A 72,089-nucleotide genomic window follows, 5' to 3' on the forward strand; every position below is an offset into this window, starting at 1 on the left:
GAAATCATATATAGCATAAAGAAACAGCCTTAAAAAAACGTTATGTTTGTTTTTTTACAGTCATTACAGTTTGTCCGTCCATCCATTTGCTAACCTCTTCCATCACAGGGCACACACAGACACAGACATGCACACACTCACACTAGTTCCAATTTTTCCAAAAACCAGTTAACCTACCAGTAGGTTTTTGTACTGTGGGGGGAAATTGGAACACCTGGCAAGAATGGAAAAAAACATACAAACTTCACTCAGATAGCAGCCTGGGAATTTAACGCAGGGCCAGGGCTCCAGTGCTGCAAGGCAGCAATGTTAATTATCGCAAATTTACAGTTTGTAAGGAAGAAAAATATAACACATTTTGCTGTTTAAAAATCACATTGTGCTTATACTCCAGAATGGCACTATGTTATACTGATGAATCAATCAATCTACTAGTAAAGTAGATCAGTTTTCAATTGTGGTTTAAAGAATATCAAAATGTTTTGAAGAAAAAACTAATTAATGAGGGCTGGAACCTGGATTTACAATACAAATCAGAAGACCTGTGTGACACTTTAGACAAACATATACACAACCTTGTCATTTATTGGATGCATTTGTCCTTTGCTGTTTGGTTGCTGTATTGAATGAAAAGCCCTTGTCCATTATATGTAAGTTCAGTCAGTCTAATCAACATATAATAACAAGCTAATAACCCCCCCCGAAAAATCATAATCACAAAAATAACTATATCTGGCAGTCTGCCGTCAATGAAATTTAATACACAACAATTGAGGCCTTGCTTTTCACTGTTGGCCAATTGCCAACCACTTTTCGTGTTTCATTACAGCAATGGAAATGAGCCTGAAGTACAAAACATGTCCCATCTCCCATTTCAAAGGATACAGAGAAAGACTTGGTGCACTTGAATTAAATGAATCTAATACTGTGCCAAAATAGCACTGAGTAAGCCTCTTTCACAGACAGAGAGGGAGATAAATAGAGTTTTAAGCCTACATGGAATTAGTCATTAATGTTTCATTAGAGGACACACTTGAATAAATTTATAAACAGGCATATCATAAAAAGCTGCTCCGCCATGTTGTATTATTTTGCAAAAGAAAGAAATCCATTTTGCATCACCTCGTTTTTTAGAACTCTTACTTTTTATTATGTTACAGTGCCTCCATTTTCTTTGGATTTCCTTGTCTGCTCAGGGATTGTTTAGTAATTTACTTTATTTCTTTTTATTAAATCACAATAAACCTTGAAGCCTAATTTTAGTTTCAAGAGCAACCTAGACATAGGCATATCGATACATAATACAAGTATTACACATATAAAATATTATATTACACATATTCTTATAAAATAACAGTAACAATGATGACAACTAGAATAATTGAAAAAATGGCAAACATGTGACAAGGAGCAACAGGTATATACTCAAAGTTAAAGGTCCCAGCCCAGAACCCTGTACTTGTATTCTTCAACCCTGTACTGCATCAGGTGGAATGTAAGTGGACTAAGAGGAACAACATCAGAAGCTGAACAAATCTAACTTTTACAACTTGGCTCATGCCAGTCAAATAGAAGACGATGAAGGGAAGATCCAAATTTCTTTTTGATCCAGTAGGATATTGTGATTGATAGCATAAAAAGCTGCACTTAAATCCAGAAGAAGAAGGATATTAAGTGACCCAGAGTTAGAAGCCATCAGCAAATTGTTAACAACTTTGCCAAGAGCTGTTTCAGTGTAGTGTCTCTGTCTAAATGCTGACCAGTATACTGGATATCAACCATAGGACCCTCAGCACCTGGTATGCAAATATTATGCAATTGCATTGATTTCCTTATGAAACACAGATATACCTATTGCGTGGCTTGCAAACAATATGTAAGAGATTTAACTCAGTAAACATCTGAGTTAAAACAGTAACCTTCATCCATGTAACCACTTTATTCAGTACTGGATCATGGGGGATGCCAGAGCCTGACCTGTGAATTAACCAAAGGGCCCCACTGCTGTTACAATGATACAATGATGTCTGCCTTTTCTTCCAGTTCTCCTGATGTCAACACACCCTCCTGGAACTCCTCAACATCGTGGCTACTTCCTCAACATTTCCTTCTCTTTCTACTTCCCCTTTCTTTCTGCAGTACCTGCTTGCTCTGCTCTCTAACCATTTCTCACTGTTTTTGTTCAAGCAGCCAACCCATTGCCCCTATGGCCCCAGCCTCTTTTTGTTATTGCATCACTCTCCTTTCCCCAAGTCTTTTCACTGTCCACTGTGCAAAAGCCTCCGCATTCGCTGATACCCACTCCACCCCAAGGATGCAAGAGCATGGGTCAATTCCTCATTCTCATCCCTCGATGGCCCTAGTCCCAGTTCTGACCCCAGCTAAGATGGTTATGGGTCCCAGAACCATTTACTCATTCAGTGTTGACCACTGACTCTTCCCTCCCCCTCCAACAAGCTTCCACCTGCAGGTGTCTCCAGGAAAAGAACAGTCACTTTAGCTGCTATTTTTCTTCAGGATCTTCACTTTATTATATTATCACACTGCTGCAGTTATATTTTTATTTCTTTTGGGTTTTCTGAATGGAATCTGTCTTCATCCATTCAGTTGTAGCAAGTGGTAATTCACTACAGGTTACTATTCTACTTCTGTGTCAGTGTAAGTGACTTCAGACTAAATTTTCTGGGTGGGCAAAGTGTCTTCTGCTGCCCACCACACAATTCCAGTCTTACAGATCTAGGGTTTGTTTACTCTGCTGCCACCTGTTTGCCAATTTGAAATCCTTTGCTTGCATCATACACAATTCTAATTCACTTTATGCTATGGTGTACATTCACCAACCGGTTTTCCTCTGAAAACAAGCATATGCAAACCAACTTGACCAGACACGCACCAGTAGCTCCATCATTGAAGACATCAACACTGATGTTTTGAGTTCCTATATTTAATTTTCATGGTTTTGGTGGCCCTGATCTTAAGGCCATAGCTGTCATTGCCTCAGCCCACTGATTTGATGGAAAACACTTAAATATTAAGTATGCTATCCCTTTATATTTGTCATCTCATTGTATTAATTGGGATTTTGACCAGACAACTGAAAAATATTTACATTACATTGCTGTACATTGTAAAACATTGCATTTAAGAAAGAATCTAGAACTCTTATAGAACAGAAGAACAGTTTTCATTCATACTGGCCCTTAACTATTTGTTAATGACTTTAACTGAATTAATTTATTTTAACTGTTATTCACACTTAGATGACCTTGACTAATACTTTGGAAAAATAAGTCCTTTAACAAAAGATAAACACAACTAATTAACATGATGAGATAACATTATATAGTCTTTCAGTGGTCTATAGCAAATGTGTAGTTTGTTTTATAGTTACTTATCAATTCAAGGATTCAATATTCTTATGCTCCAATAATCCTTTGTGTGAGTGTCTCCACTTTTCATTTTAAACGAACCTCCACTTAGTTTCCACTTGTGTTATGAAGTTCACGTTTTGTGACAAGGTCCATAAGATTGACTTTGTTAATGCCTTGTAGATTTGGAATATCTGAACAGGCTACCCTGAAGTAATCTCTGTATAATCCTAAAAAGGTTAAGTTATGTCAGCTGTTAATTTTATTTTATGTTATCTTTCAGTTGTACAGAGAATTCTGTACTTCACAATTTTTTAGTTGGACATATTTCTTTTGTTTTTTTGTGTAATCAAGTTGCCCTACTTTATAGTCTTGATGGTGATGGTTTAATTGGTGATTATTCAAATTACAACATAGCATCAAAATTATTATTTTTCTTTGAACATTTATAAGCTTAAGAGAGAAAAGACAATGGTATTTTTGTAATTTTCTGAAGCGTTTGACTTTTTCCACATCAGAGTATCTACTACTGTACTTTAAAAAGATAAGGGCTAATAACTTTGTTGCATGTAACTTCGTTGTCCATGATAATATTTTTTCTCTGATATTCTCTTATATTGCTATCAACACACATCTCCATAGCAGTTATAAAGCTTTTAAAATGCAGCTGGAAATCCAAGAACACAAAAAATAAATACCTGAGTCTGAAGGAGTACTGTCTGCGATTTTGAATCTATCATTTAGAGCTCACCCTCACCCTGGTTTACATAAGACTCTACTCAACCCCCTGATGGGTCTAATAATAAAATCTTTGAGTTATAGAAAGTGTATGTTATATACAGTACATAAAGAGCAAGTATTGTGGCAGGTTCCTTCCAGGGATGAATGGTGTGGTGTAAGTGTATTGTGGGCTCCACCATTTGTCGCTTTCCTGCAAGTGTGGCAGCCTTTATCATATAATAATAATAATAATAATAATAATAATAATAATAATAATAATAATAATAATAATAACAATAATAATAATAATTGCTTATACTTATATAGCGCTTTTCTGGACACTCCACTCAAAGAGCTTAACAGGTAATGGGGACTCCCCTCCACCACCACCCATGTGCAGCATCCACCTGGATGATGCGACGGCAGCCACAGTACGCCAGAACACTCACCTTACACCAGCTATCAGTGGGGAGGAGAGTAATGAAGCCAATTCATAGATGGGGATTATTACGTGTTTATTCTAATGATAGAATTCTGCAGTTTTTTTCATTCATTGTGATTTTGGTCCACTCCCTCTATATAAACAGGGGACATTTCATCTCATGGACTGCTAGTTAGCTGCCGCTACATGCTCTGTCTTGTTCTATACCCTACCCTGCTCCGGAATTAGGATATGCACCTGTTAACTATTGAAGGACAATAAATCCTGGTGGGCCTACATTTCTCCTCTGCTGTCCCTCCTTTCTCAGTGGCAGACACAGCCAGGGCACATAAGGGAGAATCTCCACAATATTTTGAACAGTAATTCTCTATATGTATTCACCCAATGGCTAAGAAAGGCCCTCTTCCACCTTAGTAAAGCTTGTAATTCTTGATTAATGAACATTCAGTTTTTGAATTTTGTCTGTAACAATGCCTTTTCATACCTATTTTTCAGTTCTGAAGACATATCTGCTATAAAATTGGTCTATGGTTCTATGGTTATTATAATTAATAATTACTTACATGTTTATAGCGCTTTTCTGGACACCACTCAAAGTGCTTAACAAGTAAAGATGGAAGATGTCATGCTTGTAACATGACCACTCACTACAGCCTCCCACAAAACAGTTCCTCAGTGCGTCATCATTCTTAGAATTTTTACACGTTTTATTAATCTTGTTAATTACTGTACTTGGATGAATAAAGTAATTAACTGTCATAAACAAGCATCTTTGACAAACAAGTGCTCTTTGATGATTCAGTGCTCTCATAGGTTACAAATACAGTACGTAATATTGGGTGATGTTCTAAGCCACTTTAAAAAATCACGTTTTACAAGTAATGGGAATTCCATTTTCAGTTTGCAAATTTTTACTGTATCAACAGTTTTCAAGGAATGAATTACATTTGTAAATCAAAGGATGGGCTTAGTTTTTTCATTATCTTCTAAAAAGAAAGCTACTGGTTTTGATAAATGCCCACCCATTATTAAGCATGATAAATGTTTGAAATATTTAAGAGTTATCATTTATGGGTTTCTTGAATAACATCTGCCAAAGAAAGTTTCAGTCTGTTTCTGTGGGTCCCAGTTATATTTATACCCACATTCTAATTCTGAATGAAGAAAGACAAAATGTATAATTTACTGTAATTTTTTATTTCCCAGGGCTGTTATGCAATTTTAGTGTGTGTTTTTAGTGCATGCTTGAAAACAATTAATTCCATGAGATAGATACTTTGCTGCACTGCACAATTAATTTCCTTAAGAAACTGTTATTTAAATCAAAATACCAATTTCACAACACATTGTCCAATATGTGAATCCAGTCTTGTTTTTCCAGATACTTTGGAAACTGCATACCCTGACACTCTTCCGATTTCCCTCTAAAAAGTTGGTTTTGCAAGGCTTTCAGGACTATATCTCTTATTTAACATATTAGCCCTCAAATGGCACTCTGACCTTGATATTTGTTTACTTTTGAAGATAAACTTAAGTTTCTGATGCATTCTTTTCTATCTACAGATTAGAAGAATCAATGCAATTTGAGAGATAGAGTTTACTCCTGCTTGCTTGTGATGAAAGTGGTCCAGTTCTCATCTATAGAACTCAACATGTATTTTATATTAATTTGATTGTAATAGAAGTATTAATATTTTAATAGTCACAGCCATATTAGATGAGTATCATTACAATCTTGACACAATAGCCCATACTTTCATTTTTACTTGAGTTCTTGATCTTAAAATACTAGACTAGCTCACATTATAGAATTTCATAGAATCTTATTTTAATTAGTTTTCTTGAGTGCTACAAGCAAAATACTGTTTTCCATTTTCAGATTTTAGATTTATTACAGAGTATATTTATTGTATGAATTGCATTAAACTGCAAAATAACATATTAAATAATATACAGACTTTAACATAAAATATTAAATCTTTAATATAAACAGAAAAAAAACTTTAATAGTATTCTTTGCATTCATAATGCACTGCAGGTTAAAGAGAGTGTTACCACACAGCAAACTATTTTTATGAGGCAGAAAGCAAGTCCAAGCTTCTTATGTAATCATAAGACTAAGCTCACTATATATCAGCCCGGACACTTCATCAAAGTAAATAAGCAGCTGCTGCAAGAAACTTTAAGCTAATCTTCACGTGGTTTGTAAAAATGCATTCACAAGACAGTGATACTGCTTTGTACTTGCCTTTGAGAAGTATCTGAAAATCACATAATTCATAGATTGGATCATGGGATGTGTGAACAGTGGTAGAAAAAGCATTCACCTTCAAGTGGTGCTGGATAATATTTAAGAACTCCAATTGCATTTCTGTTGGGATGTTTACGCAATGGACTCTACGACATCAGTCATTCTCATAAACCTTTAACACCTGAAAGGAAGCCCACCCTCAAAACTGCTGGCCACCCAGTGTTTTGTCTAATATCTGCTAATAAAATTAGTATGTATGGGTTTATCAAGTGTCTCACTAAATAAATGTTCTGCACCCCGGATAATAGAACTTTTAGGTTGCAACAAAGATGTTTTAAAAATTACAAGAACATGAAATGCAGGCTAATTTAGACCTTGCATAAACATTTGCACATTTTCTTGCACAAATCTAATATGAAATCCTGTTTAAATACACATTTCACTCTCAATGGGATGTTAAACACACAATACGGTTACACCTGGGCCAACAAATACACAAGTGAACCTTATGCCACTGCACTTAAATCTGAAGTGATTGTGTAGTGTTTACTCGTACAGTAGCAACAGTTAAAAGTCAGGTACACACAGTAATAATATAACGCCACCTGGTGGTGAATGTTTTTCTCCATCTTTCACATGCACATGACCTCAAATGCTGTATGTCTGCATGTGTTTGTGAAAGTTTAGGATCGGAGATATAATTATTTATGCATATGTGTAGATTGTGATTTTGACTTTGATGTATGAACATGTTCTTTCACAAGGATAAAAAAGATTCTTCTCAGCAGCAATTGTTTTTAGGCTTTATAACCTGAGCATAAAGTCAGTCAGCTACATGTAAGTTAAACTATATACTGTATACATATTTCAGGGCAAAAAGCATTTGAATGCAATTAAACTTCTTTTTCATTAAGTATACAAACACAGCTGTAAACACTGTATTGTGATAAAGAAAAAAATAGAATCCTCATTTGGAAAAAAGGCAAACATATTTAAAGAAAAAAGGAATTGTGCTCTTAAAAACACACATCTAAAATCACATACCAAAAGCAACACTCAAAAGAAAATACAAATCTACAGCAGAATTATTATTTCTATACGAGCTGTAAAGTCTATTATATTTGGTTCCGCCATCTAGTGCTACTTAATTCTTACACATTATTCAAACGAAGTTTTTCTCACCAACAAAAGTACAGCCTTATTTAGAACAAATACTGGAAACACTATACACAAGTATGAAATTTAACAAACATTATTACCACATAAATTGTTGTAAATATTGTAATATGGCTGTATTTTTATATCTGTTGAAAAAAGTAAATTAAATAAAAATAATGCTTTACAGTATATAGTTTAATACACAATGATGAAAGTTTAATTGAGATCTAAATAAACAACAAAGTGTTGTTGAATGCAGGACAGAGTGGCTCACAGAAGTATTAGATCACTTCTTTATTCCATTTTCTTAAACAACCGCTTTTAGTCTACTGGACTTTATTTCTCTGTATGAACTGAATGTTGGATCTGTGAAACTCTTTTCTTAGTGATGGATTCTTGTTGCTTGAGATGATGCATATGTCTTATATCAAACTCCACTTCGTGTGTTTCTGCATTAGATTCAGATGATATGAATGAACTGCTATTGAAGCCTTCTAAAGAAAACCTCAAACTATAATTTTGTTCACAGCATCAGATCGACTTATCCTGTGGCATCCCATTATATTCCAGAGCCTTTGGTGATGCATTGATTAAAGAAATCTTGTAAATATATAACTATAAAACCACATACTTTTTATCACCACCATATTTAAGGATACTGTATGCTTCATGCAACAAATCCCTCTTGTTGGCCTTGTAGCTTGAGAATTAATTGGATGAACTGTAAAGGACATGACTGGAAGCCAGTTCTGAGTAGTTATTCCAAGGACAGCTTTGAGCTCCTGATCATCACCACTTAAAGTGCTGTGAAGCCCATTATGCCAAAGAGTAACCCTTGGAATAATGTGCGGAATTTGATTAGTCTTGACAAGCAAGGAGAAAGATAATGCCATAACTGTCTTATTATATACCACTCGTTAGTCAAAACATTATACAAATTTAAACTCTCCTTCTCTAAACTCTATAGCCTTCTCAGCTGATCTACGTCATGTTTCACTGAAGCATGTTTGTGCCTACACTTCAGATTCAGTCTCAGGCACAAACCAATTCTGAGCTTTTATTTTACACAGCCAGAACAATCAAGATGAAGCAGATCTGAACACTGATGATATTTCAGGGCAGTGACACCACTGTAACCAGCAAATTCAACAGTCCATGATGTTATATAGATTATAACACAAAGCAGACCTTTTACACATGCTAAATGCTTTATAAAGAATTATTACTGAGAATTAATAATTGGTAGTCGTGGAGAGGAGTCCCCATTACCTGTAAAGGGCTTTGAGTGGATTGTCCAGAAAAGTGCTATATAAGTGTATATATATATAATATTACTAAATTACTATTCTGTTGTATTCAATTAAAATGTTTTTTCAATAACAGATTTGCCCAAAGTCAGAAGCCTAATTCTGAGAAGTAACCTCACAGAGCCTTGTATGTTGAATGTCACAAATGTATTGTTTCAGGATTAAATGTGATACAATTTTATAGTGTTTAGTTTTAGTTTGGTTATCTTGTTTTGTAGAATTTGTAAAGAACATGAGAGGAATTAGGGTACCACAAACAGAATTTTAAGAAGCCAAAAATGGAAGTAGTACCCTTGACTAATTGCCAAACCACAAAAAATGTTTTTCCCATCCTATTTAATTGTTGTCAGAATGAATTCAGAAAATTAAAAAAGTGACCAGACTTCTGTGAGACACTGTTACAAATAGGAAACTGTTGCTATCAATTTGGATGCTGCAGGTAGGAGACATCTTCACTTCATTTTGTAGGATCTGAAACATAAACATACAAGTTTTAGGTGAATTGCAATAAACATTATATGGCTTATTTCATTTAAATAAAAATGCTGTTATTATTAACTATCTAAAAACAGTACAAATATATTACAATTTTCAATACAATAAAATTAAAGACAAATAAAAGATAAATGAAAGATAAATATTTTTGTATTCCCCTTTTTATCAATGCATAGTTGGATCAAATCCAAAAAGTTGTAATTCTGCTTTCCTTTTCTTTCTATTTTTGTAAAACTGAAACCACAAAGAAAAACTAAATAATTAATAATAAATATAATAAAGTCCATATAAAATATAGTATATATTATTGATACAGCCAATATTGTCTTCAACATATATTCTAAAGCTGACTTTTGTAGAGAATAATATACACTTACACACAAATTTGAATATACTGTAGTCATATATACTGTATACTGCATTTTAAATGAAGTAAAGATTTTAGGGTCCAGCTGAAAAAAAAATGTAATTATCAGACAAACCAGCAGAGGTCCCTGTTGTCTGGTACCCAGAGTTAGCATGTCCAAATACAGACATCCCATAGCTAGAACGCTGCAATAGATACTTTAGTATCTATTGATATCTTTAAATTGTCTGCTGAAGACTGGCAAAGGTGATCATTTTTACCAATCCAGTAAGTGATTCAAATAATTATGTTTGTTTAGAGCAAGGAACAGAAGACTAAAGGAATGACTGGGAACAATTAGCAGACATGCAGGATTTAAAGTTCTGTAAAGGATTTTAGAATAATTCGCTGAGCAATAATTCTTCTTTTTCTTATTTTTTAATAGTACATAGGATAAACTGTAAATTAATAATTAATAATTTCTCTGTACTGATTAGTATTAATATTCTAATAAAAAGCTAAGAAAGGGAGACATTACTCTGTAGTGTATATATTTAAATCGTTGTGGCTGTGAGTTTTATCTTGTTTCTGGGGCTATATACACCATGTGGAATTTCAGAAATACCTTAAATATTTGCAAAATACAATTATTTTGTATGTTTTTAACTTGGGTCTTTGGCATATTTTGTTTAGTATATATGATGCTGAAGACAATACTGTTTGTTCACCAGTAAAGTACAGTATGTTAAGCAGATTTCATACACTAGCCCAGTTAGAAAAAAGAACCATTGGATGGAAATGCAATTTTCTAGCACCGCAGAGCACTTCCTAACTCTGAGATGCAAGCATTTTAATGAAAGCTTTGTGTACAGTTTTCAATGTATTTGGGAGATATTCTGTAGTCTTTGACATTTCTGTGTACTGGAGTAAGCACACAATGGCTGTCTTTAAAATAGCTTGAGTGGTTGTGAGGAAGTCTATCTTTCATCTCTCACTAGTGTGTCTGGGGTGGAGCACAAATTGCAGGAAACACCTTCCCATATTCAAACACTTGCGTGGAGTCATTACATGAAAAGCACAATGAGATATAAAAAGCTTGAAACTTCCTCTGTTCTGTTTGCTTGAGAAAAATGAGAAGAAATCACCAAGTCGGTAAAAGCCTTAGAAAACACTACAAAATTAAATATTTGAAAGGTTTGCGTGTGTATTTTGTAGAATTATCATGGTAATTGTATTAATTTGTATTAATAAGTAACTAATCACAAGTTAAAATGTAGTTGAAAAAATCACAATTAGTAATATGTATTGCATTATATAAGTTACAATAAAATAAATAAAATGTGTCCCAAGAGTTAATTATACACCCATGTTGGAACAAAAATATCATGACATCAAAACAGAATTATTTACAGATTGAATAATAATCCTTTCTTAAATAAATAAAAAATGTTATACTGTAAAATAAATAAAATTATAAAAATGGAATTTAGAGGTTTCATTATTATAAATTCACGGAGAGGGTGTCATTGGTTGGCACTGCTGCCTGGAGCACTGGGGCTCTGGGTTCAATTCCTGTTAACAGTGCTAACTGCCTTTAGTTTATACTGTATGTTCTCCCCATGTTTCCTCTGGGTGCTCTAATTTACTCCCACAGCCCAAAGAGATACTGGTATGTTCATTACCATATAGGAAAATTTGCCCTGGTGTACATGCATGTCTGTGGCTGTGTTTGTGTCTGTGTGTCTGCCATACAATGGACTGGCATCCCGTCCAGGGTGTATCCTGCCTTGCAACCATTGCTTGCCATAAAATATTCTGTAGAAAATATCATTTTTGTCTGTTCGTATTATTATTGACATAACAGTGGTACATACAGTACATACCTTCACCCCCAGATGACTTTACACCCAAAAGCATCACACCATCTTTGTAAGTGGCGGTCCTGATTTTGACAAGAAACACAATACTATAAATACTATAGAAATGTTGTTTTTATTTTGAGTACAGCAATAATCACGATCCCCAGGAGTAATTTTTTATTCGTTTTAATTAAAATGATAAGTTTGCTTTTTTCTCCTAATCATCCTTCCATGAAAAGTATTTTGAATATTAGGAAAACAAACACACAAACGTTACATATGACTGGAATTAATTTGGTTGATCAAACTCTTTTGGTTGGTAGTAGCAGGTAATTGCTTCACAACTGCAGACCTCATCCCCAGCTTCACCAATAATACTATTACTGATGGTAAAAGGGTGTATCAATAGTATAGTTCAGAATCTGACTCTGCCAAAATAATGTATTTTTCATACTCACTTCTCTGTATCATTCTCGGTTCCATCTGTTGAAAATATAAAAAATAACAAGAGCAATAAGTATCTATACTTTATATATCTTAAGGACTTTTTATTAAATTAAGAACGTCCAAATGATGTATATATGTGTCTCTATAAATTTCAAACCCTTTCATTATTGTGTCAATTATCCTTTCCTCTCAGATGGTGCAATTGTAATTTGGAGCAATAATTCAGAAACAAAATTCGAATTCAAAATTATTTCTGAATCCCATCCATGCTGTCAGGGAGTAAAACAAAAATGCGCTATGGTATTTCGCAATTGCGACTTATTATCTAAAAATTCCGAGTTTATATCTCAGAATTGCGACTTAAAAACTCAGAATTCCGACTTTATATCTCGCAATTGCGAATTTTTATCTCACATTTGCGACTTTGAAATGCCCAGATTTCATGGTCTGTCCTTTTGTTATTGTAACGGATTCGGGTTCTAGGGCTTGTGCCCTTGCCTCTCCCACCCTAGTTAGTGCTTCACTGCATTGGCTCAAACCCAGGTCTTGCCAGCTGAGTAAAGACTTTCTTTAGCCCCGGCGGCCAGCATCCCTGTTATACGCAGGGGAGGGTGGTGCCCTCAACCTGTATGGCGGCCGTTCCGTTACAATATATTCATGAATCGTACAGGATCATAGGATCTTTAGGCCTGAAGACTTGTCTTGTACAGTTCCATGATAAAAATCTAATTTCAATATTTTTTATGGAATCCCATTTCCGCCAGTGAGGCTTCCATAGTACCCGGTTGGAATAGTGGACGGTAGGCTTTTAAAAAAAAGGTTTTATTTAAACACCAGAAATACAAAAATGGAGACAGAATATGAAGAAAGATACAGAAATAGAAACTTCACATCCAGAGGAATTCACAGTTATAAAAGCTGGAACTTATACTTTTTACATATTTCCTTTGTATGTCCTGTTTTACTTACAAAAGAAGGTCTTCTTTAGCTCAGCAGGCAAGACCTGGGTTCGAGCCAATGCAGTGAGGCACAAGCCCTAGAACCCGAATCCATTACAATAACAAAAGGACAGACAATGAAATGTGGGCTATTTCGAAGTCGCAATTGCGAGATATGAAGTCGCAATTCTGAGTTTTTAATTCGTAATTCTGAGATCCTAAGTCGGAATTCTGAGATACTAAGTCGCAATTGCGAGATACCATAGTGGGTTTTTTTTTAATCCCTGGCGGAAACGGGCTTCCATACTTTCATTTCAGCAACCTAAAAATGTAACACTTTCTGAGAATTTAAAAAAAAACTAAAATACTACATACTACAAAATACATTAAGATACACTGATTCCAATAACTCTATAATAAATATTTCCTTCCACTTTGAGCTCAATAAATACCTGTGTTTGAGTGGACCTTCATAAATTTGGATTTCATTGCTAGGATGACAATCGCTATCAATATAACCAGTACAGGTAATATGACCCACAGTATTCTCTGATCTGTAAAAAAAAGAAAAGAAAAAAATCTTAATTAATTACAGAAATATAAGTATAAATTGAGTAATTTAATTCTTTGTTGGCAGATTTAATGAGAATTATTGAGGCACTTCAGTTTTTCTCTTACTAAACAAGCTATAAATTCTTGGACTGAAGTGAAAATTGTTTGGCCTCTTTTTGGTTCTTCAGACACCTGTTGCTGCATCTTTTCAAAGATACATTGATATGTATGCTCTAACAATAAAGAGTTGAAAATTGTTCCATGTTACTTGTTGTTTTTGAATGTGGATTTCATCATAATTAAGGCAACTAAAAATTCTTAAGTGCCACTTTCTTAATTATCTGAGAGATAAGGAAAAAACATAAATATACTTTAAGAATATTTTGAAAATAAAGTTCAAGGAACACAAAGTTCGTAATGTGTAGATGTGTAGCATTGCAAATAAAATGCATGAACTGTTTAGTCGAGTACTGGATTTTAAAGAAAGTCTGTTACAACCTCATTTGTCCTTTATATACTATATATGATTACCTTTTCATTTATCTTCAGATAACCCAGGCTACAGTGTTTTTGCTGAGAAAGGATTTATTCCTGTGATTCCCTGCTGGGAACAAATCTTTTCAGAATAACTGAGACTATAGGCTTCCAGTCCCAGCTTCCTGACTGGTGTGTTTCCGGTAATTATACTTTTGGGACTAAAGTCCGAGCTATGTGGACCTCGCCCTTTTCAATTTGTCAAATGATATAGACAAAATCCTGTTTCACTATACAAAAAATAGTTAATAAAATTAAAAATGGGAAGGTAATGATTTCTCTTCACTTGCTGATCGAGCATAGTCATATATAATGATTAAAACCAAACAGTACCAAACAGTTAGGCAGAATGTTTAAAGAGAAAAAGTGAACCCATTAAACAAAAAAAGCGTACAGACATTTAAGAATATCTATAGACATATCACACTGTGGATGTGTGGAAATGTATTTGTTTTTCAATAGACACCATGGAATAGAAGGAGGATTTTGCCCTTATGTCAGCTCTCTTAATTTTGTAATTTTTGTGTCTTTATCACACAACCTACAATAGTAATCATCCTTTTGCTGTCTTTGGAAAAAAAAACAATCTTAAAATGCAGATATTCATAGATCATTGTGTCTTAGGAGTAATTAGAAGTATTTTGAGTGGGGGTAATGAGAGCTGTAAAGGAACAAGTAGAGGTTAATTCCATGCCGAAAAGTAAAATGAAGAAAAAACACAATATTCAGCTGTATTATTTCAGGAGCTCAAGGAAGGACACACCTTAAGAAGGCTCCTCAACAGAATCATTCTTCCATCATTTTAATCTTCAGCAATCAATTGTTTTCTACTTGTTCTTCTGTAGTAATTATAATTTGGTAGTAATTATAATGTTCAAATTAACCCTACTAATGCATCCCTGGATTTTACAATGCATTATTACTCCATACTCCCATGTTCAGATAGTGTTGAATAATTGTGGCTTTACACAGGGAGCACAGTTATTAACAGGTTTCTGATTCACATTCTAGCTCTTTGCTTTCTGGCTGGCATAGTGTGAGTAACTTACATACACTCCATTTTCTCGTTTCCTCATATCATGTTGCACTTTGTTCTTAGTTATTTATAAGGGTCATACTGAAAAATACTTAATTTTGTTTCTTTAAGTGCATGTTACATTGGAAATAGATGATGATCTAGATGAATCTCTAGCTACAGATGCAACCTAAATTCTGTCATTGTAATTCTTTGTGTAAGTCTCATGACTTAAGAATACACAGTTGTCTATTTATATATATATTTTTTAAAACTAAGCTTCTTCATAATGTGAAAAATGAAAAAGCTTTAAGATTCAAGTAGCAATATTTCAAGTTTTAGATACTCCTAATTTAGGATATTCAGTTGGTTTTCTGAATACCAGGAAGTTAAACATTGTGATGAGGAATTCATTGTGATACTTTGGTCTTGCAAGAAAAAAAACAAGAGACAAATTGAACAAACGTACTGTTTAATGGGTATGAAATGTAGCCCTGTGTTGGCAAAACACAGGAGAAATCTAGGAAATATATATACTGTACTGTATATGAAAAGTGGAAACTTACTGTTATTAAGGTAGTGGTTTCTTTCAAAATTGTCTAAATATAAAACACTGAGTGGGTTTTAACAAATTTAAATGAACAATAATGCCAAACTTACCTTTTGGTTTATTCCTTTTCTCACTGGTTTCTTCGGTTACTCCAGACGTGGGATATTCTGGGAGAAATACATCTATAATTTATTCTTGTGTCTCTTATTGTGTTAAAAACAACATGAAAAGAGTGGGGTCTTGATGGAAAAGTAGTTAAAACTAAGAAGTAATTGCTTAGAAATTATCTAGGCATCATTGGTATTCCATTTGTTGATTCAGCTGTTATTTGACTTCAAATAGCCAATCAAAAAATCTTGGCAGTTTTAATCTGACGCTATCCCACTAAATCAAAATATTCCACGTGATTTGTACATTGTGACCTTTAGTTTTCAGCATTTATTTTTTTGAACATCTTTTAGAGAGTGTTTCTTTAATATCCCCAGGGGGTAAGTTGCTGTTTTAATATTACACAGCCCTGAAACATTTTCTAGACGATGTAAATGATATACTGTATCAACATAAACACTTAGTTTTTTCGTAAGTAGCCTCTTCTAGCTCAGCAGACCTATTTGATTTCAGAGTTACATGTTTTTACTACCTGCATATAAAACCCCTGCATTAAACTTCATCTGCTATGTGTTTGCCCAGAGTTGAATGTTTTCTAGATATTTTTGAATTTTCCATTTTATTTGCTGCTTTGACTAGTACATACTAATTCTGATATTGTATCATCTGCAAACTTGATTTAGTTATCAACTATGCCATAATCTAGATCATTTACGGTATATAAATTTAAGCCAGGGGTCAAGTACTGTATACATCTCTCTGGTGCCCCTCTGGTGCTGTATACATCCTTTAGCTGTATCCTCTCTTTCCTCAATCTAAACACTTGCATTTCCCTCAATTTTTACCACCCACAATCTGAGAATCTGTAATGAAGAACTTTATTTAAAGCCTTCTGAAAATCTAAATAGATTGCATGACCAGTGTTTATCCATTACTGTTGTTGCTTGTTTAAAGAACGCTGACAATTTGGTTCAACTAGTCCTGCCTTTTCTAAATCCATGTCGACTATTTCCTAGGATATTATTTCCCTACAGGTGATCCTCTAGTTCCATTCTAATAAATCTGTAATTTCCATACTGTTAGAAATAATCAAGGTCAGTAATATTGGTGCATAATTACTTCACTATGCACCAATATGACAATATTAAGGATGGTTACTACATTAACAATTCTCCAGTTCCTAAGTACTACTGTACTTGGTATGTCAATAATGTCATACCATTAAAAATATATTTCAGAGGAGCTCAGAAAAAGAGTAGTTGTTAGTCTGGATTATTTTATCAGTCTGTAGAGGGTTACAGAACAATATTGGACATTCATCCACTTCCAGACAGATACAAATTAAAAATGTTCAAGAACACGATGAATCTACCCATTCATCCAAATTCTCCCTATGAGATACCTGGTAAATCACTCAGGAATTCACAAAAGACCCCAGAGTAACATCCAAGGATCTGCAGACATGAATAGTGATGGTATTCATGTCTCAACCATCAGGAAAAGACTGAACTGGGGGACAGTCAGGAAGGAACCATTGTTCTCTAAAAAGGACAATGTCACCTGTCTCAATTTTGTCTCTGATCACCTGAATGAATAGTGTTCTTGGGACAGACGAGTCAAAAGTTTAACTTTTTGACAAAAGGGAAATGTTTTGTGTGGCAAAAACCAAAATCAGACGTCTAAGAGAAAAATCTTATCCAAACTGTCAAACATAGCTGTGGGACTATTTTGATTAGGAGCTACTTTGTTGTTTCAGGACCCAGATGATGTGTCTTCATTAATAGAACCTTGAATTCGGAGTAGTTAGAGCATTGAAAGGGTTTCCACTGCTTGCCTAATCCCTCTAGTTCAGTGATCCACACTCTCGGTCCACCTGTGTAGAAACACACAGGGCCTTCTGGTTTTCTACCCAGCATCCTAATCAGATTGTTTAATCAATTATTGACTTAATTATTATTATAACAGTTTCCAGGTTTTTAGTCAATGAAAAGTTTGAGCATTGTACAAAACAGACTCTCCAGAGCCAAAGAAATGGGCCCTTACTTTTAAGAAATGTATTACAGCTATTTTTAGAAAAAAGTAGAAGTAATAAGCTTGCTGATCAGATTTATCTTATATATTTGGTATGACCACTGTTGTTAACGCTTAGCCTTTTTCTCTCAAAAACATCTTTGCATTCATTGACTGACACCAACTTGTCATTTTTGTTCACTTTTGGGTCTACCTCTGAGATGTAAAGGGAAACTGCAATGCTATTTTTATATTTCAGCATTGATGAGTACGATTAAAATCACAATAAAAGTAAAATGTACACAGTAACTTGTAAAATCTCCAATTTACATAAAAACTAGACAAAATTTCCAGGTATGCACAGTGCCATACTGCGATTCAGAATGAGGCAACAAGACTTTCAGTAATGTGTTGCCTCCCCATGATATTGCAAACAAGCAGGCTTACAAATACTACTTGTGAACTTTTTGTGCAGTTCATAGGGGAAGATTTCTTTGTTGAAAGGTCTGCTTGAGAACTTGAACTTATTCTCTCGTATATCACATTAGAGTAGTCATTGCAGTGACCAATGAGTAGGAAGGGGGCACACCGCATTGCAGTTCATGGAAATGCTCACTTTCCCCCATGGTGAGATGGTGAGTTAATGATTTTGCTGCCTATTTAGAAAGTTTTAAACAAATTCTATAATGTTAATTAATTTATTTTGTTACGGAGAATTTAAAGCTGGTCTGAGAAATTGGGACTGCAGTTCCCCTTTAATTACACTTTGATACAATACATTGTCCTACTGCTATGCAACTATCTTTATTGTTTTTTGTTTCATGGTATGTAACCATGTTCTATGAAACAAAATTCTTAGATTTTTCTAACAAAAGGCTAGAAATGATCCTTAGATCAGTTAGAGATTACCAACCAAATTATTTAGGTGGCTGAATCCTTTTTTGGTTCTGGTGGTATTTGAGTGATTGTGTGCCTTTGAGGATCCAATATACAGTTGTAGATACACTTTCTTCTTGTTCACACTGAGCCCCACAGTGACTACAGTGTTAGCACTTCAGCAGTGATGGGACTTTCACCAACGGCAATGCCATCATGCACATAAGTGCACAGCAAATCGCAGAGAAACACTGGATCACTGAATTCTGCCCTGCTCTGGTGGTAGTTGAGTGATTGTGTGCCTTAGTTTGAGGAATCATAGTCACAGTTCTGACACTTCAACAGGAGTGATATACAGTACTTACCAGTCTTTGGTTTAATTATAGTCTGCTCAGATTGTGTGACAGGATTACTAGTTGATGCTGAAAAACAAAGGATGGTAACTCTAGTGTGGAGGAATACTTTAAATTTCTCATCAATTACAGATTACACTCTTTATCAAAGAATCACATTTAGCTACTTATCCTAAAAGTAACGCAAAGCACTTTAATATTTTTTTTTACTTTAAATATTTCTCTTTGGGGTCTTCTGATTGGCTCATCTAGTAACTGCTCTCAGTGCAGGTGCAATGACTTTTATGATCATGGGTTCGAGCCTCGGTCATGGTCCTGGTCAACTTTGGCCGGGAACCTCAGAGTACAGCAGGAACAGTCAGCCAGGGCTCTCTCTCCGCAACACCTGGGCACTTTCAATAGCCATGTAGTTAATGAGGGACACAGTTCCCCTCTAATCAGCTCTGAGCCTCCAGTTGTACAGGGCTGTGTAGCCTGTGATGTGTTAAAGATGAATGACTGATGTATGCTAGCACACTGAGACATGAAAATCCCACGAATGTTTATTCCAAATCAGCTGGGTACATGAAAAAATGGCAATTCAAAATGTTAAAAATGTATTTCTATTTTATTATTGAAAGTGTATAAAATGCATCAATACACACTAAAGACTCAGCATATTTTTATTATGCTAATATTTTTATTATACGCTTTGTGATGGTACGGAAGGTTCAGACAAGATGGAAGCCCTTGTCTAGACTACATTTCCCAGGAATCTATTGAGAATGAGCTGTTACCCTTGGTCTCCAGATTATTTACTGGAAGACAACTGGTCAGGTTACTGTTTAAAAAGAAGGAAGCAAAGGCTTACAGCGGTTTTGATCTGCTGTCTAAAGAAACCGACACCAGACTCTCTGTGTGCAGCTTTACCAGAGGGAGTGATGACTGAGGAATTGGAACTGTGGAATAACATTTAGCCATGATGTTGATTCTGATACTCCAGTTGTTTTTAAGAAAAGACTAGATAGCTATGATCCTCATATCAGTTAGTGATTAGCAACCACATTATTTAAATGGGACTAATAGCTTCCTCTTGTCCAGTCCTCTCTTGCTTATTGGTTTTATTCCTTCCACATAAGTTATTTCATTCATACTGAGAAGGGTTCAAGGCAATAGGTCTGGCTGGTCTGCTACAGATGTCCTGTATATAAGAAATGACTTACTATTTTTCTGTAGCTTAGATCTAAAATTTTTGGAAAATAGAGTGAATAATTGTGTGAAAAACATTGCATATCATACATTTGAATTGTGAATAAATAGGTGTTATTACTTAATAAAGATGAAAGTAAGAACATTGATCAACAGCAATGATAATTACTGCAGGTTGTAATCCTATTGGTTGTTTTCAGGGAATGTGTTTAAAAACCTTAAAACAATAAACTGCTTGCATTACAACAACCCTGCACTTTATAGCATTTATGCCTGACTTGGATAATATTAAACGTATGCGTTAGAAATGCTTACTTACATATTTCTGTTGTAGATGGGACTAATGTAGTTCTACTGATTATAGTAGTAGACAAGGTAGGCAATTCATCTGTTGAATCTGATGTTCCTATAATGTAAAAAACAATTACATTTGATGTGATCTTCTCTTAGTTTAACCAGTAGTATTCTAAAAGTAACAAGGTTCATATAAAACATTAGATTTTGACATGTCTCATCTATAGCACAGTAATTCTAATAGTCAGACAGCTTGTTACATTTTCATTGTAGCGGGCTGTCAATTACTGAGCTACTGCTGATTAACGTTTTTCTTCAGAAATAACAAAATGTTACATTTTATTATTCAGAGTGGTTCTGTAGATCACATAATTCTAAAAACAAAATTGAAAAACAATTAAATTAAAAAAATATATTTTTCATTTTAAACCCCCTCCTTTTAATTCAGATTTGCCAGTTGTCAAGAAACATAGCAATAAACATAGCGTAGGTAATAAATATATTACCTAGAAGGGATAAAGATCCAACATACATTGTAGACACACTTTCTTCTTGTTCACACTGAACCCCACAGTGACTACAGCAAATTGCAGAGAAACATTGGATAACTGAATTCTGCCCTGCTCTGGTGGTAGTTGAGTGATTGTGTGCCTTTGTTTGAGGAATCACAGTCACAGTTCTGACACTTCAACAGGAGTGATATACTTACCATTCTTTGGTTCAACTGTAGTCTGCACAGATTGTGATGTGACAGGATTACTAGTTGATGCTGAAAAACAAAGGATGGTAACTCTAGTGTGGGAGGAATACTTTAAATTTCTCATCAATTACAGATTACACTCTTTATCAAAGAATCACATTTAGCTACGTATCCTAAAAGTAACGCAAAGCACTTTAATATTTATTTTTACTTTAAATATTTCTTTTAAGGACCTCTTGATTGGCTCTTCTAGTAACTGCTCTCAGTGCAGTGGTGGTAGTTGAGTGATTGGTTGAGGAATCTCAATTTTGACACTTCAACAGGAGTGATATACTTACCATTCTTTGGTTCAACTGCAGTCTGCTCAGATTGTGATGTGGTAGGAATACTAGCTGACACTGAAAAACAAAGGATGGTAACACTAGTACAGGGAGAAATACTTTGAATTTCTCACCAATTACAGATTACATTCTTTATCAAAGAATTTCACTCAGTTTAGTATCCAAAAAAGTAATGCAAAGCCTTTTAATATTTCTTTTTTACTTTAAATATTTGTTTTTGGGACCTCTTGATTGGCTCGTCTAGTAACTGATCTCAGTGCAGTGGTGGTAGTTGAGTGATTGGTTGAGGAATCTCAGTTTTGACACTTCAACAGGAGTGATATACTTGCCATTCTTTGGTTCAACTGTAGTCTGCACAGATTGTGATGTGACAGGATTACTAGTTGATGCTGAAAAACAAAGGATGGTAAGTCTAGTGTGGGAGGAATACTTTAAATTTCTCATCAATTACAGATTACACCCTTTATCAAAGAATCACATTTAGCTACAGTACGAATCCTAAACGTAACACACTTTCATATTTACTTTTACTTTAAATATTTCTCTTTGGGGTCTCCTGATTGGCTCATCTAGTAACTGCTCTCAGTGCAGGTGCAATGACTTTTACGATCATGGGTTTGAGCCTCGGTCATGGTCCTGGTTAACTTTGGCCGGGATTCTCAGAGTACAGCAGGATCAGTCAGCCAGGGCTCTCTCTCCGCAACACCTGGGCACTTTCAATTGCCATGTAGTTAATGAGGGACACAGTTCCCCTCCAATCAGCTCTGAGCCTCCAGTAGTAAAGGGCTACTTTTTGACATTTCTCATGTTTTGGTAAACCAAAACTTTTTTCTCTTTAACCTCTCTCTCATACAAATAAAAGAAAACACACAAACTTCCCCAACATTATAATTTTCTATTTTTTTTGTGAACTAAACAGTTCTATACACATATAATATCGGTGTGGCTCTGTTACTGATTTAAAAAAATATTTTCATTTATAATTTCATTTATGTAGCCTGTGATGTGTTAAGGATGAATGACTCAGATGTATGCGAGACAGAGGTATCTGCCTACACGTCCACATTCTCTCCCGTATGTGGTCACAGGGTTCATAGCAGCAAACCGAAACATGAATAACCCACAACTGTTTATTCCAGATCCAGATCAGAAAAACAAATCTGCAGTTAATGTATCATTCTTAACAACACTTCTTTCCACACTTATCCTTTTCTCTGCTCACCACGTCGCCCTCCGGTTTGCCGACCTGCAACCCTGCCACTCCTGAGGGCACTCATTCATTATTATTACACCCTTTGTGTAAAGCACGTTCAGACAAGATGACAGCCCTTATCTACTGTAGACCACATTCCCCAGGAATCCAGAACACAGTTGATCAAGTGACTGCTTTCAGTTTTTCTTAATCATTTAGGCCAGTCAATAATGGGGAGGAATGACGATCCCAGAAGAAGATGGACCAACTGCATCACTGGCAGAAAAGAAAGGCTGCTAAGTACAGCCAGGCGGAAAAAGGAAGTCTTGGATATGGAAGGAACCCACCGGGCTCGGAAGGGCAGCCCTCAGGAGTGGCAGGGTTGCAGGTCGGCAAACCGGAGGGCGACGTGGTGAGCAGAGAAAAGGATAAGTGTGGAAAGAAGTGTTGGCTAGAATCAGAGACAGCTGTGTCAGGCGATGCGGAGAGCAGGCTAGGAACTAAAGTTGGAGCGCCAGGGAATGCTGAGAGCCGGTTTGGAGCCGAAGCTGCTGTACTGGGCAATGCTGGAAGCTGGAAACAATGCAGAGTGGAGGCTGGATGCCGGGGTTGCTGCCAAACAGAATCCACCGGTCTGAAAACTGGGAGTCTCGTGTACGGAAAACACAGAGTTGAGAGCTTCCGATGAAAGGACCTCGTGAAAAAAAAGGACCAAATGGGTTTCAGGGCAGTCTTGAGACTGCAACATATGTGCAGGGTAAAGACTGTCTAGCTCAGCAAAAAAAACATGTGTAGAATGAGACAGAAGTGCAAGTGAAATGGTGCTGTGAAAAAATGACGAAGTGCTGTCAAAACTGCGCCTCAGCTTTATGTACGAAAGCAGGAAGTGAATAATAAGCTTTTGTAATTTATGGCTGTGTTTGTGTGTCAGTTTTCCTGGGTTTGCCAGCTTTAAAGACCCTGCTTTATGGCACTCCAAACCCAGGTGGTCACATCCTGTAAATGTCAGCACGTTAGGAATACAATAGTTGTTTAGAACTATGGTGACACACTACTAACAAATATAAGGTGCAGTATATGAAATGCACTTATGTACAGTATTTATGGATCATCTGTAAGTCATGCCTTCCTACATCTTTAATCAAACCCAGATTTATAGAGCTATTAAATACCTAATGTAACAATGACTAATTTAGGCCTTAGTAGTACAACAGTAGTACAGTAGTACAACATGTGGGGTGTGAATTAGTTATTTATTACACAATCATGTTAATAATTACTAAGGTAACCTTTATAAAAGCTTTCCAGTCCCATTGTTTAAGCTGGAGTTTACTTCAAGTAACAGCTGGATGACACGCCTGAATCGGAACAGCAACTATCAAATGGGTAAGATGGTCAGAATGGCTTCCTCTCATTTGTTACCTTTCTTATTTTTGACTAATTAAAGAAACATTTAAATAACATTCTCTTTTTGAAAACCATTTAAATGCACATTCATACTATAGCAGCAGCCATATCACTCTGCAACTCACAACTGGCAACCCACTGAAGCTAAGCAGGTGTGAGCCTGGTCAGTACCTGGATGGGAGACCTGGGGAAAACTAAGGTCGCTGCTGGAAGATGTTAGTGGGGCCAGCAGGGGACACTCACCCTGCTGTCCATGTGGGTCCTAATGCCCCAGTATAGTGACAGGGACACTGTACTGTAAATAGGCGCTGTCCATCGGAGGAGACATAAAACCAAGGTCCTGACTCTCTGTGGTCATTAAAATTCCCAGGGTGTTTCTCGGTGTACCCCTGGTGTCCTGGCCAAATTTCCCATTGGCCTTTTCCAATCATGGCCTCCTAATAATCCCCACTCTGCTCTCCTCCCCACTGATAGCTGGTGTGTGGTGAATGTTCTGGCGCACTATGGCTGCCGTCGCATCATCCAAGTGGTGGTGGTGGAGGGGACTCCCCATTACCTGTAAAGCGCTTTGAGTGGAGTGTCCAGAAAAGTGCTATATACAGTAAGTATATAGTAATTATTATTATTATAGAATTGCTGTATAGTTCTTGATAGTAATTTAGAAGATGCAGACAAACTGCATAGATGAACAATAATAAACTTCACATACTGTATCTTACAAGTTATTTACCAATTTGATTTTGCATACACCCTGTTTCTCCCTCATCAAAGTTGCGCCCTGTTTCTCCCTCATCAAAGTTCCAGGAATCTGCAAAGTGTGCTCTTGTTCTGCCATATACAGTAAGCAGCCAACTTCTGTGAGTAAGTGGAACTTTTATTTTTGGTGATACTTATTTTTATTACTAAGTATTTATGTTCCCACTTCTTTCCTAATCCCTCTAGTTCAGTGATTCACACACTAGGTCCACATGTACAGAACCAAGAACCTGTCACGATATTAGTTCCCCCTCCTTAAGGGTGCTCCAGCCCTTTCACTCAAGACTGTATTCTATGCACCTGCTCCCTATTCCCAGCCCACCTTAAAAGCCAGGCGCTGACGCTCATCCGGGCTCTGCATCTGATTTCCATATCGTGCGAGTCCGGGACCTGGAAGCGCCTGGTCCCGTTAAGGTTTTAACCTCTGTTCCCGTTCCTGTTCCCCGTCCACCGGTTCCGACCCGGCCTTCGTGGTTTTTTAATTCTTGCTCTGATGGATCTTCTGGTTTTGGACTTACTCTTGTGTTTTGGATATTCCCAAAGGACTACTCTCTCGGATTGTTCGCCTTGGCCACACCTCCCCTGTGCACTAGCGCACCTTGGACACGCCCCCCTGTCTTCTGCCCCGTATTCCTGCATGACGTTTCCCTAGTGTTTCCCCACTCCGTCGGATTGTGTCGTCCGCATAGGGTCCGGAAAGAACTGTTCGTTACAGGGGCTTTCTGGTTTTTAGCCCAATATCCTAATGAGATTGTTAAATCAATTACTGACTTTATTATTCTTAAACAGTTTCCAGGTCTTCAGACATTGAGACATTTGGGTACCATATAAAACATGGCTGTGACTCTCCAGGGCCAGATCACTGCTTTAGGCCTTTCTTTCAGGGGATGTGTTGTTAGCTATGGTTTGAAAAATGTAAAAACAATACTGTAAGTCTGTTGATTGGATATATCTTATGTAAAAATCACATATTACTGAATAACCTTTTTGTAATTGCAATTACATTTTAGCAACAAAAATATGAAAGTAATATGTATGATAATATCATTATTATTAAAAAATACTATACCTTGAGTAATGGAAAAGTCAAGATTGTCTCAGAAACACAAGTATACCCATTGACTGACACCAAGCACTGAAAACTGCCAAAAATCCTCCTTTTTATATTGTGATAGATTCTCCTCTGGGCTAGTGTGACAGGAAAGACCTACACACATAAGCCCATATTTTAGTTCTTCTTTTATACTGTAGCTTGGGGAAGATCACTCTGATTTTTTTTACTGCCCTCCCTTGTGATCCTAACCCTTGTTTATATTTCACCCTAGTTTGTATACTTTTTCTAAGCCTGTATTTGTTTGGAGTATTGACTGCTGAATAATGTTTGTCTAGAGGTTGGGAATAATAAAGTTAGACTGTTTGTTTTGTTTGACACGGTAAATGTGTATTCAAATTTTCCAATCATAAACTACAGTTCTTCTCCAGTCTGTATCACTGACATTTTCTGTTTTGTTGCACCTGTGACGTTAGGTTAACCTTTACAGCAGCTGCTCTTTGCCTGCTCTTATGCATAGTAAGAGGAATCAGCTCTTTGCAGGAGTAGATCATTTCCTCAGGATCTGTTTGAATGCTCAGGATCACTCAGCCATTCACTGGAGTGATGATGTGGTATTTCCAGCTCTCTGGACTGACTTCATCACTCAAGCCACTTTGATTTTGTCAAAGTAACTTTTTAGTCTACCTTGGTAATGTATTACACTTGACTTTGTGATAGGCCAGTCTCATGAGACAGCTAGGAAACCAAAAGCTAGAGATCACGATGATTCAACTCCAGGTGCTTTATTTAAATATTTTTCCACATGGAAAAACAATCTGTTCCAACAAATATCCATTAAACCTTCACTTCTCTCTTCTTTAGAACCATCAGTAAACAAGAATGAGTGGACTTGATTGGAAACTAAGGGGATGTGTGTTTAAACTTAGAACAGGAGGCACTTCACACAAAGAGCAGTTCAATGTGGAATAAGATATTCAGCCATGTTGTTGAAACTGTTACTCTAGCCTTTTAAGAAAAGATGATCCGCATATAAGTTAGTGGTTAGCAACCTAATGATTTAAATGGGCTGAACAGCCTCCTCTTACCCAGTTCTCTTTTCCTTTTAGTTATATTCCTTGAATCCTGTCATACAGACTAAGCAAGGTTCTGTCAGGTCTTCTATAAATGTATTTTACAAAATTACTTTTTCTGTGGCTTAGTTCTAAAATTCATGATAAATCCAATGAATAATTGTATGAAGAACCCTGAATACAACGTATTTGAATCACGATTAAATCATTTCTATTTCTAAACCCCCCCAAAAAACAACTAATGTTGATCAATTGCACTGATACAAGTAAAGGTTTATTCCACACTGAAAAGAGAAGAAAAGAAAAGGTGTCACAAACCTGAAGAAGGCTCCACAGCCGAAATGTTGTGTTTTTTATTTTTTCAGCATGGAATTAACCTTTACTTGTTCCTTTGCAGCCTACTCATGCTGATGCAGCTACCCATTTGAACAATTGCAATGATAAGGATCTAATATTCTTGATTGTTGGTATGGTTTTCAGAGTAGTATGTTTAAACACCTTAGTGTGATGGACTGCTTGCATTGCTCCAAGGCTGAGCTTTATAGCATGCATTCCTTATAAATTAGAAAATCTTACCTACCACTTTCTGCTGTAGACGGGACTGATATATTTTCAACACCTTTAGAATTAGTCAAGTTGTACGAAGAATTTGTTGTATGTGATGTTCCTATAATGTAAAAACAATTATTAATTGATGATGATGAATAATTTATTGATGTAATTTGCTCTTAGATTGTCTAACCGGTAGTGTTATAAAGTTGCACTTAAAATATGAGAATTGACTTGTCACTCCATAGCATGGTAAATCACACAGTCAGACAGCTTGTTACGTGTTCATTGTAGTTGGTGATCAGTGAGCTACTACTGATTTATCTTTTTCTTTAGGAATAACACAATGCTTCATTGTATAATTCACTGTGATAGATCACATAAATCTGAAAACAAAACTTTAAGACAATACAATTATTATTTCTTTAGACCCCCCTCCTTCTAATTAGGAAGTGCCATCTGTAAATAAACTTAGCTCACCATTGTAGCCTTTATATTATACAGGAGGGATGAAGATTGTGTAATCCAACATGCTCTCATAGAGTCACTTTCTTCTTGTTCACACTGTGCTCCACAGTGCCTACAGCAGTGATGGACTTTCACTTTCACTAACAATGTACAATCATGCACATAAGCACACAGCAAATTGCAGAGAAACATTGGATAACTGAATTCTGCCTGGCTCTGGTGGCAGTTGAGTGATTGTTTGCCTTTGAGGAATCACAGTCACAGTTCTGACACTTCAACAGGAGTGATATACTTACCATTCTTTGATTCAACTGTAGTCTGCACAGATTGTGATGTGACAGGATTACTAGTTGATGCTGAAAAACAAAGGATGGTAACTCTAGTGTGGGAGGAATACTTTAAATTTCTCATCAATTACAGATTACACTCTTTATCAAAAAATCACATTTAGCTACGTATCCTAAAAGTAATGCAAAGCACTTTAATATTTATTTTTACTTTAAATATTTCTCTTTGGGGTCTCCAGATTGGCTTATCTAGTAACTGCTCTCAGTGCAGTGGTGGTAGTTGAGTGATTGGTTGAAAAATCTAATTTTTGACACGTCAACTGGAGTGATATCTAACCATTCTTTGGTTCACTTTCAGTATCCAAAGGTTCTGACTTGACAGCAGTTGACGCTGAAAAACAAAAGAGAATAAAATTAGTGTAGTGGAATACTTTGAATTTCTCCTCAGTTACAAACTACATTCCTTATCACTTAGATGAGTAACCTGAAAGTATGACAAATAAATCTTTAACAGGAAAGCACAGCCCAGGAACATAGTTGTGATGCAAGATCTTAGTCGAGTAGTTATGCAAGACCATAGACGAGAAGATAGCAGGGATGAAGCACAAAGAGCAAAGTCCACTGTAAAACATAGTCAAAATCCAGGAATACAACAAAGCCGAGGATGCCAAGACATGAGAACAGAAACCTAAGACTGAGAGAGGAGATGACACAAAGACTTGTCTCAAAAAAGCCTGCTTCTAATAAGGCAAACATTTATTTCTGTGCGGGTTGTCCTGATCTCATGCCATAGCGTGTAGTTTTGGCAATCTGATTGGCACGTATAGATGAGAGTTAATGGTTGCTTTGCTGATCATAGTGCATTGTCTAGCAGTCCAGTAATAAATAGTACATGACTAACACAGGCCTTATACAGTAAGTGGTACTGTATGTGTAGGATATTGCTTAGTTACTTATTAGAAACAAAAGGTAATAGGTACCTACAGATGCAGCCATTCAAAATGAGCGGGGTACGTTGCGGTAAAACACGGTGGGCATTTCGCATCATAACGTGTCATATCGTGTCATACCGTATAATACCGCAGTTATGATAATAGTATCCGGAATCGCCGATAGGTGGAACCAAATAAGATAAACGTCTCGTGTACGGCATTTGAACTGTCGCCAGAAAACGCATGGTTTTAAATCTCATTCACTGCTGAAGGACAATCTTTTTCCAATTAAGAATTTAAGTTGTATACTCTTTAGACTTTTAATAATTTGAAACTGTTTTTTACAGCATGTTAATCATTAAACATTAAAAAGTTGGTATATTTTATAAAAGCAAGATTGCTCAGTTGGACAAAAGTACACAATCTACCACCTTTATCATAAATATTTAAATTATGCAAAAATATTTTATGCATCAAAGTCTTTACGGAAGAAATTACTAATAGTATTAATAATGAATGACCTTGGACAGGCTGTAAGCTCAAAGTATTACCGTGGTCCACTTTCTTTGTAACCGTCTTTGTAAACAAAAATCCGTAATTTTTTAATTGACAAAAAATAACACCACGATACACCACCATAAACTATATCAATTTTGGAACATAAACATAATATGTAAACTGTATATGGCTGGTATTGGTAGTTTAAAGAAAAAATACACACCAGTATTCTACTTTCTTCCTAAACATTTTAAGCATCAAAGTCTTGCATGTGGTTATTTTGGAAACATTTTTACGTGTTCTTTCTGACCATATTAAGTTTATATACCTTGTGAAAAGTCATAATGTTTTAACCTTTTCTGCAAATACACTCATTATTGGAGTAAACAAAAGCATACATAATATGGAATTGCGTATCTAAAGAAATTGGTAATGATATTATATTCATGTACTGTAGCTCAAATAGTAGTATAATACATTTACTATGGATATGTGTGCTTCTGTTTCAGTGCCTCTCACATGACTATGTCTGTGACGTAAAGGCTTAAGTGTGTACTTTATAAGCCTGACGTCCACGGGTCATGCCCTTCTGTTGCCATCTGTTTTCTTTTAACAAATAAACATTTCTTTGAAAAACTAAAATCGCAAATATTATGGACACTATATTGACATTTTTTATATTTCTAAAAATATTTATAATTCTAAATATATCTATATTTTGTAAATATATTTACATTTCTAATTATATCTAAGTATATAACCTTTATAAAAGAGTTGTCTAGTATTCATAAGTATGTCATTTACAGATGACTTACAGGTCACTTACAAGTCCCTTACAGGTGACTTCAGAAACAAAGTAGCACCAAAACTCTTATGCAGTTTGTTCTCTTTTGAGACAAGATTCACATTCAAAGTAAAAAGTGAAAAAAACATGAATTTATATTTCTATTAATTTGCAATCTGAAGGTTTAATTATAGCATGGTAAAATCATTTTTCAATATATGGACAGTATATAGTATGAGTTTTAATCACATTTGTTTTAGTTGCATGAAACAAACCCTCCAAAAATGTCTTCATCTCGGTTTTGAAGTTCCTTCCATCCATTTTCTAAACGATTTATCAAATAAAGGGTCAAGGGGGAGCCAGAACCTATCCAAACAATGAGCGCAAAGGCAGGGAACACTCCAGACAGGACACGAGTCCATTGCAGGGCATGTACAGACACAAACATGTACACACTCACACCAGGGATAGCACCCCAGGTCCAGAACTAAACCCAAGGCCCCAGCCCTGTGATGCAGCTATGCTAACCGATGCACTACCATGTTGCACACTGGTGATACATAACATACAAAACCTAGAAATAGTATGTGAATGGTATCGAATATGGATGTAAAGTCTTTGCAGTTTAACCTTAGTATTAGTGTTTCTTTAGTTGACAATATAGCAAAAATCTAAGGAAGAATCTACTTAGCCATAAAAGTAAAGTACCATCATCAAATACATTTATTAAATTATATCATTCAGGAACAGCGAACATATTCAGCAATAACAAAGGATAAATTGAGTGAAACTCAAATCATACAGTAAGTATTTTGTTTTCAAATCTGATTTTTTTTAGGTAGCCTAACCAACCAATGGGATTGTGAAGCGACTGAAAAGCTAATTTGCCAAAACAGACGTTTTTCATGCATTCACTAAGAAAAGGTAAGTCACTAACAAATGGTGAATGGTCAATATTATTTCTAGCCTAGAAGTTGCACTGCCCATCAAAAACTAGGTGTTTCAAGTGAAAACCAAGAAGAAATTCACGATTGCTACACAACTCATATGATAAAGAGTATTTGTACTTGTATAGAGCTGAAGCAGTAGATTAATAAAAAAAAAAACAGACCTTGGATTAGAACTTCCCAGTGAAAGTTGTTTCATGCCAGAACATCTGACTTGGTCCAGTTAACAGTACATGAGAAATTCCTCCCAAGCTATTAGTGTTTTAATGACTGATGGCAATGAGGCTGAGGGGTGATGCAGATACAGATATCACATCTGCATGGAGTAAGGGATGAGCACAAAGGAAAAATATTATCTTATTCACTACCTTAAACAGTTAAACAATGGGAGTGGAAATGTCTAATGTTTTGAGATGTTTAAACAGCTGGTTTCTTCTAGATTTTGTTTAAACTTGTCTGGTCAGCACAGGTTTTTGACATGTGTTCCCACAGTTACAGTATTTCTTTTAATTTCTTCCCAATTCCACCACTGGATAAGATGTATTGTTATTGAGAAGTTTAAAAAGAATAAAGAGAGTGTGAAACAGAGTTTCAAAAAGAGCCTGAAAAAGACCACTACTGCAATGATTGAACAGGCAAACATAGCGCTCTTGAAGACACCAAAAAAACCTCGTCATCCAAATTTCTATCAATGAGTTGAAGTATGCGGCAACACCAGTCATTAGAGGTGAAATAAATTACAAATCTCCAAAAGTGGAACTGAGCCATACTGTATATTCTAGCAGAAACAAATAATCAGGATAAAATTTATCACCAATCCCAGAGACCTGGGACACTCCAGAAATGCAGCAAGACACTTCCAGGAGACCTGTGCTTGCAACAACAGTAGCAAGGAGGTCTACTAACAAACAAGATAATGGATGCACCTTTTAAGATCGGAGACTTGTGCGCTTATATATTAGAAGACTGACATCAACACAACTAGTTGGCCTTGTGGACAAAGATCAAAGAAAAAAAGGATAACAAGCCATAACACTTCAGACTTAGAGTAACTTTACCACAAGGTCAATAGTTGAAGTATTCTCCTGATTATGTGAGGATCCTGAGTGAAACTACATACAGTGAAACTCTCCAGGAGGCAGAGGATATTCCTGACTGACCAACCCAATGCTGCCTAAATGCAATGACATGACATATCCTAAACACAGCTGTCCTATAACATGGCTACCGTAGATGTGTAACCTTAATGGAAAGCATGTAGAGACACCTTTTAGTGGAGTAGCAAATGACCTGCATAACAGAACTGTACAGAAGTCAGTAATAGGGTGTTAGGATCAACTGCTTACCAACTAATTGATCATAAAAGATACTAACATTTTAAAGTAGAATTTGAGCATAGACTTGATAAACCTTCTGTGTCATGGCAGATCAACACATTCCCACGAGCACAGATCCCCACAAACACCAACGCACAACCTAATTCTCCAACCACATCCCTTGTCCCACATCAGCTTTCTGTCTCTCTTTCTCTCTGAAACCTGGTGCTTCCTAGAAAACACAAACAGCGCTGTGATATTCTGGGTGATTTAATTTAGCCAAAGCAAAAACCTATGAACACCAAAATGGTTCTTCTACATAGATAGCCAATAGCCTTTCCTCTACCTGTTTTCAGCTAGAAATCTGGAAAACCGACCGTCAATATGCTTTTCAAAAACTAGTTGTAACAGACAAAACTATAAAACAGATAAGATGCATATCTTTAGTAATTTTCTTAAATACACGTAGCAAGTAATTGTACTTTATCCCAGTTATTTTGTAATTATATTCATTACATTTCTCTGAATTCTGGATTTAGGTGGCTGTGTAATTATTCTCTGTAAGCAAAAAAATAATATGGTTCTCTTTCACTCTTTCACTGGTAATGGGATCATTATCCTGACAAAAACATTAATTTCTGTTGAATAAAGGCCCATACTGATAAAATTAACAAAAGACACCTTTTAAAATATCGTTGGAGCATCCACATAAATACAAAATGCCCTTTCAGCAACAGATTTCAGAAAATCATTAATAACAGTTTCCAACCTTAAGGATATGATGAATCACACATTCTAGTTTCCCTTTCTAAATAGATTTAACTCTTTAGTACACAGTTCTTATTGCAATGTAGACCAACCACTATAGTCGAACGGTATGATAATGTTTACTGGTACTCTATGTTATTAAAAAACCTTCAGTATACCAAAGTACCTAAAGCTCAAGAATGTTGAATTCATACAAATTAGAGATACAATTTAACACAAATTATAGTGTGTAGCACTTCCCCTTTTCTTCATTTTAATTCTTAAAATTCTTATTGCATGCATTTGGGGGTATTTTGCTTACTGTTAAGAGGCTTAACTTTTTAAGGATTAAAGTAGAACAGGAAAGAAATCTGAAAGAAAGAACGTGATGTATGTTTTTCTTGCACAGGATAAATGCCTTAGTTCTTTCCTCTTATAGATATTAACAGTTATCCTGCCTGTTCTTTGGAATCATTTCCACATGGCTTAACATTCGACCCACATGTGCAGCATAAATCTTTTCACCTCAGAAATATTGCTAGACTACGCCCTATGCTATCACTAACTGTGGCTGAAAACCTGATCAACACATTTGTGTTCTCTCGAATTGACTACTGTAATGCTCTACTCACTGGGGTATCTAAATCTACTCTGAACAAACTGCAGTACGTCCAAAACTCAGCAGCCAGAATCCAGGTCTAGTGCAAGTGTTCACATTACTCCTATCCTGGAGTCCTTGCACTGGCTTCTGGTCAAATTCAGTGTAGACTTTAAAATCTCACCTATAAGGGTCTGCATGGCTGGGCACCTCAGTACCTGTTTGAACTTTTATCGCCCTACTCCCCACCTCGCAACCTTCGCTCTAATTCTGCTCTCCTTACTGTCCCCCAAGCCCGTCTACATTGTATGGGTGACAGGGCCTTCTCCTGTTATGCCCCCAAGCTCTGGAACTCTCCCCCCAGGAATATCAGAAAGACACCTTCTCTAAACTCTTCAAAAACTTCAAATCCAGACTCAAAACCCTCTTCTTCAGAAAAGCCTTTACTTAACTGGTTCCATTTGGTAATTGTGTTTTATCTTGTGTATTCTTCTTATTTATTGTTGTTGTCTTTCTGTAAAGCGCTTTGAGAAGCCACCTATCAATATCAATAATTGTTTAAATTGTTTAAAAATATAACAAAATACGTTTATCCAAATATTATATTAGGAGGCATTTCAAATGGCAAACTGTTATGTCATACTTGCTACTAATTTGATGGGACAAAATGAGCAACTTTGTCATGAAAGACTTGACACTGAAATACACATACAGTACTGTATTGAAGAAGATAACTCTTTGCAGTTTTGACTCTTTCCTTGCAGTTTAGAATCAAAGTTGTTCATGTCACTAATTCCTTAAGTGAAAAATGTGAATTCTGAGAGTTCAATTCAGGAAAATCCACAAAGTTTCTTTTCATTTTCAGAAACAAATCAATCTCTGTTCTACGTCCCTCGCTCTTTTCGGAACTTTCCCAGATTCAGTTATCTAACATTTGTGTGGTACAGAACATCCGCTACTCCAGAGACAAATTCCTGGTGATTTAATCCTCTTGCTCTGATGAAGTTGACCCCAGATTTTTAACTGTATCTACAATACTACTTCATTTCAGAAAATATTTGCAGAGATCTTCTTGGTTTCTAAAACAACGCAAAAGTTATTTCTATTTGGCGTTTTTTTTATACTTTTTTTAATTTCTTTAAACAGCCTAACATTTTTGCCTGTAAGGTTGCTTCCATCAGTGGTCATACATAACAATCTATCCTAGTTCAGGCACACTTTTTAACACTTATTTACTGCCTCTAGAAAATATTTTCTAGGAGTTGTATTTTTCATTCATTTTCATTCATTCATTTTCAATACCATATTATATCACTGTGTCCTTCTTTGTGCATTGTTCACTATTGTGTGCGCTTATACAGTACTTATACAGGTTAATCATGGGCCCTAAACGTGTTAAGAAAATCAAAATTGTAATTGTGTGTAAAAGCACAAAAAAACAAATGAAGTAAACAAATGAAGTGATTTCTTTACAGGACAGAACTGTACTGTATTTAGGTGTAATTAATAGTGTTTAACTAGTTATGGGGTGTTTTTCATTACTAAAAATACAAACTACAGTATGAATGTGAGCTATTATTGTTGTTTATTTTGGCTTTTTATGGTGAAAAAGTTAAAGTAGGGGTGTCATTTTTGTGGTCTGAAACAGATCATAATTTTTCCCCGTTGGAATGGAAATAGGTTTTTCTTTTTACAAATGTTTGTTGTACGAAAGGATTTCTGGGAATGAATTATGTTCGTAAAAAGAAGTACAGGTGTACTTTGATGCGTTTTTTTCTCTTGAACTTCTGGTTCAAGCTATGTTTTTGAATCCTATAACACTTTATTTGCAAAGTAGACACATAGCTTTCCCTATCACATCAGAAAATGAATTTTTCTAACCAGGTCAACCAGTTCAGGGTAGAGGGGAGCTGGAGCCTATCCCAGCAAGCAGGATGGGATGCCCGTCTATCACAGTAAATTAAATTCACTTTTTTAAAAAGACTTGACAGTCAGTATTTACTTCTTTGATAAACTAATATTTTGAAAAAAACAACAACAGTGGGCTACTAATTTTTCTAATGGCTCTCAATGCTTAACCATAGCAACATACAGCCAGCCAATTATAAGTGAGCAGTAATACATTCCATCAAGTTATATAGTGTTCACTAACAGTAAATTATTGCCCTCATAATGCAATTAAGTAATAAGCATCAATTTGATTCTTCTTCCGATCGGAGGGATTATCAGTGAAAAAAGCTCCCCAGCTCAGAATGCACCACTACTCCTCCTGGAAATAAGATGGAGCACTCAATTAGTCTAGGCAGCTGTCTGAAGATCAAAGATTTGTTGAATATTTAGTGTTTTATCCAACACAAGTACAGATGGAGACTGATGCTTTAACCTCATTTGACACCTTCCTTAGAATATTTTTTTTCTTGTTTTGGGTGGTTTTAGGTGGAAGATTCTAGCAGGGAATCATGGTTGGCCTGGATAAAGATATCATATGGGATGGATCCAGGCTGCTGGCTATATTTTGTCCACCCTTTTCCTGAAGGTTATTTCTACTGGGATAGTTAACATGAAAAATGACTCTCTAACATATAATAAGAAAAAATTCCATGCTCAAAATAGAATGACATTTTATTTTTAGCATTTATTTTGTTGTACACATATACATAAAAGTATGCAGAACTGAGCAATGTACAGTGGTATCAGCATTCCAAAGTGAACATCCTTCTGACTTGCCTTATTGTACTGTAATTACAATCATCAACTGACTTTCTCATTGAGATGATGTGGATCATTATCAGAATTTAGTCTTTTTAAGTTTTTAGTAAGGCTCTCTGATTAACTTTATGTAGTACATTTATTGACAAACCACACCTTCCCTGTTTGTTTTAAAGCAGTGACATTTCTGATGTGACTTATACAGCGTTATTATATTAATGACGACAGGAAAGATCCTCAAAAGGGAACTCTATTTGTAAAACTCAAGTCATACTCCAAGATAATGGTACAGGCATCATTAATACCCCTGTCTCCAAAAAGGGTACATTTGAAAGGGAACTGAAAGTGTCCATGTACATTTGGGAGGTAAGGTCAGTTGTCTGAAATCACAAACACATATGTCACATATTAAACATTATGTATATCTCTGAGGCTTTAATAACTTAAACCTGGTAATCTAACATTTCACACTATATTGAATTGACTCAGCAAGGATGGTTTATTATATTTGTGGACTTAACAGTTTCCTTGAATGATGCCCATGCTGAGGGCAACAATTCATGCATTTGCTAAGTAGGGCAGCTACCAATCTATTTAACACACAACCATATTAAAGAAGTGTCTACTGAATTAATAATCCATATTCTTCTGTCACAGAAGAGTTTGTGCATGTAGTTTAGACTGGTAAATTAAAGGTTAATGAATTGTTCTCTATAAATGTAACTGACCTACATTAGGATTACTTGAGGTTTGAGAATTGGTAACAATAGCTCATTTCAGAATTTTTCTAATGACTTGTAGTGCGGGGTTAGTAATGGCTTCAGTGCTTTTATTTCTAATTTAATTGAATGAAAGCCAATCAGTGGGTTTTCATTAATTAAACTTGACAACTTCCACCTAAACTAAGAGTTATTGCAAATGTTAATCCTAAACCTTACTAATGGCATTTGCTAGTTGCCAAGCTTATTGTTTATTGCTAAAATAACCTTTAAAAAAGATATAACCATGAAATCATTGAACAAATCAGAGAAATTCTGCTAAATGTGATTAGAGCCAGGCCACAGAAAATACCACTCATTGAAATCCTGAAAAGATAAGATTCTATTTCTTTTACATACTATGAAACAAGAAGCATGGCAATCCTTACAAAATACATCTGACTGATACTTTATATGAGTAATTGTGAACATGTTGCCAACCAAGGTTCAATTATCTGGTGATTTAGAGTCAGCTCTGGTAAACTCAGTAATCATAAACAGCAGTGTGGATTAGTGGTTAACGTTCTGAACTTGTAACTGGAAAGTTGTGGTATCAAATTCCTACACTCAAACACGATATTTTACTCAAAGCTTTCAAATTAAATGCCCAGTTGTATAAGTGAGCCCAAATCTGTGAATAAAAATATCAATTAAATAAATTCACAACAATCCAAAACATATTTATTGAAATAGAATTGTAATGGCCTTTATATTAGTGCTATTTAATATAGCTTGGTTGGTTTTCTACCAGTGAAAGCTCTGAACTTAAGAAGCAACAACTGCACTTAAGAGAATTACTGTTACAGAAGCAAGGCTATTACACTTAAAATGAACGTGACTTTGATCAGCAGGAAATGTTAGCTCTCTTGACACCTCCAGAGATGAACTGCACCTATTAACACCTCTTACTCTGCACCTCAAATGTTAAGCGAGTGGGAAACTCATCTGCACTCAAACCTTGGCAGGTCACCTGCCACAAATGCACTGACGGAGCTAAAAGATCAGCCTTTGAAGAACATGCCATGTGGGAATACCCACAATACCTGATGATGTCATGACCAATCACTACCCATGATGATGGAATTTAAAGTCCCTACACAGCAATTTGCAACACTATCTGAAACTTCCACAACGTGACAGCTATTTATTCACACAACAGCAAACAATGCTGTCTATAAAGCACAACTGAAACAATTTAGCTGAAAATAGCTCTTTGACTGAGATACCATATGTAACAGAATTCTGCCCAAGATTTTGTGATGAGATCCCATTTGAAAGTTTGCCTGATCAACAAAGTAATATGTACAGTTGGGCTTTTGTTGACACCACTGAATTTCAATAAATATTCAGTGTATCAGCTTCAAAATTATAACTGATTCCTAGCAGCCATAAAGTACTCACGTTTACAGTTCTAATTGTTTCAGTAAATTCAGACCAATTGACTACACCGTTCTGAAGCATTCTGTGATTGTCACTGACATGTTATGAGAGCTCAGATTTGATTATTAGTAAAACAATTTGCCTGGGCATTGGTTTAGATAAAACAAGCACATTGTTACTTTTAAATGTGACTGATAATCCTGCTAACACAATATTTAGTGCATTCCTTAAATTGATCCTTCAGTATTCCTTAAATTGATCAAGAATAGAAAACAAGATGTGTATGTCAAGGTGAGGAAAACCTGAACTTTAATGATGACAAAAATTGTTATAAGACAATCATAGTCAGCTTTTTGTAATGCACGACAGGAAGGTCACCCTGAAAGAACTAATTATTTTCCTGTTGTTATATATGATATTATATTATAAAATGTTACCTTCAGATATTCAATGATTTGGCATCTGCCGGTAATTTAGCAATCACTTGTGTTGGAAGTGTTTCAGTAGGAACCGTGAAAACAAGACTGTGAAGTCATTTAATCTAAACAGCAAATTACTCAAGAGTGTAAAAAAAAGAATCAACGTAATCTGAAATTTAAGATGACTCACTTGTTACTCTAGAATAAATTACAGCTGGAGGAGGACTATAATACCAAGACAAATCCTGTGAGAAAGGTCAAAATAGAAAATAAAAATAGAAGTGACAGTAACACTGCAGACCACACCCTTGGCTAGGGTGGTCCCAAAGATCTATGCATAAAAAATACACAATGGCAACAGATCAAAGCACAATAAGCTTTATTCTAGAGTTAATTATCAGTTTTTTCAATAGCAAACTGTTTGGTATTTACAGTATTATACAGTATGTGTATGTGATTGAATGAACTAGTTGCTCTGCAAATGTTTATCATTTCATTGTTCTTTCGTGTGCGCATTGATCTAAAAGTTATTGATGAGTCAGAGAAAGTTCTAGTAGAGACCATTAAACACAGCCCCGTCTCTTGTTTTTTTATGTAGTTATGTAAGTGAACAAACATAACACAAAAACTTTCAGAAAAAGCTCCCTTCTCTCTACTACTAAACTTTTCAATCTATTTCCTACAAACCCCACCACCAATAATACTGTGCAAGCCCTTTTTATAATAAGCCTTAACTGACAATATACAGTACAGTAATAATCATCATCGGGTAACCCTACTTAGAATTGACAGAGGTCCTTTAGTGGCCTCTAGTGTGTGGTTGACTACTGCTGTCCTTTCATAGGACTCCAGTCACTTCATTTCTGAGAAATACGTTAAAGGTTTAGACTAGAGAGTCATTATAACAAAGAGCATAAAACAGATAAAAAGAGAAGGCTCCCCTAAGCCATATTATGGGAAATAAAATTGAAAAGCAAAAATGGGATATAACACAACAATACAATTATTGACAGAAATCAAATAGAGAGCAGAAGAGCTCATGGGGAAAAGTCTATAAAAAGTGTTGAAATTCTCTGATGTGCGAAGGTAATCATATAAATAATTTCTCAAGAACGGTCTCTTAATAAAGATTGACATACCTTTGTTATCTTTATTGACAAGTGAATGCTTCGGGGCACACTCACCTAAAATTTACTGTATGATCTACAGTCAGTGAGCTAAAACTGCTGTTGCAAAGTCCTTGACACATCAATTGTAATGCTAGGATGAACACACAAGCTGCAGCAGAATTTCAATTCAGAAGCATGCATGACAAACACCAAGCAAGTGCAGGCTATCTGTGTTTGAGCAAAGATGTATTCCTGGACAGACCAAAATAATGACACAAAGGAAGGACTGATAAGTCCTTTGCATACTGGTAAACAGTGGCAACTACAGAGTAATGTACTACATCTTACCCAAGGCACAAGAGCCTTTATGTGCCTGTGCACATCCTGAGGAAGTTATTTGTCTTCCACAAAATACAAACTGACATAAACTGATCCATGATAAGATATGGAGTAGTCCACAGCATTCACAGTATGTATCATTTCCTATTATCATCCGGGGAGCCATTTATGTTAGTATCACATAAGCCAATTAGTGAAACATTCCCCTACCTTAAAACCTGTGTTTGTACATTAAACAGAAGATTAAACTGCTGATCAACAAAACCAAGTCACAGTGCTCAAATAAGCAAAAAATGTCACAATAAGTATTTTCTCTTCATGACGTCGAATTCTATTCTAAATTTAACGTCAGTGATAAGTTTCTTGTGTTGAAAGGAGACATACAAATTTGAACAAAAATATAGAATGGATGCTTGGGTTATACAGGTGAAGATATATACTTTTTATATTATGTATTGCAAAAAGTAACATACAGGTATATTAAAATGTTATTTTGCTTTTTGTCCTTTTAGTGCTGTTGGTGGATTAGATGGATGCTTCATAAAATTGCAAAAATAAAGTACCCTTCAAAAATATTTACTCCCTTCCAATGCTGTCCATTTGATGAATTGCATATGATGTATACATATATTTAAAAGTTAATATTTTTATTCAATGCTTGAATGCTCAGATTGAACAATTATATGGGTGAAAGAAGTAGAATATCAGGAAGACAACTAAAGAAAAATCTAAAAATGAAAAACTAAAATGATTAAGTATTCACTGCCCTGAATCAATACTTGTTGGAAGCACCTTTGGTAGCAATTACAGTCACAAATCTTTTTACATAAGTTTCTACCAGCCTTGCACACTGAGATGATGCTATTTTCACCCATTCCTATTTGCAAACTTGCTCAAGCTCTGTTAGGTTGGTTGGAGTATTAGGTTGCTTATTGATGAACAATAATTTTCATAATTTACTTATCCTAGATTTACTAACAGATTCAAGTCAGGATTTTGACCTGGTCACTCAAGGGCATTCACTTTCATCTTGTTAAGCCACTACACATTGAGTCTGGTCTTGTGCTTTGAAGTATTGTGTTGCTGAATGGTTCATTTTAATCCCAATTTAATGTTTTGCATTTAGACTAAAATGTTCAAGTTTTGTATGTTTCTGTATCACTTAAATCACCCTCCACTTCCCAGGATATTTAAACCATCACTACCCTCAGGTTGGTACTCAGTATTAAAAGTTATACTCCTTTTCTAGGAGCTCCTACTGTACCTTTGGTGAGAAATTCTCTTCCCAACTGAACCTTTGGCCTTCGATACATGACCTTTGTCCCTCGACTTCAACCCAGTGTCTTGGAAAAATAGCCATCGATCTGACAGAACCTCTGGCCTTTGATATTTCCCTTTCGTCCCTCGACTTCGACTTCAGCCCAGCGTCTAGCATAAGTAGCCATCGATCTCCTCTCCCTTTTACCCTTTTCTCCAGCCCTCTGGAAACTCTCAGAATAACACACAGGGTCCTTCCTCCCCCTCGTGGACACAGCACTCGTAACAAATATGTTCTTGTTTTTTTTCAACACTATGCCATACAGACCTGCTTTGTGGAATAATGGGGATATTGTTGACCCAAGGACATTTTCTCCTATCTCAACCATTGAATTATGCTGCTCTTTCAAAGATGTGGCATCCCTGACCAGTGTTTTCCTTGCCCAACTCCTCAGCGGATATTGCTCAATTCAGACTGGTGTGCTTAAAAGTACTGTATATTCAATGTCTTTGGATTTTTTTAGGCCCTCCAGTAGATTGGTATCTATATACAACTTCATCCCTGGCTTGTGTTGTAAGCTCCTTGGTCTTCATACTGTAGTTGAATCTTTGTTTGAAATTCACATTTCTGGCTGTGAAATGTGACAACCTGACAAACGTCACAAAGACAAGTGTATTTATTCTGGAATCATGTGAAGCGCTATTATTCTACACAGAGGCCATCCAACTAATAGCATAAATTGTGAAAGTTTTTTAAAACTTGTAAACTAATTTAGATTTACCATAGTAAAAGTGGATACTTATGCAATCAACATATTTAGTTGTTGATGTCATTTCACAGTTGTTGCTTTCACCCACTGAAAGTGTGAGCACTGAAGTTTGGATTAAAAATCATCACTTTTAAAAACCTTGCATCGTTTGCAATTCAAAGAGAATACTTTTGCAAGCGACTGTAAATATAAAACCAAAGCTGTATTTAAACCATATAATATATATTTTTTTAATAAATGTTGAAATATATTCCTGACACTTTTGATGAAGAAAATTACAAATAATTATGCAATTATGTAATTGCAGTTCTTGGAGGAAAATGTTCAAGTAAAAGTATTTGACAAAAATAATGTCCAAGTGTCTTGACTTTTTTTTAAAGTAACAGTGCAAAATACGTATTCTTATTTGTCTGCCGTTAGGAAAGTCAGTAATAGTTCAAATGAATGCATAAATACTTCAAATACAGTATGTACCAATACAACTAAGAGTAGGTGTTATTGTCAAATTAGAATAATTTCCAAAAACAATGTTTTTGACACTGAATAACTATGTTTCAGAAACAAGGTGTCTATAATTACATCTATGAAATATAGTATGTATCTCAGAAGAAAAATATTCTTATGAACAGTTTATTTTTCTTACTATTTAATTTAAGTCTTAAAGCAAACTCATTTTAAAAACATTAACGCTGCTGACTGAATGTAATGGATATACAAAATATAGTACTGGGTCACATACTTTTCCATCATTACTCTAAAATCAGATAATGAGAAGATAGAGAATGGAACATACGCAACAAAGAAAAACGCTTTTAACTAAAGTATTTTCATCCATTCTGAAAAAAATGTACTGGTAACTATAGAAAAGATTCTCAACACCCATTGTAAAAGTATTGCAGCTTTTGAATAATGCTAGAAAGTGTCATTAAAGAACCGTATCTGAAATATTGCTACTAAGCACTAGTATTACTAAGCATAATTACAGTTACTTTTATTATAAACCTACTGTATGAGAACGTTTACATTATACTATATACAACATGTTTGTAACATTGAGTTTGTTTGTAAAAAGCCTTTATTTTATATTTTGTGTAATCTCTTTTAAGGATTTTTCTTGCTTTGCTGTGACTTGTTTTTTGACTTCCCTATGCTAGTTTTACAAGTATTATATTTAGCAAGCTAAAAGTGGCACAAGAAAAAAGAATCTTTTACCTGAAGCAACACACAAGGGGAAAATTAGAAGAAGACAGGGATTTCCAAAAGACCTCATGGTTCCAGATGGTGCTGTCCCGAAGAGCTCAGTGAATCAAATGCTTCTTTATCACTAATGCACAGCCTAATTAGCAAGTGGAAAAGGTGTACACTGGCAAGCTCACAGCTGCTTATTTCAGGACTTCCGTAGATAAAGAACAGGAGGAAATACGTATTCTACCACTGGGAAGCCAGTGAGTGGGAGAATTCTTTAAACTGTTTACAGGAACTTCATTTTAAAACGAAGTTGGTCGCCAATGTTCAGTGTTCAAAAATGTTATTCTTCCTGCCTAGTTTTGTGTCAGTTGGCTTGAGTGTAATGATTTTCATTTATGAACACAGAGCTGAACTATCTTTGCCATCATTATCATTATCCATAATTATCCCATTTTGCTACTTTTCACAAAAGAATGTGAATACATTCTTTGATTTACTGTAGTTACTGCAGCTAGGAATCTTATCTGTAGTTGTAAATGCATGGTCTCTTCCTTTTCACTTGTGTCATCAGGTTCTTGTTTCACTATTGGTCCTGAAATATTCTTCTAGGTTGATGTTGTCAATACATGAACATTTCAGATGTTATAATAGGTAATCTACAGATAAGACTTTCTTTTCTGCAGATAAGATTTTCTTATTATTTATGTCAACTATTCTGGACAAGAATATTGCTTGATCGAGCCTAGTACCATTGTTAAATGATGACTCCAATACTGGTCTTTCACAACAGTAGAAACAGACCTGGCTGACATAGAGAGAAAAATAAGTCAGGACTTGTTCATGTAAATGTTACCATTACTTCCTCTGTACACTTGTTAAAAGATATGCTGTACAGTATGTCTCTTAAATATCTATTTGTCTCTCTTTTTAAGGAATTTCTTTTCATTTAATTAATATGTATTATTACAATTTATATCATTAGCAGATGCCCTTATCTAAGGCAATTTCCAAAAATATCCAATAATACCTAAAATAAAAATACAATTAAAGAATATATATAAATACGTATACATGTGTATAAGATACAAATGATATAAAAAGCTGTGCAGCACAAAGTCAAGGGAAACCTTTGTTAATTAAGCAGTAAGCAATGCATGGGTAAGAAATCAATGATCAGAAGGAATGCCTTTGAGCAGAGTGCAGGTTAGTTGTGGTAAAATCTCAGGGACTGTCAGAGGCTAGGCAGCTCTGTTTCAATGTGCAGTTCATTGCACCACTGTGAGGCTAGGAAGGAGAATGACCAGGCCCTGGAGGAGGGGGAGGAGAGAGGAGGACTAGCAGAGGAGGTCTAGTTGAGAAGTTGGTAGGGGATACAGGGATAAGCAGCAGAGTACTGAGAGCTGGAGAGGGGGAATAGTACTGGCAAAAAGGCCAGTCAATTAGGAGCTGCAATAGTTCAGATGGAAGATCACCAGGACCTAAACTGTCGTATAGAGGTGTTGGTGAGGAAGGGGTGGATCCAGTGGATATTGCTCAAGAAGAAGTAGCAGGAACAGACATAGAGTAGAAATGTGATGGGGAAAAGGAGAGGATCAAGAATGACACCAAGCTTCTTGGCAGAGAAATTGCAGAAAAATTGCATAGATGTGTTATATAAGCTGTGGGAGGAGATGAGAGGTCCTATGAAGTGGGTGTAAAGAAATGCATTTTATGTGATGTATGCAAATATGTGATTTATGCCAGTAACGCTCTTTGAATTTTAATTTAATAGAAGAGGGCCCAGCATAGAGTCTTGGGGGACACCAGTGCAGCTTGAGATTATATGTTACATCATCAGAAATGCATACTATACAGTATGTTGTCTTCCTAAGTACAGTATATAACTACCTGATTAGGTCTGATGAAGTATTTTCACCCTAGCTTGACCTATATCTTCATTACAAAAAACATTTTCTTAAACCACTGTTTTCACACTTTTTTTGAATAGTTTTCTGGCAAAACTTCTGAAATATGTGTAATTATTCTATTATAACAAACACCAATTTGGTCTATTTGTTTTTAATATCTAAATATTAAAAGCAGGTCCAGATGTTTTTTGAAAGTCTTGTGAACCTTGAAAATCTTGAAGATTAGAAAGACGAAAAAGTAATAATAAAATGTGACTGGTAACGTGTGAAATCTTCTTGAATTTCTCTGCCAGAGAAACACTGTTACAGAACTCTTGGAATTCCATTGTTTGTAATCTGAAGAGTAGATGCAGCTGAGATAAAAGATAATGCGATCATATAACATCTTTACTGCAGTCTAAATTTGCTACTTCTATTGTTGATCTTTTTTCCTGTCACCATACACCATTAGCTATGAAGTTATACTTTTTATTGAAAAACCTGTCCCTGATTTCTTGATGACCCTTCCTGTCCTTAATTAACCTAGCAAGGAATCATTTCAGATCTAAATACCACATTGTTTGCTTTCAGACAGTTTCCTATCTGACCTATTGTGAAAGACTGATAACCTGAAACACCTCACAAAACATTCAAGATTACAAACCACCATGGCCATTGTTCTTTGCCTTTGTGGAAAAAAAAACATCTTACACATTTTGAAGAAAGTTGGCAGTTGAAGTAAGATCATAACTAACATGCATATGGAGTTATTTGCTGTGTACTTTAGTGTTTTGTTATAGTCTGTAATGCCTATGGCATGCTGATTGCACCACAGATTTTGCATGACTGATGACTAACTCTTTAGTGAAACAGATACAGATACTGTGCTCAATTTTCTCCAACTTAGGACCTAAATGTGCACTAGATACTATCTAGCATCCAAAGCCAGTAGCCTCTGGACTAGCTATATTGTCACGCCCTCTACATCTAGAGGGCGCTCCTACTCCTAGAGGTGGATGCTGAACATCTGTGGTGGTGGAGAGAGTCCCCATTACCTCTAAAGTGATTTGAGTGGAGTGGCCAGAAAAGCACTTTATAAGTGTAAGCAATTATCATTATTACTCTGTCCTGTCCCTAGTTTCCTGTGCTTTGCTCGTCCTTCCAGTGTGTCTCTGTCTGGGTATATTTCCAGGTCACGCTTTCCTCCTCGCTCAGCATTGAGGTTCGGACGTCCTGAGACCCGCCTAGCACCAGGTCGCCCCACGTCCGTGGCCTGAGGGCCTAGGTTTCTATATGACATTTCCTGAACAGCTGAGCCCGGGCTAACCTCCATCTCGCTGCTACTCATAGGGTCTTTTTTCGCTCTCCTGCTATTCCATGTTTCGTCCCTTCCAACATCCGTGACAACTATTGGACTACACTTATCTTTCATTAAAAGAGTACTTTACTAACTTTACAAGTACTCGGTAAAATGAGCAATACTGTGCATATTCATACCTATTTTGTTAGGCAAGTATAGTTTCCCCCACTAACGCAAACTACGAATTCTTCCATTTTTAGCTGTTCCTCCTTTCGGTTGTTGTCATCGGCTCTCATGATGATACCTGTTTCTCCTGTGATGTCACACTCTCCCATGATGCTCTTCAGTGCTTTAAACATCATCATTATTTTGTTAAACATGGGTCCAAAACGGAACGCAAGTAATTCACTTAGTGATAAATTAAAGTGAGAAGGTCAATAAGTGTAGCTCAGAAACTAGATATTATAGAGCGTGTTGAAAAATGTGATTGTAGCAGGGAAACATTTTGGTGAATGTTAAATTTCTGTTCTAACTTATTTAATAACCTAATATGTAAATTAGGGTTCTAATATGAAAATAGGTTCCACTACATAGATTTTGAATTTCTTAATTTAATCCTGCACACCGTGAATGTGCAGTCTTAATGTCACTAAACATCAGAACTACTGCAGTCTCTTAGATCAAATATAATATCGATTCATTAATTTTAACATTTTATACAATGAAATTCTTACTATCAGCTTGATGCTCGATCTTATTTTTACAGTTGTGGGTTTTATTCTGTCTTTATGATCTAACATAATATATTTTTGTTTTAGTGTGAAATTGTATTTCTCCACATAACTGCTTCATAATACATTTCAACATAACTTTTAATCACAAGGACTTAATCATAAACTTGCAGAAAAAAAGAAGTGTTGGTAAATTGTACTTGTTGAAACATATACAGTACAGTTCAAACCATTTACGTTAAAATGGACAGTGCATTTAAAGTAATAACTTTAATACTTTTTATTCAAGTCTGGCTTCCAAGAGCTTTCTTAAGTAATATTTTTAAAATGTTGTATCCACTATACTGTTGTATTTTTTTTGCCTAAAAAAAGAGAACCATCACTTGTGAGAACACAGTACGTGCAGTGTGATAACATGTGAGGTGATAAAGTGGAGCAAAATCGTGATACTTTGAATCGTGAGTGCAGGTTAGTTGAACCAAAGTGGTCAAGATTAAAGTTTGACTGCCTCATTTTTTTTAAATTTCATGTCAAAGAATTAAGTGTTCTGATCACCCTAAAACTCTAATCCTGTACCTGTTTGAAAGTCAGACTTTTGAAAAGTTAATTGCAATAAAAATGAAATAAAAATATTCTATTAAATAAAACTACTCAGCACTTCCTCTTCCTTGCACTGTTACAGTATGCCCACACAAGTAAGTCATGTGCTGACAAGCATTTAAATAAGGACAGATATGAAAAGGCAAAATGGGAGGTAATGACAAACTTGGTCTCGATAGGAAAACCAGCTGACTATTCTTTATTTATAACGCTGTGAATAATTAAATGTTTTTCATTTTGAGTTTGCCAAGGTATTTTCAATGCAGAAATACAGATGAGGAAACTGTTGGCTCAAAAAGATGTGGTGGTCATAGGGATTGTGTAGTGACTCTCTGCCTGCCAGGACATACAGTATACTGTAATTCACTGAGTCTGTTTTTTTCTTTCCAAATTATTGAAACAGCTCACTTTATTCATCGGGCATCTGTTCTCATAGACAGCAAAAATGGTCACATATGTCCTTGTGTTAATTAAAATCACGTTAATTCATTTTGGCAATCCTAACTAAAATCACAAAGGAAACTGGGTGGACTTATATTTTTATCCTTGTAAATGAAACTACTCAAGCATACAACAAACTGCTCTGATCAGTGTTTAAAATGAATAATTTAGAAATTGATGTAAAACTTTTCATAATGTTTCTCATTTCTGATGTGGATAAATATTGGATATGCTTACAACTTATTGTATGTATAAGTAAATGGCAAGTAAATACCTGTTGGCCATTCTTGAATTTTCAAATTCAAATACATTTGAAGAATACATTTAAGAACAGACAGTGTTCCAAGGAATGCAATGCCTCACTGTATACAGCTTTGAACTGTAATTGTTGGTTTCTCTTCAGTGACTGTTTCCAGCGTGGAAACTAACTTTGTACTTCCAATGGTGTATCCACCCATTAATTAAATAGGAAATCATGAAATTTACATGTGTGACACCCTGTATTTCAGGCATCCTTGTGTCTTTGTTTAGTTCCACACCTCTTCCGCCTGTATTTTGCAGTGGACCTGCCTGCTGGCAATACTTCCTTTGTTTCTCTCATTTGTTTCCTCATTTCTCCTGCCACCACAGGGGCAGCTATGCAGCCAAGAAAATAACTGAGAGCATTTATTGATGAGCATCATGCCTAGGTATCAAATTCTGGATCTCTACCAATTTTATTTTGCATAATCCCAATTTGGATCCAGCAAAAAAAAATATTCCACCATTCTGGAATTGGGTGTGGTAAAAGTAGTTTAAAAAAATCGCTCTCTGTGAGTCAAGACATCATTGAAAAAGCAAAGCAAAATTATCATTACAAATAAACCCAACTGTTTAGCTCTTGAGCTTCCTTATTTGGAATTCAGTGAAATGTCAGATATGGCAAATCATTTAACACAACATTTAACAGCAAAATAAGTCTGCTTCATTAATGTAGCAAATACCCTTTATGTATAGTACCTACAGTATTACAAACTCAGCGACACAAGGGTTTTATTTTTGGTAAACTGATTTTAAAAATGAAAAGAAAGGATGACCTGTAAAGCTAAACCACTGTCCCAATAAAACACAATCTGCATAAAAGTCGTGTTTGTGGGAGGAAGAGAGGGGAAACTAATAAACAGATTTGTTTAGAGGTATATCAAAAGAGGGGTCAGTAATTAAGAATGTATGCAACATGATGTCTGAGCATACAGTACACGTGATCATGGAGCAAGAAATGGAAGTCCTAAAATTTAGAAATGGGTTTACTTGTTCCTAGGTTAAATCTTTAGAGCCATTATTGACTGGTGGATTTGGTAGATCAAAGTACACATTTGTTTTATTTAAATTTCTCACTGTTATCTTTTAAAAAAACTGAGTCTTAGTGGAACATTTGTAAAAATATTTTTTTGCTCAACATAGATGACAAAAGGCTCAAATCTGCAATATATCTGGATGTGATTTTCTTGTTAGGGCACATGCCTGAGATGTATTAGGACACATTTTTAACAATACATTTGAGAGTGTCAAGCAACCCTGACCACTCCGAATCATTCATTTTAATTGATAATGCCATAAGCAGTATGGTCACTTCATAATCACTGGGTAAAAAATGTTCTAATACATTATGATCTATGCATGTATGGAATTATCCAAAAATAAAATTGACAAGTTTTGTATTAATCTCTTGATCACAAATGCATATTGCATGACTGTTGCTCTTCTGTATGCTAAGCTGCAAATATGACAGTTTGTTGTTTTATACCTAACAAAAGTGTATTTCCTTTCTTTGTCAAAGGGGCTGCACTTTTGGAATTGTGGATCACAAAAAACAGCGATGGGAAAAAATAAATCACAATACGTCGGTGATTTGTCTGCTAACAGCTATGAACTAAGTGAGCGCACAACCCTGAAACAAAGTCTATGGCCTCAATCCCACAGCAGAACTCTTGCCAGGAGACTGTACTCACCTTCAGGAAAAAACCTTGGCTTTCTATTCTTAGCAATTTAAACAACAGCAACAGGACTGTCCTTAAGTTAAAAATTGATATTTACTTTGCATCCCAGCATTTGATCTGAGATTTTACTAATATTAACAGGTAATATTAGTTATCTTATATGGTTCCGTTTGTGTCGTTCACACAATATTTCTATTATAATTTACAATATATTATTAATATTTTTACGTTGGTGAGAGACAGACCATTTATTTTTATTTCACAAACATTGTTTTCACCAGACATTTTCAGGGGGTCTTATTGCAATTTTTTAATTGTTTCCCACCACTAGCAAACACAGAAAAACGGAAGTTAAAATTAATTTCTATTTACTACTTAAAAAAAAAACAATTCACTATTTCACTTCTAAACCTACTGCATAGCATCTTGTCCTGCTGTCTCTCCCATGAAAATAGCAATATCCTAATAAAAAATAATTAAATTCAGTATTGAATACAAAATTGTACAATTGTATATAAAGGAACTTGTATCAGTGATGTGTAGGAATTGCAAATTCTTAAAAAAAATATTTTGTTACTTCTGCACCATGATTTAGGTGTGTTTACAGATTACCACCCAGTGTATGCTTGAAAATGTTGTTAGCAAATTGTGGACCTGGATGCTTGCTTCCATAACAAACTTGCAGTCAGTTTAGCTCAACTCTTGTCTGAAATGCGAAGTCTGTAAATTATAAGTGGCTCTACTAAGTATTATTAGTAATACTTAGTTTTGTATTATTATTTTCTTTTCCATGTTTTTGAGGTCCTAGAGGTGTTCCAGGGAGGCACAAAGACACCTCCTCAGAGGAGGCCCAACCAGAACACCAACTGTATTTCCACCCATGCCGTGCTCCCCTCTCCTTCCAGCTGGCACTTGAAACCTTCATTGCCTTGCTTGAACCACTCATGCTACCCAGTTCCCAGAAACCAATTGAATATATGCATTTTAGGTGTAAATACTGTGCTTATCAATACAATTCTCAAAATGCCTCATGCCATACAATAATTTAACCACTATATATTTATATTCAATGTCATGATATACTGTACCACGATAAAAAAGTATTCTGTTTTACATATCACCTACAAAACTTATTTCCAGGAGGATTCAATGACTTTTCATATTTTCACAATACTAATTACTGGTCATGACTATACAGTAATAAAGCTCCTTGTCTTTGAGAAGCTATTTCCATACATTGTACACACTGTAATGAAGTGTAATGAGTAATGAGTGAGTAATTAAATAAGAAAAGGAGATGAATAACACTGCTACTTAAACGTAATACAGATAGACCTGTATTACATCTGGGACCTTCAATTTCCCTTCGGGATCAATAAAGTCTTATCTAGATGAAGGTGAATAAACTGTGAATAAAATATACTCTTCTAGACACAGCCACAAACTGGTTTTTAAGTTCCCCAGATTGTGATTACATTTACATACTGATCTTTGTATACTGATAAGTATAAATATAAAATGTATACATGCAGTTCCCTGAGTAAGTCATTTTATGACTGTGTATATGTAAAAGTTATGTATAGGTTAATTTGGTAAATTCATTGCTTGGAACAGTTTTTCATTGAAACTGTTAATTATTGCGATAAGCAGGGAAAACAGGGCACAGAACACACTGGTATGGTTTCACTGTGATGTAACATGTTATAAAATCATTCAGGGATGCCTAGTAATGGTTGTGAAGACCTTATGCCCTGACACATGTCTGTAAACTACAGAGTATTCCCCAAAACAGATGTCTTACTAGTGCTTGTAGGAGAACTCTCACTTGAAAGTACAAGGCCCAGATCAACTCTGTGATACTCTGTGGTTGAAAATGTTGCTGTTGATCAAACATCAGCCATAAGTATACAAGTATTCAATTGCTTTCATATCAAGCAATAATCAAGATTAACTCAACTCTTGAAGACTGAGCATGACGATAGCTTGCAAGATGTTAGCTATAGAACACGGGACAGGAGATTAATCTGTGCAAGTCCTACTCAGAACTGACTGTTAACTATATTTTTCACCATTACTACCCTTCCACCATACCTATGTTGTTCAACAACATTTTTATGCAAAACATTCTCCATATTGTCAACATTTAGTCATCAGTAAAGCTCTGATTAAATGTTGATACATTAGAGAATTGACGTATTCCCATCTTTTGTGGTGAAAGTTATCTTTTTTTTCCACATGATGTTGCAGTACAGGTTGATGTTTGTGAATAAAGATATAATTATAAGGCCTAAAGCACTGCAAACCATAATCCGCCAGATGTCTATAGATCATTCATCTATAACTGGCTGGCTTATTGTCCAGACCAAAGTACTGTACTTGTTGGTACTATGGCTGGTTGAAACAAATTCGGAAAGTGCAGCAGTCAAACACACTTGTCTTGTTGTGGCAACTCAAGGGCTATGATCACTGTCTCTGCCCATTCATCCTAACAGTCAAACAGAAGGATATTCAGTGGGCGGACAATAATAATACATGAGAATATAAGAAATGTTAAAAGGAGGCCATTCAGACCATCTATCCCATTTGGTAATTAGTAGTTGATCATTCCAATGATCTTATCCAGTCTTTTACTAAAGGAAGCCAGAGTAATGTCTTCAACATTATGGTTGAGTAGCTTGTTCCATAACCCTTTGCTAAAAACATGGCTCCTGTTCTTGATTATAAATGCACTTTCATTTTGTTTCACTGTTCCTCACTTTCCACTTGAGGTTCTGTTTCAAGGTTGATTCTGAAGAAGTGCACTGGGTTGTCAGTGGCTTTGAGAATTTTGAATACTTGGTCTTCTTATGGTCTTCTCTGTTCAGAACTGAAAAAAATCAGTTCTTTTAGCCTGTCACTGTAGAACATTCTTTTCTGTCCTGGAATATATATGGTTGCTCTTCTCTATATTGATTTAAGAGCAGCAATATGTTTTTTATAATGTGGACTATTTCCCAGTTTGTATTCATAGTTTAGGTTTTTGCTAGCTGTATGCTATACAGCTATATATATTTGAGTTCTCTAGACATTTGCTCTGGTCTGGTCTTTTCTTGGAACTGATGTACAAAAGCATGACTTCCTTCTACTCACAATTTTGCTACGTGTTACGGTATATTTTACAAGGAATGGAGGCTTGCGGAATCATAAGCCTTACAAGTCACAGCTCTTTTCAGAGAAACCTGAACCAGCTAAACAGTTACAGTACCTTAGATCATTTTTACATTCATACATTCTTATGCTGGTTAATCTGCCAATCAAACAGCATTAGGAAGACTGAGCTTCAATCATACATTTAATTAAGTAAATGGTAGTCAACAGGAATGTCACACACACATGATCTAACCAGGGCAACACTGTGGCACAGTGCTTAGCATTGCTGCCTCACAGTGTTGGGGCCCTGGGTTCAGTTCTGGACCTAGGGTGCTATCTGCATGGATGATACGTTCTCATTATGTTTCGATAGGTTTCCTCTAGGTGCTCCAGTTTCCTCCCAAAGCCTAAAGATATGTTAGTAGAATTCTGGGAAAATTGGCCTAGTGTTAGTGCTTGCATTTCTGTGTGTGCCCTGCAATGGGTGGACATCCTGTCTAGGGTGTACCCTATCTTGTACCTGTTGTTTTGCCAAGTTAGGCTATGGTTCCCCAGTGACCCTAAATGGATGAAGCGATTAAAAAATGAGCTGGCCAGATTATACACCACACACCACTGCCAGCACCCTGTGTAACTACAGTAGAATCCATTCACAACTAGGCCCATGGGTTGTTGACACCGGTGCTAGTTCCCAGGTATAACATTATATGAATCCCTCTCATTGTAAAAAGTGTAGTTGTGAATGGTCTCACTACAAACCACACACTACACTTCCACGTTTCATAAAGCATTTATTTGTTATGTAATTCTATGAACTAAGGTCTTCAAGATCATTTGCTAATAAAGCATATTTTCCTAGTAAAGCATCAACATCTTCCTAGAGACCTGATTATATCTATATCTTGATTTTAATCTCGTGTTTAATCAAGTGTTGCTTTAGAGTTTTCTTTGTAGCCCCTCTCTGATGTCCCATCCACAGAATAGCTAATCTGTGTGTGCATGAAAGTAGGAAAATTAAGTTGTTCTTGATAAGTAGCATCTCCAAGAGTGACCCCAAACAGCACCAGCACTCCTCCTGATGGACATCCACCCCTGGAGCCTGGATGTCTGGCAGAGCCAAAGTCATATCTGGGTGATGGTCTTAAAGTCACAGGTTCAAAAGGATGATGAACCAACCAGGTACTTGTAGGGTGTGGAGACCCACTCCAGCCAGTGAAATTTTAACCAATCATCAACTGGATTTTCCCCAGCTAAAAAGCAGTACACATCACTTTTAACTCTGACCCTGACCCTGTCAGCTGTTCCGTTAACCTTTTGCATGGGAGTTAAGAATTCATGGCTGTGGGTGTTTACAGTTCAGTATTCAACATTAGCAATCTCAAGAATTCAATTGATATCCTTACACATCTGAAATAAATGTAATTTATCTAAGTAATAGTATTTACTTTGAGTATATGAATGTTGAGTTTTTTTTAAGGAGACCAATTAATGAGTTAGTGTAACTGATGGTATACTAGACATAATTTATTTGTTACAGTACGTAATTATATGAACTAAGATCTTCAAGATTATTTGTAAATAAAGGACATTTAAGAATACAACATAATGAATACAACAATGAACCATGAAGCATGAACCAGAGGGCACAAGTGAAAACTCTGTGGAAGTGATTGAAAACTGAGAAGAGGTGCCACTTTCTAATCAAACGGTTGTAGGGGCAAGCTACTGTTTTGAACCCAAAACCTTGACATCTTTCAAGAAATGGCTGGATAATATCCTTGGATCAATTAATTATGACCTAGGAGGCTAAATGGCCTCTTTCTTTAGAGTAATGTTAATCTCCACTCTTTTTAACATATTTTGGTAATTTTATTTTATTACTAAATGTTTAAAAAATGTTAATGTAACTTGCAAATTTGAAGGTACAGTACATGTACAGAAAAAAAATAATGGTGTACTATATACAGTATGTAAAAATAATATAGCCTTTTAAATTAACATGTTATATATAATACTTATTTTCATAAAAATAAATATTTCTGACATTTATTCTTTACATCACTGTGTTTTTCACGGTAAAGGTAACATGGTTATATAAAGCACAGGGGCACAACATGTAAACATTAATTTAAATTTCTCAGAATTCTGAAGTACAATTCCTCATGTACATTAGAAACAGACTGTAGAACATTGGTATTAGGTTTCTGTGTTAGGAATCAGTGCTAGCACCAGCTGTTGAATTTAAAAACTATCTTCCTATCTTTTTCCTTTACACCGTTTTCAAAGTTTTGTTTTCCCAAAATAGCTAAGGATACTTCTTCCACTCAAAAGGGGGAAACAGCATGATATAACATGTTTTTTTTCCCACAAAGAACAGTGTGTGGACAGGAAAAGTAGTAAGATTAGAATTTTTTCCCATCAGGGCTGTAGTCTAAAGATGAAAGACACATGATAAAATTACCACTTTTTTTCATAAAGAATTAAAGTTTAAAGGAAAAATAGCATTGCCATTGGATTACAGGTCTACCTCAACGTCTAGACAATTTCCAGCAGAACCAATTAGCCCCGTATCTTTCTGATTGATTTTTTTGCCTCATCTACATTTCTCACATCAGACCTATTGTACAGTACACTGTAGCGGCGAGGCTTAATAATAAAGCAGAATTAAGTGTTCTGAGCCTTCCCAAATGAGGCCCCATTTCTCTGTTCATCTCTGTTGTGCAGCCACAGAGAAACTATTCATGCAAGATGTTTTCTTTTGATAAGGACAGCTCCCAAAGGGGGATGCACTTAGCTAAGCCTGGCTATCATGATCAATGGTCATCCATTGGCGCCTATCTGTCTAGGGAGTGCCAGTTGGACATCTGGACTGCATTACTAAGTGTCAGGAGTAAGTGACTCATATCTCACCTTGATCAACCAATCAGGGACTGGTAGGGCCGAGTAACCCACGTGGGACTCTGATGCCCATGGAACTTTCAGCCAATCAGCGAGCTGAAGTTCCTCCTGGTAAAAACAGGCAACACAGAGAGCCTGGGAGATTCAGTAAGATTCAGGAGAATTCTGTGGACTTTTCTAAAGGGAATTCAAAGGAGAATTCCAAGGCAGGACGGCCCAGGAGCAGAAGGCTCCCAAGGGCAGGACATTCTCGCAGCGCGCCTCCTTACCATCCTGAGACTCAGCCCGGACAACCACGGAACGGCCAGTGTGTCCGAGTGCCAGAACTTTCCTTTGTTCTAAGAGTCTAGAGCGGAGGTTGCCAGAGAGTAACCAGAGGATCCACCCGAGGTTAGCACCAGCAGCAGGCCTCGTGAACAGGTCGGAACTGTGGACAGCTGAATCACTATTCAGAACTAGCTCTTCATCAGGAAGGAACCGGTCCTCTTCCTGACTTGCTGGGACCCACAGTCATCTTTTCTCCTGTGCACAAACTGTGCTAGTTAAAGCCAACACTAACTAGCTGGTCAGTGAGCATCAGCAGCGCACCGTCGCAAACCGCACAGCACAGCCTGGCACCGAGCCAGAGAGCTCGGATTGGACAGCAACAAGCCTGCAACTGTTTCTTCGAGCCCGCAGGAGATCTAAATCCCCAGAGATTGGATGAGTATTCAACTTCAATGTATTACAGCTTGAGAATTCAATTGTTATCCCAACCAGTTGATATCAATTTAATTCCTAAGAGTTATGTACTTGTTTTGAGTATCTAATGTAGAAGTTGTAACCAAGTTCATTTACGAAACGGTCTTAATGAATGATATACTGAACGTATGTCCTCTTGATATATGTAACTCTTTGTAACAGATTGAATATATATCTTTTGTATTCTGATAACCCTCTCGATAAGATCTGTTAGGTTTATATGCATATTCTATGTATTAATAAACATATCTTCGTGTATTAGTGTGTGCGTTGTTTGAGTTATGTCGCATGGTTGGATTCTAAAGCCATCAAAAGAATCAACTTAGTGATTTACTGCTACAATTAATAATTGTCTCAGTAAATGCCCAAACCCTACAGAACTGGTGCCTTCAGAGAGCCACTATGATTACATATTTGGAGTCCCTGAGCCGGTTTTCCCTACAACACTATGCAGTCATTTTCCCTTGCTATGTTTATAAAACCCAATAGCACAGGGCTTTCTGTTATTCTTATTGAGACAAGAAGCTTTGGAAACAAATTTGACTGTTTTTAAAGACCAATGAGAGAAACAAATATGCAACCAACATTATAAACTACATCATTTTTTAAACAGTGAAATAGACTAATGTGGGGGTAAACTATTCTATTTTCTGGATTACAATTAAGCACTCAATTTAAACTACGAACAAAATATAAAATAATATTCCTTATTTTATTCCTTTGTTTTTTCTAATTATTAGTTTGTACTCTGCCAGAATTATATTGATGGTTTGTCCTGGATAATTTTAAGATTTAAATGGAAAACAACAGAAGCTAGAGAGTATTTGAGAATATCTTTCAGAAGGCCTTAATAACAAAATGTGAAGTGGTATCAGTTGGTAACGCCTGAGATTGTAAAGATGCTCTTATTTTTTTACAGCCCAGCAGATATCAATAGGTCTTATGAAATACCTGTCCTATGTGAATGGCTCCCTATCAAAAACATGTATTCTAATAATTATTCCTAAAGGAATCCAATAATTATTTTTCCACTTTCCACATTTTCTTCCAGATAAATAGTCCTAAGTATCAACCACCATCCTTGTATAAAGTTCCATGTATTGTTAAATTCCAGAAATACGTTGGTAAAGCTTACATGCCAGTCAAGGACAGCTGCTCACACATTATTATTGGCTTTTTGGCTTATTGTTACAACGAGTTAGAATACAGCTTCAAAGATTCGTAGATTAGATTAGTATTAAACACAGACAACAAACAAAATATATTCAGACAGAGCAGTTGTATACCTACAGTAACTCATTGCTTTAGTTAACACTTTTAGTTTTGTTGTACTCTCCCACATAAAATGAATGCATGAATTGGAAGTATTAAAAAATACGGAAATCCGAGGCTTTACCTGATAATCTTTAGAATAAATTGACAAATCTGTGATGGTTGGTGTTGTTGTAACAGAAAGAATAAGGTTCTTGATCCCGAGATGAAGTAAAACAGATGAGTTTATTGCATGCAAGGAACAATAAAGCCGAAGTCTTGTTTCCCACAAGAAACAACAAAACCAAAGTATTGTTCGATGTGCTGGTACAAACTTTTAGGTTATATAGTCCTTCCTTGCTGCTTCGGACGTCATTCGGTGTTATGGTAAGGGGGGGTGGGGTCATGGTATTTGGCCAGTTAAGAGGCCCTGGCCAAATGGTCAGTTTAAGATTATGCCTCCAGGGGGTGTAACGAACAGTTCTTTCTGGACCCTATGTGGACGACACAAACCGACGAAGTGGGGAAACACTAGGGAAACGTCATGCAGGAATACGGGGCTGAAGACAGGGGGGCGTGTCCAAGGTGCGCTGGTGCACAGGGGAGGTGTGGCCGAGGTGAACAATCCAAAAGAGTAGTCCTTAGAGAGTATCCAAAACACAAAGGTAAGTCCAAAACCAGGAGATCCATCAAAACACGGAATTAAAACACGAAGGCCGGGTCGGAACCGGCGGACAGGGAACAGGAACGGGAACCAAGATTAAAACCTTAATGGGACCAGGCGCTTCCAGGTACCGGACTCGCACGATACGGAAATCAGATGCAGAGCCCGGATGAGCGTCAGCGCCTGGCTTTTAAGGTGGCCTGGGAATAGGAATCAGGTGCACAGAATAAAGTCTCAAGTGAAAGGGCTGGAGCACCCTTAAGGAGGGGGGACTATAATCGTGACAGGGGGTTCCTTACTCGCATCTGGAATCCTTATCAGTTAACCCCCTTTCCTGCCATAAATCCCTGTTGCTTAGAAGTCTAATTTTCAGGCAGAACTGACTTAAGTTAACCCTTTTAACATCTTGTCTCTTACTTCAGTGTGAAGAGCCGCCCCACAGCTCCATGGTTCTGGATTCAATTCTAGCCTACAATGTCTTGACTTATGGTACACAACTGCTACCATACATAAAAAAATGACTCAATGTAAGAAATAAAATGGATGTTATATGATATGTAGGAATGGATACTGATGAGAGGTGGCCTTTCAGCAAAATGTAGCCCACCTGGTACTAAGCAGTTTTAACTGATCCAACTGATCTTGAAAGAAGCCAGCGCATCAGCTTCGACGATATGATTGGATTGCAAAAAACATACTCCTACTACCACTTGCATTCTCTGTTCTGTTTCACTGTTTGTTCTGTGTAGAGTTTATTCACGTACTGTAAATGTTATCTCTGTGTTCAAGTGGATTTTTGCCAGGTGCTTCTGTTTCCGACCAGCTCCTGAGGCTAGTTATGTTTGAATCGGAGTCGTGTGCTCTCAGTCCTGTTGCCTTATGCTCTTCTAGCAAATCTGGATCACCTCAAACCTAAGGGTGAAATGTTTCCAATATTGGATAGACAGAAAACTAATTTATTGTCTCAAAACAGAAAAAAGTACAAACAATCTACATTGTTAATTTTTCTAATCTGAGGCACTGACAAAACTTAATGTAAAATGGTTACAGCTGATCACAATTAAAAGAGTTACAGTATACCCCATTCCCCGAACCAGCACCAGACTAAACAGGCATGTCTACCTCTTTGCTGTCTGCCACTCTTGATCCAGCTCAGAAACAAAAAAAATATGTCATCACCTTAGCAGAGATAAGTGTGATTTACAGCATGAATGAAATCACCTTTGCATTTTTTTCAAAGGAGTGATGTTTCACTTCCAATTTGTTTTGTTTTTGGGATTTAGAAAATGCTGTTTACAAGTGTACAGTTACAGCTTTCCTTTTTTACAATTTCTCAATTTTAATGTCTAATATTTTATTATAAATGTTATTAAAGAATGTCTATTGTTCTTACACTGGTAGAAAGAACATTATCCAAGTAAACTAGCAAAGAAGACGTATAACTATGCTGAACTTTATGATGCTGAAATTATTTAATGGAGGCAGATACTGTACATTGATGCTGTATTAAGAAACAAAATTCCAGGAAGGCTTGTCATTATGCATTTGAGACAGCTTGTAGATAAATAGCACTGCAATGTTATTAATTATTCTTTTGTAGCATAACTAGTAATGTGAACAAAAGAAGGTACTTTTTAAAATTATGATGCATTTAGAAAGAAAGTTCTAGTGGATTATTTTAAAATAAATGAAACAGAAATTAAGGGATAATGTAATGTGTTACTTCAACTGCTTTGAAATACAATTTCCCTGGAGAAATATTAACTTGGAACACAGCTCATTGTCTTTTCACACTTCTAGTGGCTCAAAATGTCTGGCTCTCAGCAATGCTCGCTCACTTGCCCTTGTTTATTTCAAGCTCTGTTAATGAGCGACTGTTTCTAGAACTTTATTGTTTTGATTACAGCTGATGGGCAGTCCAGTGTCCATTCCCCTGGTACAGCACGTGAGATGCAAATATGTATTTAAACCCAGAACAGGAAACACATCATATTCATTTTATTTTAGCCTCAATTCTGAATCTGTAATTCCCTAATCTTTTCTGAAAAAAAGATATAAACACATTCCCAGAAAGTATTATCTTTTTTCACATTAACTGCTTCTTTTACCAGCCCGAAGAAGTTCAAACTTTAAAATAGAGTACAAAAAAATGAATGTACTACTGAATACAACATCGGGAGTGATTTTGCTTGGATTTATCTACAGTGTTGATGAAAGGGGAGCTATTATCCCCATTTTAGTTTTCTTTTTGTTTCTCGGGTTTTCGGCAAATGGTCTTATAATTTTTATTGTCTACTCAAAAAGCTACTTGAGAACACCAAAGAACATACTGATCTGTAACCTGTGTGCTGTAGATCTTTATGGCATAACTACTACCTGTCCTTACCTGATTATCAGGTTTGTTCTGGGAGATCTTAGCCCAATGGATATGAAGTTATGTTTGTTGCAGTACTATTTTTATGTCACATACAGCTGCTTGTCTGTTTTTATTGTGACCTTGATGGCAGTGGACAGGTACTATGTCATTTGTAACCCTTTCGAGTATGAAATGACAATCACAAATACAAAAGCTGTGCTGTCCTGTGGAATCTCTTGGCTGTTTGCCATTTTTTATCCAATGATCTACTCTTTTCCTTACATTGGACATGAATCCTGCAGGTTGGTGTTGTCCCACAGCTTCATGTGTACAGGAATCTCTCTGGAAGAAAGTATGTGTATCTCTACCACATTTCAGGGGGTCTTCAGGATGTTTATGTTCACAATCCACCTTTTAGCTTGTTTAGCCATGGTGGGCTTCTCCTATGTCAAGATCTTAATGGAGTCTCGGAGTGCCCGTCTCACTGAATCCTCTCGCAAGGCTCTTAATACAGTGGTTACCCACAGCATCGTACTTGCAATCTTCTTTGTTTCATCATCGCTATTAATTGTTACAGGAAGTCTCCATGCAGACAATGGCAAGGCAGTAATAGCTATTTTGAGAATTGCCACAGATCTAATCTATTTCAATGTGCCTACCACCTTCAATCCTATCATTTATGGCTTAAGAAATGAAGACATAAGGAAAGAGTTTCTTAAGATTTTTAAAAGAAACAAGAGCCAGACTCTCCACAGTATTATGAACAGCAAGACAAATAACCTGTTTGAATCAGAGAAAATCTCACACTTACTTGAAGCTGTTGGTAAACGTCAGCAGTTTCGCCCATTACCAGCTCCTGTCATTAAAGTAATGCCTTATCCTGGTACATAAAAAGGTGAAACATACAAGAATGCCTGCACTGAAGGCTTTTTGGAATACATCACCTCTTGTAAGTGTGCTTGTGGCTAAATTTGATTACATGATAATTAAAAGAAATTGGATAATCAGTTGAAATAGAACTGGATGAAGATATTGCTACATTTCTTATAATGTGCCTATCTCATCATAGTTTTTTGTGTTTTTAGAAAATAGAAAATTCAGGTTTTTTGTAAAGTTAAGTAAGGAAGAGAAGCAGCAGATGTTACTTATACATGGTAAAAAAAAACAACTAATGTTTGTTGTCAATAAATTACTAACAACTGAATTTGTTAAGGAAACAGTGGAAATAAATCCATAAAATGTGTAAAATGAAAGGGTTAATTACTGACCAAATGAAGAAAACATAGAAACTCATAAATAAAACATCAACATGATGGATTATATTATGAATGTGCTAATAATGTGTTAGCCATGTCCTGTTCCAACACAAGAAATGTGAATGATCAGCTTTTTATCATTACCGTATATAGTGATGATGTCTCAGTATCATACAGGCAGGTATTAAACCATGTTCTGCTTTCTGTGTATTGCAATTCTTTAAGCATTACTTTCAATGCCTGAATACTGACCTAAACACCACAAAGTACAAAAAATCTGAATTTTACATTTCTGTTCTCAGACAAAATAAAAAAAACCTCTTTCATACTAACACATTTGTCCTAGTATTTTTACAATGTTTTTTATTGCTATAAACTCTATTCATAGTATATAAATAGAAATGTAGACTGGTTCGTGTCCTAGAGTTAGGTCATTTTTAATGCTTTGCTGCCCCCACGAGTGAAAACGTAGTTTTTTTTTAAAGAACTGCTGTGTAAGGTAAATACTTAAAGTATTGTTTAAAATGTTTTGAGGGACATTAAATATTTAAAGCATTATTCGTAGAAAATTATTCAGATTCAAAAGAAATAGAGGAATACAGAACATGTTAGAAAACCATTGCTCTGCATCTGTATATACAAGTATTGTAATATGCTACAACAACTTCATATGTACCCACCACACAGTGCACAAAATATTTAAGACAATACATGTTTGCATTATGGCGTCCCCTACTGTTCCTAGTCTACGAGACTACTGGGGAAATTTCACCCATCGTTTCAAATACAGTACTGTGCAGTGAAACTACGGTCATTTAAAACACACTTGACGCGTTCTGATATTAACATGGCAAACCCGAAAAGGCATAAAACTGAAGCATTTTGAATCAAATAATTCTGTTACAAATAGCAGGCAAAGTCAGAGCAACGTTAAAAGTGTTTAGACAATATACTGTATCTGTGTATCCGCAATGGCTTATCACAAACAAGAAATACTCTTTACACAGCGTACTCAAGATTTTTTAATATGCCTGTTCTGAAAGGGAATAATATGCGAATAACCTAAAATCTCGAAAACTCTCTATGAAATACGTAGATGTTCTTCATTCAAGGTTTCTTTCATAAACCTTTCCATGAACGTGAAATTAGACATCACGTTCCTTGCGAGTGGTATGCAATACATTTACAAATTCCGATATGCAGTAAACCCTATGATAAAGGCAAAAAATAAGCTAGAGAAATTTCAAACACGTTCGCAGAAAAGTAAAATCTCTGTAGGCTACTCCTCACCTTTCCGCTTTATTCATATAAAAACTATTTTCCCCTCTCTTACACAAACACTCAAAACAAAGACCAACAGGATGTCCATCCTGATTAAAATGGAAATGTTATATACAGACATTCCTGCTATCAATAAATTACTAACAACTGAATTTGTTAAGGAAACAGTGGAAATAAACCCATAAAATGTGTAAAATGAAAGAGTTAATTACTGACCAAATGAAAAAAACATAGAAAGTCATAAATAAAACATCAACATGATGGACTATATTATGAATTTGCATGCAGAAAAGCATTTAATAAACACCTGACTTTAAGATGAAAAACACTCGGTGGCAAGAATGTCACCTGTTTGTCTCTCTTGAGCTATGCAGTTGTTTGCATTACTAAATATTTTACTCAAGACAAAGAGCGCATCGGGAGCAGTTCCTTGCTTTTCCACAAGCAGGAGTTAACACAAGTACAATTTTTACTAAGATACAGTACACATACTGTACACAATCAAACAGTTATTGTCTTTCAGGGAATTTCTCACACTGACAGACTGAAGGAACTGAACCTTTTTCAGTCTTGAATAGAGTAGATTAGGTGACATGAAAGATGTATTAAATCTCCTGAAGGACATTGACAAAGTCAATACAGTGAACCTGTTCAGTATTAAGAGTGACTTTGTAACCAGGAAATACAAGTGGAAATTCTATGCTTGTGTATTTAAAACTGAGAAAACTAGGCACTTCTTTACACAAATAGATGTGGGAGTATGGAACAAGCTACCCAACCATGTTAGCATATTGTTACAGTATATATTACACATACTGATATATATATATAACATATATACGTCTTTGTAGTTCAGGAGGGTAGCTGCGTCAGCATGGAATAAACCTATTACTTGTTCCTATATATCTTTGTTGCAATTGTTTCGGATTATTACTTAAACAGATAATGTTCCCATTATTATTTTGTTCATAGTATTTTTACTCATACAGAATTTGTATGTAATGTGCATGGACAAATCAGTGAGAAAAAGATCAGAAATTGATTTGTTTAAATAAAACTACAAAACATAACATAAATACCACAAACAACAGTTTTCTCTGAAAATATCAAATGAATGTCTTTCAATATCTTGGTTGCATGGTAGGACTGACTTTCAAAGAGTTAAAAGTGTTATATGAAGAAAAACAAGCCTTACAGCCAATGGGAGATTCCTTAAGGACACTGAAGCAAAAAAAAAATTGCTAAAAGGAGGACCGTTTCAGTCCCTTTTAAATGGTGTGTCTTGAATCCAGTGAAATAGTGTGTGGATTCTCATTTTTTCTACCTAATTTCTTTTGTGATGTGAAAAAACTAGTGCTGTAATTTTCAATACAATCAACATTAATGGTTGGAAGTGAAACCAATGAAGCTGGATTCCTTTTGCTGGGTTTAGTTTACAGTAGCAAAGTAAGGCATGTCATAATTCCTATTCAAGTCATTGTCTTCATCATTGGCTTTTTAGCAAACAGCATGGTCATTCACATTGTTTCTACAAGGAGCTCAGTGAGAAATCCGAAAAATGTCCTTATTTCTCACCTTTGCTTGGTTGATCTTTTTGGACTCCTAACGTTCTCGCCTTATTTTATCACCAGATTTTCCATGTCTAGCACAGAACCCATTACTTTGAATTGGTGTCTCATACAATACTACTTCTTAAATGTCTTCACCTGCATTGGGTTGTGGATGGTGATATTCATGGCGATTGATAGGTTTGTTGTGATCTGCTACCCTTTCGACTATGAGATGAAAGTCTCCAATGACCGCGTCCATAAGTTCATAGTAATCTGCTGGGCTTTTGCCATTGTTTATCCCATGTTTTATATTTTCCCCTTCGTGGGTCATAAGCCCTGCTATCTTATTACTTCTAGCAGCTTTCTGTGCACAGGGGCTGCCTTGGAGGCTAGCCCATGTACTGTGTCTATCTCGGTCTTTCCCAGATACTACAGGCTTTTCATGATTGCTATACACTTAGCAGGTGGCCAAATAATTGTTGCTGTCTCTTACATGAAAATTCTGAAGGAGTCCCGCAGTGCTCGTCTCACTGAAGCATCAAGGAAGGCAATGTACACTGTTGTCACACATGGCATTGTGCTGTCAATTTTCTTTGGGAATGCCTATTTGTTGTTTGTGACTGGCAGCTTGGAAATAAAGGACCCGGAGAAGAATACTGTCCTCACAGGTATCCGTCTCTCAGCCGATCTGCTGTATTTGAACATTCCTCCAACCCTAAACCCCATCATTTATGGCCTGAGGAATGAGGAAATGAGAAAGGAGATTTTCAAAATGCTGAAGAGGAAGCCCAAGATCAAGCCTGCTGGATCATGATTAAGATAAAACATATCTTTGGGAGCACTTCCAGGTGTGTTTAAAAGGAGGTATTTTCACTGAAATTTCTACTCATTCCCAAATAAAATATCCATAGATACAGATTTTGCTAGCTGTAAGAGTGAGTGCCTAAATTATAGTTTCCTTTTAAAATTTTGTCAACATTAAGGGAGGTAGTTATTGTTGTGCGGTTTTAAGATAAAACATGGAGCAAAATTGGCACTGAAAAAGTTTATCAACAATATTAATACTGCCATTCTGTATGACATTAAAGGAATGCACTGAGCAATGCATGAGGATGGTTGTTAAGCAAACTTTGCTTAATTTGTTCAGTCTCTGTTTTTGTACATTAATGTCAAATTTGTCAGACATTTTAGAACTTTGTCTTCTTTTATGTTTTTACCCTACTTTGTACTTTTTATGGTAAAGGTATATGCAACCAGTCTTACTACAAAATTAAGAATATGACTTTTAATTTGATAAACATTTCCTTCATAATATTTTGAAAAAGGAATTGATGGGAACTGCACAATAACTAGCACCATATGACATTCCCTGTATGACAAGAAAACAGAATGAGATACAGAATTAAGTAACGCATCTTAAAATACTTATCACTCAAAAGGTTATGGGCTGTGAAGCTTGAAAGTAAAACATTTTACCATGAATTGCAATCTTTTTTTAAAATATACTTTTAAAGCAATGCTATGGGACAAATAACACCCTCTGGTTTGAGAGTTTCATTTTGCTTTGGTATGAGATTTCTTTCACTTTTCGTGGTGGCTACTCTTGAAATATATGCTTATACAGTATATTATACTCAAACAAAATAAAGACAATTGCCTGTATTTTATGCTGCACATAAACAGAGTATATTATTTGACACTCCAGATGTTAGCTTAAAACCATTTAGAAAATAAAAGGATGATTCATGCTTGTGTCTTTATGTGTATTTTCTTGATCATGGAAGAGAAAATCTCTTCTCAGAGTAGTTTATTTTACAGCTGAAGGTAAAACTGATTAAGTATCTGTACATATGGAATGTGGATACTGAATCTTCATCTTAGTTTTGTGAATTCAAGGTTTTATGGAAGGTTTTGGGCATAAATAACTGTACTCAAAACCAGATTGAGTCAAACGATACTTGAAGCTTATAATACAGTATATTACTATACAACCTGGTAGTATACATGTAGGCATACATCTTAAGAAAACAAAACTCCCCTTATTGAGATATAACTCAGATATTGTTAGAAGGAAAATTGGGTGTTGTCTTGCATGTCAATACTTAGACCAAATAATGTACAAAAAGAAAAATTGAATACATTTTATATTAGTTTTGTAGAAATATCTCTTTTCTAATGTATTAATATGCATTAGCTGTAAAATAAAGCATTAAATCTTTCCTTCATAATTTTAGTTTGAAAGGGTGTTTTTTTTGGTAAATCCTAAAACATGGCTTAACACAAAACATTATATTTGAAATCCTGCCTCTCAGAACAATCCATGTGATATTCAAATTACTCTGGATGCAGAAAGAGGTTGGACATGTTTTGGCAGAAGTGTCAAAAATAAACACAGTCCTGGTCTTTGTCAAGTAAAGTCTAGTTTTGTTTTGATTAATATCTTATACTGTAACAAATTAGCCGTTATCCATCAGAACCCTTTGGTGCTGAACCACTTAGAAGAAAGTGCTGTATTGGCACGTAATTCATAGACAGCGAACTCCAAGTTAATTATAAAAGCAATATAGAGAATTAATCAAAGATATGGAATACCTTTTTCTGATTTATATGACAACTAACAATAGCTGAACAAGCTTCTGCTTGATAATTACAGGGGCAATTCTAATAATTCTGTCCTTCTGAAATTTTAAGTAGATCAGCATGCAGTTCTTAATAAAAGTGCTGTTGCTTTACTGTTAGAAAAATGACATTTTAAGTAGCTGTGACTTAAGAGAGTAAATATATTATATAGAACTACAATTTAACTAATATTGTATGCATACAAAATTTATTGAAGAGCATGGAAATCCTGGTCTGTAACACTGCAGGCATACCACACAAAACACACATTACAGTCCCAAACAGGCTTCTGCAGGCAAGTTTATTTCGAATAAGTAATAGGTTTATTCCATGCTGAAAAGAGAAGAGAAAACACATTTCAGCTGTGAAGCCTTCTTCAGGTGTGATGCAGCTACCGACCTGAACTACTTCTTTATTTATTTGTGTTTTTAAAGAATATAGATGTTTTTCACTGGACCTTATATGGTGTTTTTATGTTCACTAAATTTAAAATGTAAAAACCAAGCCATAACCAACTATCCCCCAAGAAAATAAAACTAAGAAAAATATCCGCAGATAATAGATGAATGTAATTCCAGTTATTAAATTTAAAGAACAAAGGTACTCATTACCAGGTTAATTATCCATTATACAGAGTAGTTCACGTAGGTAGCTGTGTCAGCATGCGTAGGCTGCAAAGGAACAGGTAACACAACGTTGTGTTTCCTTTCTTTTCGTTTCAGCATGGAATAAACCCGTAACCTGTTCCTTTGCATTATACAGAATAGCTCACACTAAATAAATAGGTCATCGTAATCTGTACAAAACCATTAAAACTTCCTTTTTGGGATTTTAACAATTTTGCAACATTCTTTTAAGACTGTCTAATGTACTTCAGAGCTATTTTTATGACAAGAATAGAAAAAAATAGTTCTAGTCTTTAGTTTGAACACCTTTATTTGTTAAAATGTTTTTATGTTTTAAAGTTCTTTCCACCTTTAGTGCAGTATTTTGTGCACCTACAAGAGTTAGAAAGAATTTAGACAGTTTCCATGTCCAGTATTAGAATGAAGGCCTTCAAAACATTATCCATTAAGATCTCTCCAATACATGATGAAGTATATCCCCAATATTTTTTGTTCAACAGACTCATTTTTAAACTATTGGTTGATAATTTGATAATCCATACAAATACAATGTGCTCACACAACATGGGTAGCTACAGCTGCAGCCATTCAAAATGAGTTTTGCGTGAAATTATATGCAGTTTAGCGTGGAATACCGCAGTACGTGATTGGCTGGCCAAAATGACCGACAGGTCATTGTTAACCATCAATGTTAAGTATATTAATAATTAAATAAAAACGTGAATTGGCAAACATGAATACTGTCAACAGTTGGAGTAAAAAACAGTTCAACCGGTTTAATTCAATTCAAAACACTTTATCAAGTGAGGCAATTTAACAGATGCCTCAAGACAAAATATTTTGTCATTAGAACCGAAAATAAAGCGATATTAAAAATACTACTAAAACTAAAATAACGTGTCTGGTCATTATTAACAGTATTAATTTAATAATAATTTCAAGCTTCTTGTATCTTTTTCAGTCATTTTTTTCTTTGGTTTTCATTACCTTCGCTTATTAAAACGCCTATTCGAGACACGATTTTTCAGATGTCAATAGCTTTGTGAACAAATGACACAGAGCCTGCAGGTTCAAATAGAGTGATTTGTGAAAAATTTCACAGTTTTTATTTAAACAATATCTAGTACCTGGTTGCATTTTTAGAAACCTTAGTTTGAATAAACCAGATCCCAGGTGCAAGTGACTTCATAACACGAGAAGGCATTATGCTAAATTTTTATGCATCAGTTGAAGCCTTCTGAAGTCTCTAAAAAACATAAAAATGTAACATAACAGTGTGTGGCACAATGGGCAACTGATTCTTTTAATTTTAAAGAAAATCAAAAATAATGTAATGCTCCAGGGTTCACGTGGGTATGCGCCCTTGCTGCTGCTGCCTCAGGTCTGCAACCCACCGTCGGGGACTCGAATCTGGGCCTCTGGCATCACTCAACAGGGACCCAGCCACTTGAGCTAAAGGGAAATCTCCCCTCAGCCTGGCAGCTGCAGTCCCTGCTATTCACAGGGAAGGGCGGGGACGTCACCGCTCTAGTGAGCCAGCTCGAAGAACCTGCAATGGTGGCCTTATATACGTTACACTCTCCCCCACTTAATTCGCCGTCCTCTGCAAAGGGCAATCTCACCCCACTTCTGACGTCAATGTAGGTTGTTCGAGCCAGCTTACCAGTGCGGTGACGCACCAGAAGGGAGGCGTCTTCCCAGCGTCTTCCCAGCTCTATGACTTAAAGTGCCAGAGAGGAATTGCTTGAGCGACATACAGAGCCGGAAAAGTTTGGTGTCGTCTTCTCTGCTTTAACGGTACACTCCTTGTTGAAGAATTTTCACCTTGAACGTTTGCCCACCAGCTAACATGCAGAAGCAAACTGAATACCAAATGTACTTTCAAGAATAGCGATTACAAACATTATAAAAACTATACTTGCTTTATACTTTATGGGGTGGAGCGGTGGCTTTATGGCTACGGATCTGTGCCTTTGACTGGAAGGTTGCTGGTTCAAATCCTGCAGGTAGCAAAGGAATCCTACCCCAGTTGGCTCCCAAGCAAAGCCCTTAACCCAAACTGCTCCAGGGGCACTGTACAATGGCTGACCCTGTGCTCTGACCCCAAACTTCTCTCCCTGTCTGTGTCTCTGTCTCATGGAGAGCAAGCTGGGGTATGTGAAAAGACAAATTCCTAATGCAAGAAATTGTATAGAGCTAATAAAGCAACATTATTATCATTATCAGTTTATTAAAACTAACACTCTATGGGCACTACACTGTGAGTAACGCTGTCCAGTAAACCTCTTTTCCAAAGATTTCACGGGAGCAAGGTCATGTAGCCAATTCACAGCTGGATACAATTTTATCAAGGGGTATTACATCAGTACAACTTCTATGAAATTCAAGTATTTTA

At 35.9% G+C, this 72,089-nt stretch overlaps 2 protein-coding genes across 2 annotated transcripts; one reads left to right on the plus strand and one right to left on the minus strand.

Moving 5' to 3' along the window:
- Nucleotides 1–6,495: 6,495 nt before the first annotated feature.
- On the minus strand, nucleotides 6,496–44,546 carry LOC107077121 (uncharacterized). The gene is made up of 14 exons (XM_069189310.1): nucleotides 44,411–44,546; nucleotides 28,973–29,026; nucleotides 28,645–28,704; nucleotides 27,912–27,998; nucleotides 22,182–22,241; nucleotides 21,850–21,909; nucleotides 21,521–21,580; nucleotides 20,837–20,923; nucleotides 19,342–19,398; nucleotides 16,093–16,149; nucleotides 13,784–13,885; nucleotides 12,405–12,429; nucleotides 11,971–12,029; nucleotides 6,496–9,717 (listed from the first exon to the last, which is right to left on the minus strand). The coding sequence occupies exons 1-14, from the start codon at nucleotides 44,466–44,468 to the stop codon at nucleotides 9,704–9,706; spliced, it is 840 nt and encodes a 279-aa protein (XP_069045411.1). The 5' UTR covers nucleotides 44,469–44,546; the 3' UTR covers nucleotides 6,496–9,703.
- A 22,087-nt stretch (nucleotides 44,547–66,633) lies between these two features.
- LOC102691929 (olfactory receptor 1P1-like) lies at nucleotides 66,634–67,263 on the plus strand. The gene has a single exon (XM_006629749.3). It carries the CDS (start codon nucleotides 66,634–66,636, stop codon nucleotides 67,261–67,263), a length of 630 nt encoding a protein of 209 aa, XP_006629812.2.
- The last annotated feature ends 4,826 nt before the right edge of the window (nucleotides 67,264–72,089 follow it).

Source organism: Lepisosteus oculatus, chromosome 1, assembly GCF_040954835.1.
Source record: "Lepisosteus oculatus isolate fLepOcu1 chromosome 1, fLepOcu1.hap2, whole genome shotgun sequence".
NCBI lineage: Eukaryota > Metazoa > Chordata > Actinopteri > Semionotiformes > Lepisosteidae > Lepisosteus > Lepisosteus oculatus.

Excerpts from the sequence above, each read along its gene's own strand:
- LOC107077121 (XM_069189310.1), bottom strand. The coding sequence starts at position 44,468 with ATGAGGTCTTTTGGAAATCCCTGTCTTCTTCTAATTTTCCCCTTGTGT. Across the intron at positions 27,999-28,644 it reads TACAGTTGAATCAAAGAATG|GAACATCACATACAACAAAT; the intron begins GTAAGTATATCA and ends TTTACATTATAG. Across the intron at positions 21,581-21,849 it reads TGCAGTTGAACCAAAGAATG|CATCAACTAGTAATCCTGTC; the intron begins GTAAGTATATCA and ends TTTGTTTTTCAG.
- LOC102691929 (XM_006629749.3), top strand. The coding sequence starts at position 66,634 with ATGGCGATTGATAGGTTTGTTGTGATCTGCTACCCTTTCGACTATGAG.